At 37.5% G+C, this 72,089-nt stretch overlaps 4 protein-coding genes across 4 annotated transcripts; 2 read left to right on the forward strand and 2 right to left on the reverse strand.

Annotated features, from left to right (window-relative positions):
• Nucleotides 1–3,779: 3,779 nt before the first annotated feature.
• LOC145779772 (uncharacterized) lies at nt 3,780–7,382 on the forward strand. The gene is made up of 5 exons (XM_082591414.1): nt 3,780–3,889; nt 4,368–4,599; nt 5,735–5,822; nt 6,085–6,332; nt 7,185–7,382. The coding sequence occupies exons 1-5, from the start codon at nt 3,780–3,782 to the stop codon at nt 7,380–7,382; spliced, it is 876 nt and encodes a 291-aa protein (XP_082447540.1).
• An 8,011-nt stretch (nt 7,383–15,393) lies between these two features.
• Nucleotides 15,394–27,038, reverse strand: LOC145779822 (uncharacterized). Its single transcript, XM_082591473.1, has 10 exons — nt 26,937–27,038; nt 25,974–26,113; nt 22,363–22,454; nt 20,629–20,762; nt 19,999–20,164; nt 19,447–19,577; nt 17,960–18,175; nt 17,424–17,542; nt 16,748–16,941; nt 15,394–16,293 (listed from the first exon to the last, which is right to left on the reverse strand). The coding sequence occupies exons 1-10, from the start codon at nt 27,004–27,006 to the stop codon at nt 16,206–16,208; spliced, it is 1,350 nt and encodes a 449-aa protein (XP_082447599.1). The 5' UTR covers nt 27,007–27,038; the 3' UTR covers nt 15,394–16,205.
• A 15,155-nt stretch (nt 27,039–42,193) lies between these two features.
• Nucleotides 42,194–46,589, forward strand: LOC145779467 (uncharacterized). Its single transcript, XM_082591064.1, has 4 exons — nt 42,194–42,292; nt 42,548–42,623; nt 44,210–44,386; nt 45,201–46,589. Exons 1-4 carry the CDS (start codon nt 42,248–42,250, stop codon nt 45,851–45,853), a joined length of 951 nt encoding a protein of 316 aa, XP_082447190.1. The 5' UTR covers nt 42,194–42,247; the 3' UTR covers nt 45,854–46,589.
• Nucleotides 46,590–48,326: 1,737 nt separating this feature from the next.
• Nucleotides 48,327–69,302, reverse strand: LOC145779474 (EF-hand calcium-binding domain-containing protein 5-like). The gene is made up of 30 exons (XM_082591075.1): nt 69,148–69,302; nt 68,531–68,615; nt 67,642–67,820; nt 65,590–65,703; nt 65,204–65,412; nt 64,796–64,898; nt 63,874–63,988; nt 63,669–63,742; nt 63,281–63,409; nt 62,908–63,031; nt 62,013–62,162; nt 61,567–61,722; nt 60,938–61,381; nt 60,628–60,740; nt 60,029–60,189; nt 59,528–59,631; nt 58,866–59,019; nt 58,209–58,377; nt 57,735–57,853; nt 57,339–57,498; nt 56,797–56,967; nt 56,280–56,452; nt 55,507–55,741; nt 55,065–55,266; nt 54,717–54,880; nt 54,176–54,320; nt 50,994–51,121; nt 50,557–50,661; nt 49,922–50,041; nt 48,327–49,132 (listed from the first exon to the last, which is right to left on the reverse strand). Exons 1-30 carry the CDS (start codon nt 69,292–69,294, stop codon nt 48,932–48,934), a joined length of 4,653 nt encoding a protein of 1,550 aa, XP_082447201.1. The 5' UTR covers nt 69,295–69,302; the 3' UTR covers nt 48,327–48,931.
• Nucleotides 69,303–72,089: the final 2,787 nt, after the last annotated feature.

Raw genomic sequence — 72,089 nt, forward strand, 5'->3', positions numbered from 1 at the left:
GAGATCCCCTAGCCTATCCTAAATGGAAATCAATATATGTATTGTTTTAGTGATGGCAGGCCTAATGATGAAGATTTTGAAATTGAAGACGATTCAGAACGTGGTGTATTACATCAACATGAGTTGAATGATTTGGCACGAGATTTAGAACTAGGAAAAAAAGCTTTGGAACTCTTAGCATCCAGATTAAGTTAAATGAGAAAAATTTACTTTGAAAAAGAGCGAAGGTATCATACTTTCGATCGAAAGAAAGTGCGTTTCTACCGTACTTTCGAAGTGACAGCAGCTTTGTTACCGAGATCTGACCTTAAACCTGGTGATCTCAATATTCTACATGAGCCACTTGTTGACAGAGAAAAAATTATTTTCCCACCTCTCCATGTAAAGCTCGGCCTAATGAAGCGATTTGTTAAAGCATTGCCAACTGAAAGTGAAAGCAACTGTTTCAATTACTTCGTTTTGGCTTTTCCTGGCCGGTCAACACAAAAAATTAAGACTGGTGTATTTGATGGTCCACAAATTCGGCAACTGATCAAAGATGAACGTTTCAGTGGTTCAATGTCAGAATTGGAAGAAAATGCGTGGTTATCATTTAAAAACTTTGCCAAGGGGTTTCTTGGGAATACTCGGGCAGAGAATTATATCGAAATTATTCAGAAGCTATTGGAAAGCTACAAAGAACTCGGCTACAACATGAGCATCAAGATGCATTTTTTGCATAGCCATCTTGCTAATTTCCCGGAAAACCTTGGTGCGGTCAGCGATGGGCAAGGAGAAAGATTCCACCAAGATCTGAAGGTGATGGAGGAAAGATATCAGGGAAGATGAAACTTGCATATGCTGGCTGACTATTGCTGGAGTATTAAGCGAGACTGCCCATAGCTTGAACATGCCAGGAAAAGCTACAAGCGTAAATTTTGCCCTAAAAGTCGCTCTTTATTTGTCCTGCAGAAGCAATATCCGTTTTAAGAAATAGAATATAGCTGTACAAATGTTTATTTGAAAACCATGGAGTTACTTTCGGTTGCTTGTAGTTCTTAAAACGTTTTATACAATAAACGCAGATGTCTTAAATTTTGTACTTTTTGTGGGTTATGAGACAAAGTGGTGGGTGCCTAGCTCAAAAACGTGACGTGATAGAAAAAAACTGATGTCATTTTTGGATTCAGCGCCCAAAAGTTAGTCAAAAACAATTGTTAGATCGAAGTCAACAAAAATTGTGTTCCCTTGTGTTATGTGTTTTTGTAGGTGTCTTTACACGTTTTTATTACGTTATGTAAAAAGGAAACTTCATGACATTTTTTAGTCGCAAATTAATGTGATCTTTTAACAATAGTTCTTAGTGTAAATTTAAGTGGTCTCGCTTACTGATATTAAACAATTACTTACTAAGGTTTGGTACGGTAGCCACTTTAACAAGTCGAAATTCTGCCACTAAAAATGACTAGAATGAAACCGCCAACCAATCATAAGCCCGGTTTAAGTGACGTAAAAATGACGAAAAGAAGATGATAGAAAGCAAATTAAGTGATGGATTTTTTGTCAGCTGGTTGGTTTAGGGGTTTTGTCAGCTGGTTGGCTTTCATTGACGCGGGTTCGATTCCCACCACTGCTATTGCTCTTTTTCTTCTCTAATTCCAAATAAAGTTCAAAACAAGCGTTAACTCTCCGAATGAGTGCTAGAAGGGTCACAATTGGACAGTAGCCTCTTATAACAATATGTGTTATACAAATGTGTTAAATAAATACAAATGTGTTAAATTGTTGATTTCAGATACGGTACGCGGAAATTAGGTAGAATGTGGGTGTAAAAACACGTAAAATCCACCACCAAATATACGTGTAATACACGTGAAATAGTGTCGACACTTATACGTGTATTATACGTGAAAATTAACGTATAATACACGACCCAAGGAACTTAGAATCTACGTGTCAGATAGGAGGAAATTAGGTGTAATGCGGGTGTAAAACACGTAAAATCCACCACCAGATATACGTGTAATACACGTGAAATAGTGTCTACACATATGCGTGTAGTATACGTGAAAATTAACGTATAATACACGACCCAAGGTACATAGAATCTACGTGTCAGATACGAGGAAATTAGGTGTAATGCGGGTGTACAACACGTAAAATCCACCACCAAATATACGTGGAAAACACGTGTATTAGTGTTGTCAGATACGAGGAAATTAGGTGTAATGCGGGCGTAAAACACGTAAAATCCACCACCAAATATACGTGTAATGCACGTGAAATAGTGTCTACACATATGCGTGTATTATACGTGAAAATTAACGTATAATACACGACCCAAGGTACGTAGAATCTACGTGTCAGATACGAGGAAATTAGGTGTAATGCGGGTGTAAAACACGTAAAATTCACCACCAAATATACGTGGAAAACACGTGTATTAGTGTTGTCAGATACGAGGAAATTAGGTGTAATGCGGGCGTAAAACACGTAACATCCACCACCAAATACACGTGTAATGCACGTGAAATAGTGTCTACACATATGCGTGTATTATACGTGAAAATTAACGTATAATACACGACCCAAGGTACGTAGAATCTACGTGTAATACACGTAAAATTTCTAGCTGGGCACGTAGCCTATCAAGTGACAAATCCAGTAATTTCTTTCTTGTAATCCCGTAATTTCTTTCTAGTTCTAAGTTCTGCTTGTTGGTTAAATTTGTAAACATTGTTATGTTTTAATCAGTTTGATTAGGATGATAAATTTTTTATTTAATTTTGGAATAATTTTCAATAGGTAAGACTGGGGCAGCAATTAAACAGTTTAGCCGAGAAATTTGAACAACATCAGGCAACGCTGAAATTTAACATTCCCCTTTTTTGGGCAAGTAGTTAGATATCCCGTATTCTAGAAATCTCTGATTTCTAGTCTAAAGTTCAAAGCACATTCTTCGTTGTCCACAGGTGTTGCTCTATTGCAGAGTCACTGGATACGTTTTTGTCATTTACAGTTATGCAAGCTCGATTTGGTTGATTTTTTGTTGTATTGTTTCTTTCTCTAAATATTTTTGTGACATGTTGTTTGATTCGTTCCTCCTAGCGTTGGGACGTGGGACCCACGTACCGACTCTCTTAGCGGCACTTGAATTGGTAAATTACGTTAATGAATCTTATATTAGGGAAGCAGGCTTTGTTGGTAGAACGGAAAATAAATTTCTTTGCTCGTAAAAACTATACATGGTTTGACGGCAAAGAAACATTGGTTGACGGTTTGGTTTGAGATTGTGATGTTCACGACGTAGTTCGGGTAAGCCACTTTGCTTCTTAATTATTCGAATTTTATCCAGTTCAGAATTTAACTTGCATTTTAAACAGATGTTAACTGCTCTGTTTGTCAAATTGGAAATACGTCAAAGTCAAAGCGAAAGCAATCTTTACAAAAACTCTCAATCCAGTCTTATGCCCCTAAAAAGTATTCCTTTATGCCTTAAGCTTAAAACGATTTCGTTAATTTTGAATTATTCTGATCAGCCAAATTTACATTTCGTTTTTCTTCTGCTATAAATACTTTACTACTTCTAGTCTTATTTTATTCTGACGTTAGCTCCTGAAGAAAGTCAGACGAAAGCCTGCAGCTTCGAGCTACCATGAGCATTGAGCAACCTTCTACTTGCAATCTTCTACTTGCAATCTACAAGTTTTGTGTTACCAATCAACTCTTCAAAAAATAAACAGTGTAATAGTTGCAAAAAGTGAGTATCCATATTTTCAACAGAAACATAGAATGTAGTTATGCAAGTGCATCGCTGTATTCATGGCACAAATCTCACAGTTTTGAGGGAAAAGGAAAACGTGCAAATCTTTGAGCTGTTTTACGATGTTTGTCACCGCATAAGGGCGCTGTAAATCAAATACTTTATTTTGAGATACTTTTCCACTGCCACGTTGAATTCATTATTTTACGGAGTTAGTGGCCAAACGTTGTAACGAATAAAAAAGGCATGTAGGCTTTAAAGTAAAAGATTGTTCATGTGTGGACTTAAAAGCTTGAAACAAGAGGATTGAAAAAAGCTCTAGACGAATTGCAGATAACACCAACTAAAGGCTGATGAGCTTACGGTTAACATGCTGCTGCAGATGAAATCAAAACTGCTTTAGAAGATGTTGTTGATAAAAATTAATAAAATATTTTTTGTTAAAAGCTAGCAAACAGCAATTTCACAAAAACTAACGTTGACACGACAATATCACAACGCAATATTAACGTATGATTAGTTCTTGTTGTCTGCAGAGAAATAACACAACTATTTCTACCTTGAGTATCTGACATTAAAATTCGTTGGATGTCAATCCATTGATTTATCAATCTTATGTTTTCAGGATTGAAGTTGTGGTTGAAATCGACAGATCTAAAAGCATGAAGAGTTTGTCGTTGTTGATAATATCATGCTTTGTTGTGCTTGTAAATAGCCACACAAGCGACCAATACTTGCTTTGCAAACCAGTCTCCAGCGCATTTGAACCTCAGCAGAATAAAACAGTGCTGCCAGTTAACAATTGTGGTTCTTCATCAAACGCTCGTCCAGGGAAAAGAGGAGCGAGAGGCTTTCAGGTTGGTCGACTTCACTTTTATTATTTATTGGATGAAAGTTTTGAAATAGGGTTTTTTTCATCAGAGTAACTTCACTTATAAGACGACAATAAGTTACTACAGCTAAAAATCATAAATATTGTGATAACTAAAATTTATATAAGACAGAGTAACTTTATTTCTCTATGGTTCAATAAAGCAAACTCTCTACCAAAGCTTTAAAATTTATATTATGACAACAATATCATAACTAAAATTTGTTGACTCTTTGAAACAAAGAAAATAAAGTAGGCTTGCTAAGCAACAAAAAAAATTCGTTTCTGGTATTAATACGAACGCGCTTGGTGAACATGTGTTGGTAAGACAAGTAGGGTTATCATTGTACGTCCCGTTTTAGGAGGGATAGTCACGCATTTTAACGTCTTGTCCAGGCGTCCAGACCGGTCAGCCAAACGTCCGCTTTTCAAATACTAGCAAAGAAAAGCCGTGTAATATGAACTCCTATGTAATATGAACCCTCTGGTATTTTAGCGAAACGGGAAAAAAATTATTAGTATTTTTACAGCTTCAAGTAAGTAAGTTTTTGGTCATTCAACTATAATTTCGAATTAAAGTTTTCATTATTTTTTCTTCCTTGTGTTGTACAGAAAAAATCTAAATTCGAATTATTTTGTATCATCAACGTCAATTCCTTTCTATTTTTCGAGCTGAAACCGATATTTAGACACAGAGACTGTGCGCATGAACTCTCGTTGACAATACAGTCAATCAAGACAGCCAGAAGGGCTTACAATGTAGGCCTATGTAATACTATCGGAAAATGTAAAGTTAAAAAATCACAGCTAAAGGGTCTTGGTCTTTGGTGGAGGCATCCCGCTTTAAAGTCACAAAGATATGGTAAGCCTAGACTTAGGCCTACTGGAATTGTTTGATTTTGGTGAAACGACAGGAAAAAATGCTTTATTGAAACTGTGGGGTACTACAATACAATGTGTAAGGGCCACTTGAACCACCAGGATTTGTGGATTGTGAATATGAATGAAAATGACTGCCAAGCTTGAAGTTTTTTGTTTTTTTTACTTTCATACGTAAAGGAACTTTCAAAACATATTTTTCAAAATATTGAAGTTTCGTGGTTTGTTTATTCAATGTGCAGGGCGTGCAAGGACCACCTGGACCACCAGAGGTTGTGGATTATGAGCAAATTAATTCAAGATTACAGATTGAACTGGATGAAATAAAACGTAATACTTCAATATGAAATATTTTTAATTTTTCAAAAGCAATTGCCCATTTGAAAGTCGCACGCTTGCATTTTAGTTACTCCAACAATGTGGCAAGATGGCGCACCACGGTTTGGTTACCGACATTCGGGTTAGTTTCCTGTACAAAAGTTGAATTGTTTTTGGAAAAATCAACGCATACACCAACACAAATGTTAGTCTGACCAATCTCCTCTCAATAAATTATCCATCCGCCATATTTACTTCAATTTTACACTTGCAGGACAACTGAAATGCAGAGACGGGGTTATCGTTGGCAATTTATGCTACAGGCTACTTTACAGTGTTGGTGTGGGAATGGTCTACGATAAAGCACGCAATTTATGTCTGTACCATGGTGGTGTCTTAGCAGAGACACCAACAAAAGAAACTTACGATGCGGTATATGATTACGTAAAAACAACGTTTACAATGGATGTGAATTTCAAAGACCTTGGATTTGTACGAGTCTGGCTCGGTTCAATGTATCAGGTGAAATTTAATTCAATTGTCGAGAAGTGTGGCTGAGTAAAGAGAACATCTGAGTGACGTTTCAAAGGACGTTCTAAGGGACGTTTGTTCGACCCCACTCAAGAGCACGTGTCTGTGTCTCTACAAAAACACTTAATGGCGTACATTAAATAAAGAAAGCAGCTGACTCGAAGACTATATGTCTTAAAACAAGTGCAATGACATGCTTGGAAATGAAATCCAAATTGAGTTTCTTGTCCTCTAATTCGTTATTTAAATCTTTCAACTACCAGGCCTGAGTAAAGCACAAAACAAAAATTACGTTATCTAACGCTTTAAAAAAATTTTCATAATTATGATTGATAACAATTTCATTGCAAACAACAACAAAAGCAAACAATAAACGCAGTTTGAACACCATTTTAACTGATTGTGTTTATTTTCATGTTGAGACTCAGAATGGTTTTGTGGAATCTTGAAACTGGCAGTTTTGCATACTTGTAGAGGCTTTGAATTACTGAAGTAGACCTGGTTACCGAGATAAACAGCTTGTTGCAGTTTTTGTTGTTTGTGAATTATTCTATCCACTATGTGCCGATGAATAAAAAACTGTTCTTGAAGTGTATTGCTCAAGTGCACACTCCGAGAGTTGAACCGTCGTTTCGTGATCTTGCCATTTCTTTGTTCGCAATCGGTGGCTTAACCTAATGAGCTATCGAGAAGAATTTTGTTGTCTTAGTATGTGATAGATTGAATTTCGCTTCTACAGCAGCATGACTGTAACTTATTCCACAGGTTTTAATAAAACGATCTGTTATTTTAGTTTAACGTTTTTTTTTCTGTATGTAAAACTTACATAACCATACATTGCAGGGTGGGAATGTGATACTTTTCAATGGAATGAGAAGTTACACTTCGTGGTATCCTGGATATCCAATAGCTGAAACTCGACGCACACACATGGCAATTCATGTGAAGATTCATCCTGATAGTCCAAGCAGACATGGAATGTACAACATTTGGCCCACTTATAATGACATCGTTCCATTATGCCAGTTTTCATTAGAATAATGTAAGGATTGCGTTTCTTTTACGACAAAAACAAACTGAATTGAAGAACTGTTATTGAGCTGTTTGAAATGACTTTTTTTGTAACAACGAAAAAAAGCAAAAATTTTGTCAATATGAAAAAAACTTTCGTACATATTACAATGAATAAACACTTTGTTTTGATTTGATGTATGAATGATTATTTTTCTTTATTCTGAAAACCTTGCAATTATGGAAGAAAAAACTGGGAAATCCCTTTCCTGCACACAAATTCTGACTCTTTTCAACAAGTCAACTAATGCAGCAGGATTTCCTGGTGGTTGCCTGATCTTGGAAGGAAATTGCAAACGCTTGGGTGGCAAAAAGATAACGTCAAAAATCGTTGTGCAATGCGTTTTTTAAATGATTTTTGTTACAAATATTTTCGATTGCAATTGTGCAAACATTTGAATGATGCCATTTTCTATGCTATATTGTCATTCTGCTGTCCGCTAGAATTTCCAACTCCTAATTAAAAATAATGGTGGCTCGTAAAATTGATGTTGATTCGATGACATTTTTTATCGAACGGAAAAAATAAACGGATTTTCTTCAAGCGTTGATTTTTGAATGGAAGACGGAAAGTTTGATTGTCATTTGATTGAAATGTGATGTAGATTTGTGCACATTTTTAAGAAGCACACAGACTTAGATCGAGCAAGTATCATCTCGCTTCATCTTGGGATAATATCTTTGAAGTATTTTAAAACAAACCGTTTAAAAAATTGAGTGTGGTTGAAGTTGGCTTATGTTCACAAAAAAAGTAATAAAATTATAATGTATTTGTTGTATGCATTTCGTTTCGGTTTAAATTTTTTATGAGTTGTTTTATTCAGATCAAATAAACCCTTGTCAAAACCATATTATACAATAATTGTACAATCATACCTGAGACAAAAGTGGTCGATAACCACAGATGTACAACTTAAACCAAGAGTCAACAATTGATACACGTTTCTTTGAAGACCCACCCTTTGCACCTGTCACACATTCTTACAGTTTCGAGTAGGCCTATACAAAATAAGAAATTTTCACACAAAGCTTTCACACAAACGTTTTCATTTTAAGTTGTTCTCAGTCGTCACCGCACAACAGGTAGTAAACAAATCCAGAAAATTGCACAAAAGATAAAAATTGGAAGTCAAGAAACTTGAAGGTGTAAAACGTATAACCAGAGTTGCAACTTACAGCAGAGAGGGAGAAGACTGTACCCCAGTAAGTAAAATGTCAACAAAGGGAACTACTTTATAATTTGCTTGTAAAAATTACATTTACGAAGCTCGTGGTAATGTTTTAATTTTGTTTTTTTCTTGACCAAAATCTCTAGTCATGCCACTCAGTAATGCAGAAGTCGGGAATTAAGATTATCAAAATTTATCTACTTCAATTGACGTGTTTTCCCACTACAGGCTGCTTCAGTAATATGCCACTAACAGTTCGATTAATGAACTTGTAAAATCGTTGTCCGCTTTTATCACGTGATTTATACAAAAGTAAAACACGCCAGTGCTGTACGCGTTCTAGTCGATGAAAAGAAATAAGGTTAACCCAAATTAAAATGCAAGTATGTCCGTACGCAAGCAATAAAGTACATGCTTCAATAATACGAGAGAGTATAAATAAATAAAGTATGAAATGGAAAACCTCGAAACACTAAATAAAAAGAACTGGTAACTAGAAAGCAATAAAATCTTACAATAAAATCTAGAAAGCAATAAAATCCCAGCTTTCACACTAGAAGAAGGTGACGTTTAAAGTTTACTAACCGGTCTGCAGTTCCAACACTTCTTTATCACAATCACCAAAACGGTCTAAGGATTACAGTGCAATGTATAAGTTTATGAAACCACAGTAGCCAGTCTGCCTATCCCAGTCAAAAGATTTGCCCTTTTTTACATTGATTCAACGTGTGCAGACGTTAAGTCAATGTAAAAAAGGCTGATTTGCTGGACAAGATTGTGCAACTGCGTTTTGACTATGAGTCACCGATCAACATACGTAAAATATTATATTTACTTAAAGGTTTTTAATACCTCAAAAATGTTCAATACCTTATTGTAAGACTTGACAGAGTAAGCTTAGCCTCGTGCCTAGGGCAAGATTCAAGTAAAGAAATTCTTTAATTAAGTAATATGCAAAGATTAAAAAATAGTCAAGTTAATTAAGTAATTCAAATAATAAGAAATCTTCAATTTACCCGGGCATGAACAACAATTTCTAACTGTACAAGAGTTAGGCGTATATGCATAGTTGCACACTTGTAACGTTAACATTATGACACTTTTTTACTGATATTGTATTGGCAAGATGGGTAGTTGCAATATTATGTTCAATTGGTTATAATGAAGTTTAAACAAAAGCAATCAATCAAATGAAAAGAAGGACATCAAACAGCCATAACAAATGAAAATATAAAGGCCCTAGTCATTACAGTCATCCCGTTGAATTACTATTGTACCCTTCTCTCGCACTGGCTCAGAAAGCACAGAGACTCACTCACCATCACTAAAAGAAGACCTAAGTTTAGAAACAAATAGTCCAACTACACTAAAGCATTTCTCAATCTAAACTAAATGGCGAGAAAAAGACAATAAGACAGGATATGGCTACTAAAGATCTCCAGGTGGCCATGGGCAGGATTTTATATTTTCAAGAGCGTTGGAACACCATTTGGTGGATTCGTAAAAAAACATCTCGTTTTTATGTGAGCCAAAAATTTTCTTGAACTCAATGCAAAGGGAATTTCTAGCCTGCTATACAGTCAGTGCCACCTTCACAAGTTGCAAAAGCACACCTTGACAAGCCCTTCCTGAAAGCAAGAATTGTAAAAAGTGACAAGAAACAGAATATGTGCAAGGGGCACCTTTTAAATCTTTGGTTTCATTTTCTAGCTTATTTATATTACTGTACTTTAAAATTTAAAGTGATTGAGAGTTACTTAAGTAAGTTACAAGTAAAGGTTTTCAAGTCAGTAATTAGGTGATTACTTAATTGAATTCAGCCCTACTGTGCCGTCTACTGGACATTAAAATGTTGCCTTAAATTTTTTTTATTTGTGTACTGTTAATAAAGTTTTCTTTGCTTGCAGAGTTTAGTGACATTTTTCAGTCCATTCTAAATGTAGTCCTGCTTACTAGCCTAAATGTAAATCTCTTGAACCGGTTAGGCAGTAAGAATTAAAAAATAAGGTTTTCATTTTAGAAAGTTTAAAATTTCATTTACTTGACTAGACAAACTGAAAGCTTCAATTCTGTGACTCCTAACTGCGATCTATTCATCTCAAAGGGGTCTGTAGAAAGTTTTAAGAGGGTCCACTAGATTATTGTATGAGTATTAAAATTCATATATTTAAAAGCAGTTTTTGTAAAATTTTTATTCTTTAACATTTTAGAGTCGGCAGGCAATTAAGTTAGTTGAACAGGACACATCACTGCAGAAAGGTTAATTCAAGCTCTATTCCCAGTCTAAGGCTTAAGTGTAACTTCAAATTCTTTTGTAATTATTTTATAAAAATTCCATTTCGTAAAACTTGCTTCCTGTTTTCATTACGTATTGGAGGAATTGATTTATCCATTGAAGAATGCTGAAAAAAGACTATCACCAGATGTTGTGACGGGTGTCACTAAGTTTAAAATAAAATCAAAATAACAATTTGACTTTTTGACTACGTCTGACATGTTCATCGATTTCTTGAAATTTAGCTTTCAAGTTCATTTCTGAAAAAAAGTGAAAATATCGAAACCTAGAGGTAGAAAAATATTTAAAATTATCAAAACTACATTTTAAAGGAATGATTTCATAGCACTTTGGCACTCTTGGAGAGTAGCCCAATGAAATGTAAGTTCTTCATCAATTTCGGTTCCAAAATACCAAACACGACGGGAGTTGTAATAGATTTACTGGTAAAAGACGAGATGATTTTAACACGAACACTTGTTTCGGATGGCGCTTTCACACGTTAAGCTCATTTATAAAAATAAAGCTTATAAAGTATTTTCGCTTTAGTAAACTTTGTTGTTACCATCGGGTAGCGCAGTCCATGGACAGTCTAAAATTAATTGATCATCTGTAAGTGCAGTAGCATTGATAAGCCATAAATGAAAAGAGATTGTCTCCACTGCCTGATTTAAAATGTAAAACTTTTCAAATTGGAAAACAACTGACAGCAAGTAGAATATGGACTCAAATATAAAAAATTAGGCTACAGCTTTTAAGTTTGTGGCTAGATTGAACTAGCTTACGGTCAAACCACGGTTCTGACCGGAATTTTCTTTCTTCAACCAGCCCAGCTTCAGTTACCATTCGCTAAGACTTGCCATGCACTTTCATTTCAGTTTTTAAAGTGAACAACCTTGCTCAATAGTAGTCAATAAACATTATTTGAGGAAACGAGGCAGATGGAAAATGAACAAGACTGAGAGTAGACTTACAGTCAGCAAATCAACTAGTTTTTATTAAATAATATATAACCTATAAACTTCAAATCAATGACAAAAATTGATTTGCTGGCTGGGTTCGTTTATTACGTTCCTTTGAACATCAACATCAAAATATCTTGAAGGGGTTTTGACGCAAATAGCCAACTCCAAATAAAGAAGAAAAAAAGCGGTTTACTTTGCAGAAAGGCCGTAAGATAGCAAAAAGTATAGAAATATTGTGAAACTTAAATTTGTATTAAAACTTCCCACAGAATCTAGCCACTTACAGGCTTAAATCCAAAAATTCACAAAGTGAAGTTCATTGACTTGCAAACGCATTAAAGAATGTTTAAAATTGAATCACAAATTCTCAATCTTTCATCGGTGAAACAAATTTCGATCACGCAAGCGTCATTTCATAGATTCACAAAGATTAATTTCTTGTTGCTATTTGTTGAAAGGAAATAAAAGATGGATTGCTTGTGCATTATTGTGGACTATGCACAATGTTTATGGAATTATAAACATGCCAATTTGTCATTTTCATCATAATTCATCAAAAGCAAAACTTGAGTAATGACGAAATTCTTAAGCAACTTTAATTCAATGATAAAATCTACCTCACCATACTTTAAGTAATACCTATCTCATTTGGTAGTCGGCTTAATTATCTATAGCTAGGTTTTACGTGACGAGCTGCAAAAATAGAGAATTTACGTACGTAATCGTAAGTCAACGTAAAGTTGAATTAAATTTATGTTAATGAGGAAATGTTCTTTCCAAAAATCACCAAGTAAAATGATGCTACAAAACTTCCCCTACAGTAAATAAAAACTTATGAAATTCATGGATGGGAAGTACCGTAGGCTAAGCTTAGCGTGCGTAAGGTATATAAACATATTAAAACAGCATTCAGTCTATCAAAAATCACATTGTATACCCATCGCAGAACCGTATCATTGCCAGGCTCCAGCAGAACACTGTTGTAAAGGTACATATTGCTTAAAGAATGATTTTGTTGAAATGGTTGCCTATAACTGGTTGATGTAGTGCATAACTGTGTTCTGATGATTTTTATAGTTATGTGATGCAATAGATGGTTAAAAAAACGCAAAATCTTTCATTATAAGCCACGGTTGTGCTAACAGCTAATAGAACTACTATAGAACTACATTTTCTCTACTGAAAAAATTTGTTCCAAAAATTTTTTTAGTAGTCTAATACTTTACAAAATAATGAACCTAATTTTGAACAAATGCGCTAAAATTGTAAAAATTATGCTTGTTTCAGAACCCTTCGATATTCAAAAGACGTTGAATATCTACCTCGAAACAAGAATCTCAATCACAAACAGCATCAACAGCAGCGAGCTGCATAAAAAAGGAGTACAGCTGCAATCTACACCTGGAAATGCAATTCACGTTGTTTGTTCTTTTTTTGCTATGGCAAACTAATATGGTTGACGGTTCGTTCATTTGGAAACGGGAAACTGTTACGATTTCCAACTGTGATAATTTCCAACGACTTTGGTCGCGAAGAATTCGCAACCATGCCAAGATCATGACTGCCCCAGTCCTCTCGCCTTCCGGCTGGGAGAGCTGGAAAAGTCCTTGGGATGCAAACGCGATGATGCTGGCAAAGCAATCATATAACCAATGGTACTTCATTGAGCCTTTCAGAAACAGGCTCATTCTACGGCGAAACACACCACCTAGTGGAAACACGGCGAAAAATGACCCCAGGATATTTGAATACAAAAGACTGCTTCAAAGCCGAAAAGCTGTTCTTCGAAACCTTTCAACTCAACTTTATCTAAAAGTATTCCGGAAAATCGTAGCACTCACAAAAAAATCCTCGGAGGCTGCGGATTGGTGCTTGGATTGACTGATACAAATTCTTCAACAAAACCAAAAAAATAAACTGATAATGCCCTTCAAAGAAAACACAACAAGAAACTTTTTTGACAGTACAAACCTGTTCTGAAAATTTTCTTTCTTCTAGATGTGATTATTTATTTTTACAGAATTTATATAGAAATATGCAACATGTGCTAATTTATGCATCGTTTTTTACTTATAACGGATTCAATTGTTAATTTATTATATTTATTATTTGTTTTTTCATTTTAGAAGATAATTTTTATAACACCGTGATATCACTGATATACGTAGCCTACTGGATATATGTTGTTTGTATTGCCACATTTTATATTGAGGATAGCATAATAGACCGACATTACTCTTTTATTTGAGATATGTTACATTCCTAAAACTAGATGATTGCCATGCTTTAACAATTATATGAGAATGTGATGAAATATATTGTTTAAAATTCATATTTTTTTTATTCGTGGGAGTGTTTATCCTGTCATCAGTTTTGGGTTGGTTTTCTTCATTTTTTTTATGATGTATAGTATTCATTTTTATTTGCACAAACGCCAATGCACAAATGTATAGCCTGCCGTCTATACAGTATAGCCTATACAGTATACAGCCTTGCAATTGCTCCTTGGAGAAATAAAAGGAAACCTAAATAGATGAACTTTCTTCCGATACGGTTTTATCCATTATGTTGAATTTTTTGATGTTGCAATAACCTACTTTACATAAAGTTTTATTTTCACTGTAAATAAATCACACGATTTTGTATCATCACGCATTTGTCTCACCACCAATGCAAGCCTTTTCCTCAAGTCGAATCGCCGTTTTACTTTTAAATATGTTGACAATTTCGATAAGAAGTGTTTTTATAATCCTATCGCATAATGGAACGTCATTATTTTAACTTTGCAATCATTGTCATACTTTGCTTCAGTGGTTTGTAATCAGCACTTTTTCTCTTTTTTGGTTCATGTAGCCTACGAGCAAAGATGACGCATCAGCCGTGAATATCTTTATAGTTTTTAATTGTCAACGTGTAATCGTATTGAGTAGTACATCTGCTACCAAAAATAATTGATTTTTATTGCAGTCTTCTTGTTTAATTACTGTTTTGTTTAAACTTTTGCTACTCATGCACTGTCCCATATGCTACTAATTGCTAACGATCTACTGTGCCTTAAATAGCTTAAGCTTTATCTGTTTACGCCATCACTGTAAACAACTTTCACATCGATTCTATCTCAATGAATGATGTTGTCCGGGTATATGCGATGTTTGCTGCACGTTTTCTGTGGTTCGGAACAACGACTCAATCGACTTATAACTTCACTGCTTACTTTGTTTCACTGCATGTTTTGATGAATGGAAACACTGTAGGCTACGATCCGCTACAACGAGTACAATTTGTAAGCAAGATTATTGCGTCATATTGCACCGAACACGCTTAACACTATCTACCACTTACCAATGTCGTAGAATAGATTCAGTCATATTCTTGCAAAAGACCGTTCTTCGTTTCACCTTGCAACACAAGAAGCAATATTCATCAAAACTCTTGATTCAGACTTATGCCGCCAAAAATAATTCGTCTCATGTTTAAAACTCCTTCGTTAACCTAAAACTTCTCAAAGTCGCTTAGTCAAAATTTACTTTTTCTTTTTCTTCTTTCTTTCTTTCTGTCCAGAAATATTTCACCACACTTAGGTTAATTTTATTCTGACAAAAAAAGAAACATTTCAGTGACCGAGGGGCTTTGCGTTTGGCTCTGGTACTAATAAGGTCTGAGAACGATTCCAGGTCGGGTCACACCGAAAATCAAAAACTTCAAAAACGATATCGATTGTAGGCTATTCTTTCTTGCACAACGCAGTAAAAATAAGTCAGATAACAACGTGGTAACATTTAAAATCTGATAAAATTGAAAATAAGCCCTGTCACTAAAAGATCTTTAGCCGTTGTAGAGCGACAATAAACAAAACCATAACATGATTGTTATTATTCTGATAAAAAGCTCCTGAAGAGAGTCAAACGGAGAGTAAAGTACTACAGCTTCGAATAATGACAAACCTTCTCGTCATGCAAATCAACTCTCCATCTATTGAATTTCATGAGGTAAACATTAAACTGAAAGTTGGTCTATACAAGTCAATTATTTTGGTGTTGCTATTAAACTAGGGGTATACGCTGATGATTGGAAGAAAGCAAAACATTATTGAAAATTCTAAAACACATATATAACTTGTTATAATTAGACCGTTCAATATTACTAAATTTGCTTCAGAATTAGCCTACTGGAAAGAAGTTATTATTTTAATTGCATATGACAAAACTGTGTTTACATAAATTTAAACAATACAAATTCTCAGCAACAACAACCACCGACATATTCACAGACCACACTAAAGTTCAAGAACGACAAGTTTGATCAAAACGCATTGTCATAATCAGGTTGGAAAATCAAACTTTAAAAAAATCAATCAAACTTATGAAATAAAAAAATTATCTTTTTACTGTGGTCTAAATTGGCACGGTCTCAACTGGGGACACGGTCTTGTCTGCCTGTCTGGGTTCCTGCACGACTGATTGAGAGGACACCTAAACAGGACAAATTAAATGAAAATGTTTCACTTAAAATGTTTTCCTTACGTAAAACATTAAAATCATAAAAATAAATTGTATTTAGCTTAAATTTGTTTTCAAACCAGAAAATATGAAGCTAAAATATAAAACTGTTAAGTAGGATTCCTCTCTGGACTTTACCTAATTGTTAAATCATCTTTGTTTGAAGACCTGATTGTCGCGTTTTAGGGCCAAACATTTATTCTTTTATTTCAGTAGAATTAAGGTTAGTCTCGGGTAGTTTCTGGTATCAATAGTGGTACCTTGTAATAGGGTACCAATGGTTTTCATAACCAAACGAGGGTTTATTAGAAACCAATCAAGGCTCCTAAACCAAGGCGCGTGGATCGTCTACTCCATTTCTACTTTCAACAACATCCAATAGCTGCTATAAACTAACAGAATAGAATAAACGTATGCTTGTTGTTACCTAAATCGAGTTTGTGTTGCACGGTTCCCTGGACCTTGGCAGGTAACGGGGCAGTTTCCCCAACGGGTCCACTGGGCATAAGCAATTGGCGTTGGGCGTGATGGCGGCGGCGGAGTTGGAGGTGGATTGAAAAAACAAGGGTTTTGTCTACATGGCAATGCTTGACTACTAGGTCCAGGACATCGATTCAGATCCTACAAGATTAAAGAAATAACACGCTTGTATTTTCAGCAATAATGTAGGCTATATGTTGTTCATTCATGAAACAACTCTAACTTCTTGTTAAATTATTGTCTGCGTACGGACAAATATTGTTTTGGAAGCTCAGTCGTATCAATTTTGCTTATTTGTAGAAACTTTGAACTTCTGACGCTGACCCGTTCACCGAAGTGGACAGAGTAAAAATTCCACTTGTTGTCAAAACATTTAGACAAAAAGCACGTTTTGGATTAAAAAATACATCAATTCAACGTTGAACGTTGTTAACATTTATCTCTTGCCACACTTGAAGTTGTCGAACAAAGTATGAAACGTACGATGGCGTTGAGATTTCACTTTGCAGCTTATGTCTGCAAAAAATCAACATAACTGGACTGGAGCAGTACGCTTCTTGGTAAAATAAACTACATACAATCAAATAGCTCTGAAACTACTTATGTTGTTTCAGAATTCTTACCGAGAAAGTGTTACCCGGCCCAGCACATCTGCGAAACCGCGTTCGAGATCCTTGTCCACAGGTCACCGAGCAACGGGACCAAGAAGCCCACTCTGTCCAATTGTAAATATCTGAGTAACCTGAAGCATAAAAGTTTCTCGTTTAACCACATAATTCTATTGGAACTAATGTTTTAAATTCGATGCCGGCTAGGCTTGTTTCAAAATTTATGGAAAACCTTTCAAGACGCCTAGTAGCTAGCCTACATTTTATGAAAACGTAACTCAACATTATACTGTACTGCAAGCCTACTTGTCATAATAATTTCTATGATAAGAGTAACTTAAAAACAATGAAATATATAGACATTGCTGCCACATCGAGCTTGAATTTGAATTTAATGCATTGTTTTGTTTTTTAGAAAATTTGAATTCAGAAAATAAAAATCGTTAAATTTGCACTTTTGAGCTTTCGCTGTTAGTGGATCTATCAGTGATATCGTGCATTTAGTTGTGACTGGCAGAAGACCTTGCTACTGTTACAGTTTTTCTACTTACATTGATCAGAATTGCAGTTTTCCTCTTCCATTGCAGGACCATTTTTATAATAACACTCACAGAACTGTGCATTGATGGCGGAACCAAACTGGCTGCTGAGCAAACATGCTCTATCTCTGTATCGTTTTCCGGTGCCACAAGAGGCACTACATGGAGTCCATATATTCCAAACATCCCACTGTATGGGATCGTCATATACCTCGGTAGATGGAAAATCTAAAGAAAAATAATTTCTTAGCTCAAATTAAAAAGTAGCCTACCTAACTTAAACTTGCGTTAGCAAGTTTCTTTGTTGGATATTTGTTAAGCTTCATTCGACACTGCTATAGATAGCCAAATGAAAACACAAAGTGGTAAAACCAAAACGCTTCTTTAAATGGGTTGCTCAAGTGCACATCCAGAGAGCCGAACCTGCACCGCTTGATAGTGAGGTTGATTCGTGCACAAAGTGGGACGCTTAATCAACAGAGCAATCGAGGCGAATAATGATTTTCTCTGTGGTGGTCAGATTTTAGAACAAAACTGAAGTGACACTGAATTGAACCGACATGTGTTTATCTGAATTGATCACCGGACAATACGTATAAAGCTTGGTACAGAGAATAGGCTACAGTTCATACTTCACAGCATAGTGAAGAGACAAAGAAGTATTTTCTTCGTGACAAGAAAGTTATGGCAATCATGTGATGTTACCAATTGGATAACTTTATGCGAGTAAAAAAATTCATTTGAAAAGTTTTGAAATGAAAAATAAAACGGAAAAATTATATCCTTGGTAAAATCATCATTTTTAAAGACCAATAAACATTTTTTGGCGCAAATTTTTGGCACCTCTCACCATGATCTACGTTTTTCTCCATCGAGTTCTGTTTGAGTTTTTGTGAGAAAATTGCCTACTTACAGAGGTTTGCATATCCGGTAGACCCAATCACAAAAGCACACATATTTTAAAAAACAAAAATGTAGCTGTTTCACTCACAGTTATGTTTTTTGTCCTATTTGATCACTTTTTAGCTTTATCTTTGAACCTTTACCATTTTGTTGACATCATATTATAATAAAAAAGTCTTATATAGGATAACGTCTACAAGATGATGTTCAATATTTTAAGAAATCTGCATTTTTCTCCATAATTGCAAAACTTTTCACACCTTTCTTCATTAAAATCAATGTTAATTAGCATTATTCTACTGTTTTTAGATTTAAGTGAACTTTTTTGAGATTGGTTATAAAGCAAAAACAATAAACAAGAAGAAAAAAAGTTTTTACAAGTCCAAGCAACAAAAATTTCCAAAAGCAAAGTTTTAAACAAATCGGTGTCAAGGTTTATTCTGGCTCCAGCAAACAGAAATGCTTTAACAAATTCTAACAATCAAAGTAAATATTTTGAAAAATAATGTTTTAAAACAATAAAAGTAAAATTTGATTTTCATTGAAAAAAGTAACACTTTGATTTCACAAGACAAGACGTTATATACAAAAGTAACCTTCAGGAAAGAACATTCTCCCGCAGTCTTCTAGTGGTTCTCGAACTGGTGAGTCTGTCCTGGTTAACACCACAAACCTGCTTGGCCAGTCAGACCTTCGAGTGTTTTGAGTGTTGGTGGAATAGCAGGTTCTGTCGTGATCAAAACACGTTTTACACAATGCTAATTTAATACTAGAGTTTGCATTTTATAAATTCCTGCGAAAATCTGCTGGGTGCTAAGTTCACTCACACCTATTATCTCGCAGTAGCTTGTTTTGAACCCAAAGTATACGTCTAGAAAAGATTTCTGCAATATTATTGTTAATTTGACTTTGAGATAAACCAGCTTTAAGGTATCTGCAAAACATTAAAGACAACACAACCATTTTTGTAAATTTTGCTTGTTACAAATGGTTTTACTTTTTTGAACTTTCGAAATAGGCTACGTAGGCAATGCTATACACATTTTTTTAAATGCATTATGGCTTTTTAGTTTTCTGTCTTGTTTTATCACTATCAATGCTTGGATTATTTTAAGTGTTGAACAAATTTAAAATTTTTAAAACCTTACTCTGTTGTTGTTTCTCGTTCAATAAACTCCGAAAGTCGTTGGAAATTTAACGACTGTCGAAGCTCAAGCTCCGTTCTATCATCGAGACAAAAGGAATACTCCAGTCGTGGGTCGACATCGAACCCACGCTTCTTCCTTGATTGTACCACAACCTGTGCGTATCGATCTGAAAAAGTGAGTACCGGTACGTATGGGAATCAATCTAGTTTTCGTACCACCATTACCATCTAAACATAAGTGTGTTGCAACGAAACATAACATCACAGGAAACTATTATTTGTGGCATGAAACTGAGACAACAATAGTTCGAAATCATTACACTGCTACAGTCATAACAGAGAACGATATGACAATGACAGTACGCTACCATGTAAACTAATTAAGATGGGTCTGATTCACAACAGTTTAGCGCAGTAATTTGTGTCGAATCGTGATGTGTGCAAACGCTACTCCTAAAAAAATGAATTGCCTTGGTGGTATATTGATGCATGAAATCGTTACAACTTAACCTCTCAGATGAAAACATGTCTGTAGCTCTAAAAGACAAATAAGTTTTTTTGTTTTTTTTTGTATTGAATACGATATTTAGTTTTAAACCACTAAAGAATTAAAATATTTTTGATGACTTACTTCGTGGTGGACTGTAAGAATAATCTTCTGCAAACTGGTTTATACAAGTACGAACTGGAGCAACAAGGTCAGATTGCACGTTAAGATACGTAATTAAGTTGTCCTTCCAGCACGATGCACGACCAGTGCCGAACCTTCATAAATATAATCACCATGTAAAGAAACCTGAAACCAATAATTAATAAACCAAATTTTGTCTGTCTTGTTTTCTAACCGCAAAATTGACTTATCGGTTTGATGTTATTGTGTTACGGTGATCTTAGAACAGACAAGATTTCTCATACTTCGAAACTCTGTTTTGAGTTAATCAAGGACGCAAGCGGTTTAAGGCGGATGCTTACCTCAAATATTTGATTAAAATTCTCGAAGAAATAAGTAGTTTTTATTGGTTGATTTTTGAATCTTTATTCTCGAACTGACAAAGCCTTGATAGGCTATTCCTGGTATTTTCCCATACCTGTAGAGTGTAGAGACTCTTGACGCAGGGCCGGTTACCGAGATTGTCAGAGTGAAGTTTTCCGATTGTTGAAGTGTTGTTGCCGGGGAATTTTCCATTCACTAGGTGCCGCTGAATGGAGAGCAGTCATGAAAGTGCGTTGCTCAAGCGCACACTCCGAGAGTCGAACTTGTGCCGCGTGATCTTGAGCCGGGTGCGTAACAACACTGAGCTAACGGGGGTATAGCAATATAATATTTTATAACTATATAAACTATATAATGTCGCTACAAATGTTACACCATTATACAACGCATACCCTCCAGGAAAAATACTAATAAGTAGGGCAACCAAATTTTTGACCTAAAAACTTAAAATTTTGACTTTATAATTTACAAATTTTGACCTAATTTTGACCAATAACTTTCTGCGTTTGCAACCCAAATGCGAAATACAAAGCATGTTAGAAATCAAACCGTAAGGTAAGAATATCTTCTTTTTCTAATAAAATAAAAGAAAAATGTGGAAGACTCAATGACACCACAGCTAACGAACATGTAGGCCTGACGAAAATCACTCGAAAAACTGCAAAAGATAAATATGGAGTGTCTTTAAATATCCCGAAATTACTGAGGGGATTCTGCAGTATTATACTTCAACATCAAGTAATGTTTCACATTATCGCCTTTGAAATTCCTGTCTCTCGTCAAATTTTTTTCTAAAATGGACAAACTTCTCACTACTGATACAGAAGTTGCTTGGGAGTTCCTCAGCAGGCTATATAAATGTGGTGAAATATCATCTCGTCCCATTTTCCAATTTGGCAAGGCGAAACAAGACTATTACCACAGAAATTGCAACAAATGGATTATTACGTCAGAATAGCAACATAAATTGCAACAAAAAATCAGTATCTGTGTAGCTTTAATAAAATATCAATAGAGAGAAGAAAAACTGTGTTAAAAGAAAATTTTGACCTAACCAAAAAATTTGACTTTTTTTTGACTTAATAACTTTGAAACCTCTCTTCATGTCAGCCTGAAATTTAGTTTCTGGACGTTTTATAAACTTTGAACAAGGCAGAAAAATTTTGACTTTATTGACTTTTGGTTGCCCTACTAATAAGCCTACATTATTGCAAAAATCAAACTCCATCCAACACGATACAGTTACATACAGTTGACATGTAACGACAATTGGGGTGTTTTTCAATTCTAGTATAATTTTGTTAGAAAATGAAAGCGCAAAAGTGGTCGAATGAACATCACTTTTATCATTTCTAAGTTTGGCAAACGTACCCGCAGTTTATATCGGCATTATTTAAATACCATAATGTATCCAGAACGGAAAAGTCAATGTTGCTTCTCCAGTCATAAGTTGATTCCGGCACCTGAAAAAGGCATCAATTAATTATTTTGTCTTGTTGGTGCAATATTTTAGTTGCTGCCTTTAGTTTGTTTTATGTTTCAAATTAAAAAGTAATTTTAGTTATTACTAAAAGTAAATAAGAAATACGAAATATCTTTCTACTGATTTCAAATTCCGTGCTTGCAAAAATAAACACCGCAACATGACTTGCAGGTTGCAGTATAGAATAAGTTGTACTACAGTATATAGGCTAGAGTAGATACATTTCGAACCAAAAGATTGTCTTCAGTCACAGTTGTTTTTGCAAGCAGTGATAATTAGTAAGAAAGCGTTTTCACAGTTGCTTGAAACAAAAAAATTATCCTCCAAGCAACTCGCCTATCGGGTCATTTTCAAATACGTAACCACCATTTCTAGAACTCGTTTAGGAATTGTCCTAATTTTTTAAACGATTCGACAGTATATGCGATGAAGTAAAGCGCTGACGTCTATTAACCTCTAATACGATTCCTCGTTGTTGAAGATAAAAAGGCAAGTCGCATAATTAATCCAGGCATTGGGGGGGGGGGGGGGGTAAGAAGATGAGATTCTTACTATACCAAGCCTTCAGCAGTCAGTACTAGCGAGAATAAGGTGGCCAGTTGCTTTCTCTGGGCCGCCTTTCCTTCAGAAACTACGCCCACCCAATTTATTACACCCAGGATTGCATGCTTGGAAAGTGAGCGCCTTACCTGCTGCGTCATCCCACCGCCTGCATGAAAACTTATAAGGATGGAGAATTATACCGATGGAAAATTAATTATAAAAGGATCCTTTTAGGATGTAACTGAACGATTAAACTTAACAAGTATAGGCCTAGACTAAATATAATCAGCCAGGTCCGGAAACGTTTTGACAGTTTTGGTTATTTGCTTGATATTTTTTACGTTTTTTTTTGTCTTTTGTAACTTTTCAGTAAAGCAAAGTATTTGCTCAAAGCTCATTTTGGCTTCATTAATCATTAAAAGTGTTGCAATTAATTCAATGTGTGAGAAAAGTCCAGGTATAGACGGAATATATTCGAAGTACCCAGGGATATTTAGAGAAGGGGATATGAAGGCTTTTATTACGTCTGGCAATAGAAGGGCTTCTATTTATCTTAAATAATCTCTGTTTATGGTAAAATGGCAATTGGCACATATAACAGAAGGTGAACCTCTAATCACAGCAACACCTCTACAGTAACCACAGCAATGTCTTCAACTCTAATTCCTAACGACAAAAAAGATACCCATCAATCTCAAAAAAGCTCGAACAATTGTAATCTTCAAGAAAGGCAATAGACTTGACTGCAGCAACTACCGTTCAATAAATCTAGTCAGCCATATCTACAAACTTTTCGTCACTATTATAGCTGCACGCGTAAAAATAATCTAGATGCATATTTGTCCCGAACACAAGCAGCTTACCAACCAGGAAGAGGAACAATGGAACAAATCTTAGCTTTGGAACAAATTATGTGTATCGAATTCAACAACTCCGTTCATATTATCTTTCTTGACTTCAAAAAGCCCTTTGACAGTGTTAGACTACGCCATCTTTGGCAACTTTTGGCAGGGTTGATCGAAACGGCCCGGTTAAAACCTGGTTTAAACCGGGCAGTTTTGACCACCTATTACTGGTCAAAACCCCTTTAGTGTATGAATCAAGTTGCTTTTCAATTGAATTAAAAATATTACCCTCCATGTTTAGTAATGATGTTCAACTATATTTTGTTTTGATCAACAATAACCTAAATGCTGGATTTGGAACAAAAAATATTCAATTTCTCTGTTTATTTTTGATATTTCAATCAGTTGGTTATTTTAATTATTGAGAAAATTCAAATTCTAAAAATAAGTTTTTGATGAACCAAAAGATGCTTGGTAGAACGATGAACTATTTGCACAGTCAACTGAAGTACAAGAATTTATTCTAACAAATTTTTTTTTTATGAAAAACATTTGCCATCAATTTTGCCATAAAATTTGCGTAACATTTTCCCTCCCGTTGCGTAGCATATAAGACGTAGCACGACATGTAATTAAGGTAGTAGTCTTAACGTTGTTTGATGTCTTGTTTTTGGCAGCGCTGAAGCAAGAGAAAAATCCAAGATAAATATAATCTTTCGTATGAATTTTACAGGCAAGCCATCTGTGGCTGCCTGACAGGTCGGTATTGGCGGGCATTACTGAAAGTTCAGGCGGCCATGGCCGCCAGCCATTTCGAGGCCTGCATGTCAAAATGGTCACAACTTACAACTGCTTTTATATTTCTTAAATAGCCCATAGCCCAGGTAGCCGACCATTCACTACATAAAAATATTTTTCTGGGTTTTGACCGGTTTAAACCTAGTGTTCACCGGTTGAAACCAGGTTTATACCGCTTAGTGGTCAAAACCAGTTTTGACCACTTAGAGATCAACCCTGACTTTTGCATAAAACGTTACATACGGTAACAAAAAATATTGTACATCTGCCTTTTAAAAACAACCTACCACAACTCAAAAGCACTAATCAAAACAAACATAAGGACAACCTAATTAATCGGATATTCGGAAAGGTGTTAAACTAGGTGTCCGCTGTCTTGTTTTGCATCACAGCTGCTGCAACAGTCCCAGAAACGGAAAATGAGTTTAAAAGTGGATTCACGTTGGTGGTTGCGTAGCCTCCGATCTAACCTGAGCTACGCAGACGACATTGCCATAATCAACAACTCTACACAGAAAATACAGGAATTTCAAGATAATTTGTCAAAAAAACGCTGCTAAATTCGGCCTTCAAATAAATGTGTCCAAAACTAAATATATCACAACCGATAAAATCTACAAAACACTTAATCTCACTGTATACCAAAAACAAATAGAGCAAGTACCAGGAATTCGTAGCCTATGTTTTGGCTACAAACTATCCGCGACCAGCAATGGAGAAACCTCCTTACAACAAGTTTTTAAATTCCAATAAACTCCCAATCAATCGGAAAGCAAAATAAACCCCGTTTTACTAGCCGTGCTCTACAGTTTAACATGCTTAAATTGGACGTCAACAACCATCAAAAAACTCAGCATTCTCCAAAATCACATCACGAGAAGCATGACCAACAAAACGCAACGACTGCATAAAAATAGAAGACCAATTGACTACAACGAAGTTACATCCAATTCCAATTTTTGGTAATACAATCAAAAGTTCTAAAACTGTTCTGCCACACTAAAAGATCAAACTGCAATGTCAGCAAAATCTGCACACAGTATCTAATGTCAACAGAAAGACAACCAAAACGATGACATGAAAACATCCACGCATGGACCGAACTCAACTCGGCCACACTGGGGGGAGCTAGTTCGAAACCTTAACTCATGGAAACAGGTAATCCATGTTAATGTGCAGTCTGCTTCAAGCGAAGATGGCGACTGATGATGATTCATTAAAAGAGCAAGATTGGTCGTTATCATTATTATCATATAATATTGTTATTATCATTATCATTAACCATTATCATCAATCATGGTCAGGCTACTTACCATAACAGACATACATCCCGTGAAGAAACTTCGCAATTGTGTTGTCCGGATTACGTTTTCGTCGTAGTCATTGTCTGCCTGCCTTCTGCGTCTTGATGGTAACGCAATTGTTGAGTTATCTCCCAAGTGGTACTGACATCCTGGAACAAACCAATATGTTACAATAAGGACTTAACTTGAACCGAAACCAGCTCCGGAAGCTAGGTTTTGCATCCGGACTGATTGAGAATGTAGAAAGAAGTTGGATCCTACAGCAATTGCAAGTCGATTGTTTCACTGAGTTTTGCTCATTCAGTGCGACCGAGGCTAGTTGTATGTAGAATTGCAAAATAATATTTTATGAACTGATGAAACTTTGCTAGTAGGCTATACGACGGATTGGGAACTGATTAGACCATAGGCTAGCTTTCCAAAGTTATTGGGCTAACATTTATAAAGCAAGTAATCTCGGTGACACTAGCCCATGCATTAGAATATTAGACTTTTCAAAAAACAAATGACTTTAAGCAGTAATTACTAATTAGTCGACTTTTCTACCTCTTTATCAACAATGAGTAATACGCATGGTCAAGTCGCAAATAGCAAAGGAAATTTTCATAAAATTTCTTCAATTTACATTTGAATACGAGCTTGTTTTCTATGTAGCGTTTTTTGACTTTCGTATACAATTCCAAACGAAATTGAGGATAGCTGCATGGATGGCGTGTAGGCCTCATTGCAATAATCCGGAAAAGACTCTATCAATTTAATTTGTTTGCACTTAGTTATTTTATTTTGAAATATATTGTTAAGGTGTCCGTTTCAAATGCAGTACAAAAAGTTCTTGCTTTGATGCCTTGTAGCACAAATTTTGAATTAAAACAAAATATGTTTCCTAGACGAAACTACACTGCCTTACATTACAGAAGAAGATTTGGTTAGAGTGCTACGATACAGTTATAGCCTACTCATATTTCTGCTTACCTTCTGTTTCCAAAAACAAGCCCAAGAAATAACTAACTACAAAAAAAGTGGTCCAAAACTTGACAAGCATTTTTAATTGCAAAAGAAATAGCTTTCCTACTAAGAAATCTGAAATGATGCAATACTGTACAAATAAAAACTAAAAAGTAGTTTTATGTTTATTCTAAACGATTTCTATACTTTTATAAATTTCAAGCCTATAAACTAAGAGTGATTAAGCTCCTTTCACAAAAGGGCCGGAAAGTTGTGATAACGAAACACTCTGGCAAGTTTTTTAATATATTTTGTACAATGGATAAGCTAAAAATCTCTATCCAGGGCCGTTGAGAAGTAATTTGGGCCCGAAACTAATGAGATCTTTGGACCCAAATCAAGACACATCTGATAAAATACGTAGGGGAAAGGTGTGTATTTTGAACCCCTTAAAGAAAAATAAGCACAACTCAGCCAACTTCCGGTCAATGTGTATTATTTTTCACCCAGATACAGTCTAGGTACTTGCAAACCGGTGTAGAAAATATAAATCACATACAATAAAAAATTACAGAATAATTAAGCAATAAAAAATGTTCAAAAATGGTCCAAATTACACATATGGTGTGTATTTTGGACCATTGGGGTGTGTATTTTGGACCATTGGAGTATGTAATTTCAACTGAAGTTGCTTGAGGTCTTCGAAATGAAATTTCTGGATGACGGTTCAAGAATCCCTTAAGCCAATCTTTTTCAGCCAGACCCTTTTCACTGTTGAAGCGGGTATTGATATTATTGGCAGACGCAATGTCATAGGCAAGCTTTCTTAAATCTATGGCCCCTAAACCATAAAATCTTCACTCCATTTCCAAAACATGTTTGACCAGTTGATCTTCAATATTTTCGGGAAGATCAAGTTGTCGACCAATGGTTTTTGACACTTGTGTAGCATATTTATTGGTAGCCTGTTATGGACATGTTTTAACACTACAGTTTTGGGAATTTTAAACTGACGCGATGCTGCATAGGTGAGATGATTGGTTCAAATTACACACTGTCATGCACTGTTAAAAATTACCAACTATGACTTTCACACTTGGTTACAAGTCTTGTAATTGAGCACAACATCTTCTTATAGGTTAAAGATAATACCAACATCATATCAGACTCAAACGTCATGCCAATAACGTCTCAGCGCTTAGCAATCAACTCCCCAAAATAACATCAGCATACCCAAAACCACAAATTCCAATCTCCCGTCCACGTTTCTAAACCTAATGAGCTGAGTTTTTCACATCCGGGCTATTATTTTTTTTTCTTTCAAGCTGTTCAAAAATACTGACAAAACGATTTTTATTTTTTGAGTTAGGGGACTGGTCCAAATTACACACTGGTCCACGTTACACCACTTTCCCCTACTACGCAAAGAACACGCGGTGGTATCTCAAGTTTTGGGCCTTGTAGCGCGAGAGAGCTCTGTCTCTGACATCACGTTCCACGTCTTGGAAAAGAACCTCAAAATAACGAGCCTCTGAAATAATCACGGGCCCGAGTACAAAAGTACCTGCTGGACACCTCCTGTCAACGCTGCTCTCCCTGTCGGCTTGCATCCTTCACATGCAACGTTACAAAAATAAAATAACTTTCGGTTAAAAACAATGTCATTCGTCTAACTCTAAGATGAGTGTTTGAAAAAATGTTGAATAAGATATGCCTATTGCCTACTTCTCATATGCGTCATTTGACTCGCTTGGTTGTTATATTTGATGTTAATTTATGACAATTTTTTGTAACTTATAAAAAGCTGTAGTCTATAGCCTATATTCGTTTGTTATTTTTCGCATTTCTTTGCAGAAGGGGCTACTTAAAAGAGCTAATTTGCAAAGCTGATCTGGCCCGTGTGCCGTAGTTTAGCGACACCTGCTAAAAAACACTGCTGCTCAAAACAGTTGTGATATTTTTTATAAACTATTGCACATGGCAGCTATATTTTAAGTTTATGCGCCCAGTAAGTTGTAAATGTTTCTTTATGTTAAAACTGCCTTGAGAGTCTTATCGGGCTTCTTTTTGCAACGCTATCCATTTGGCAGTAACAGTAGCACTCAATTGTTATTTACAAATATATGTATAGTGACAAACAGTTAATCCAAATATTATTAGCATAGTATTTTCCATCTTTTTTTAGGCGGTTATGGAATAGCCTCCCTTTGCAAAAAAACTGCTGTGAAATGATAAATATCGCCTATGCATAAATAACGGAATGGCCCGTTTCGGTGAGTCCGATTCGGTGAGTCCGATCCCTTAAAGGGTTTTTTTTTTAATTTTATTTTTAAATTATCGGGTACCGTAGCCTAATTATCATTGCCGTTTTAGGGTTTGGGGTTAGGGGTTAGGGTTAAGGGTTAGAAGTTAGGAACTCACCGAATTGGACTCACCGAATCGGACTCACCGAATAGTAGCAGACCCCATAAATAAAATGAATATGATGAATATTACGCTTTGATGGTGAAAAAATGTGAGCAATTAGCCTACTTTCTGTCTAAAAGCTTGCACATGTTTTTTGTCTAACGATTGAGGCTTAAACTTAATTTGCAGAACTTTTGTCGTCTTTTACAGGACATTGGTATTCCACAGTAGGGCACATAACATCTGCCAGAATAATCAGCTTTGCTTAGGCCTACATTTTAACTAATTGCAAATTGCTTTAAAACTGCATTTTTAAGCCTACAGTAGCCTACAACTGTTTATCGCCTGCTGAATCTATTCATTTTTTGTTGGCAGCTGTGACACTACTTTTGCAGCCCACATGAAATTAATTGTAAAAAAAAAACGTTATAACTTTTAAATATTTACGATGTATTTGTGTCTCGGATAGTTCAATTATTTGCCTGAGGCAGATAATTCTTCTTGTTATTAATCAATAACCTTGTAATTTCTCAGAGATGCTCAAAAATATCGAATGGAGCCTGGAGCTTTTACCAATTCGAAACGCAACCTTGTGCCATTAAGTTCCACTCACAAGTAATTTATATAAAGCAATGCTGGCAAAAAATAAGCTATAACGCCAAGCTATAGGTTTTACTACTAATAATAAATCGTTTTAAAATCTAATTAAGTTGCAGTACTGCGAATAACTACCACATTTAAACACGCTACTATAAAGAAGAAAGCTTTACACAAGCTTGCATTTTAATTAAGCATCCAGATATAGATCAAATAATTTCATTATATTGTAGCCTGCGTAGTAAAAGATGCATTTGATTAAGTTGACCATTAAGGTATTTTTGCAATTTGCTTTTCAACAGCAGTGGCCCACAACATCAGCCTACCCAGTAGCAGTAGCGTTACCAAAAGGTTACCATTACCATCTTATTAAAGCATATCTGTGCGAAAAATAAATTAAAGATAGACTTACAAAATTTTTGTAATTATTTTACTAACGTCAATTTAATATTTTAAACTGACGCCATAGGAGCAGGAGGGTGCAGGTAAAACACAATTTCTTTGTTGAGCGTACTTGTATTTTTGCTTTGTAACGTCATAAAGCGACCGCAAATTTTGATTATTTGCAAACATTTCATAAGAAGCATCAAGACCAAGTGGCGCTGGTTCGACTCTCGGAGTGTGCGCTTGAGCAACGCACGTTAAGGACTGCTGCTCTCCATTCAGCGGCATCTAATGGATGGAATAGTTCCCCGGCAACAAGACTTCGACAATCGGAAAACTTGACTCTGTGAATCTCGGAGACCGGGCCTGCGTCAGGGATTCAAAGCCTCTATACACAACAAGTAGGCTATGCGAAACTGCCAGGATTAAGCTCTGCACGAAACTTTCTCAGTCCGAGGATAACGATTCAATCAATCAATTTCTTATAGTAGGCTACAATGTTTTGGATCTTTCATGGCCTTGCTTTGGATCTCCTATATGCCCATGTATTAGTTCTCTTGTGCCCATATTTTGAATCTTTTATGCCTATATTTTGGATTTATTATGCCCATATTTCAGATCTCCTAGGCCAGCGGTCCCCAACCTTTTTTTCTTTCACGGGCCGATTTTAAAATGAAAATAGCCTCTCGGACCAGCGAAATTAGCCTCTCTGACCAGCGAAAATAGCCGCTCGAAGTTTGACATCTAGTTCTAGACTACGGTGCTTATCCGTCCAATTTTTTTTGTAGCGGTGTAAACACAATTTACAGTGAGCAAAAGTTGTTAAATAATAATTAGACAACGTGAAAGTCGAGGTTGGAAAAAAACTAGTCTAGCAGCGGTCTGGGAGCGTTGCTCCCAAAAAAAGTCTAATTTGACGTTGTTTTGATCGTCTTGTGTGCATTTTGACGCCAACTGAGGATTTATTTGATCGACGCATATCTTAAATTTGACAAATATATCATGAATTTAAGCTTGATATTTTTTACAAGTTTGAGTGAAAAGTTTTGAGTTAAAATTGAAGTTACTTTTTAAATATATTTTCTTTCACAACTACAGAAAAATTTCAGTCATTTATTTGTTGAAGGTTTGTAGGCCATAGTATTGTGAAGAAAATCGTCCGCAAGTGATCCATTAAAAGTAGCCTAAAGTTGCGAAAATCCATCCGAGGCTTTCCCACTTTATATACAAATTTCACTTCATACCTGAAATAGGTCAATTTAATTGTTAGGTAGTTAGTGAGCAAGGTGTTTATTAGGGAATATTTCATTAGTATTTTGGGTTTTAAGGAGCCCTTAACGTTACCGGGAGCCATACTATTATTTAAGTTTACTACTGAAACCATGCGTTCGCAATACTACCCTTTAGGTTAACGACATGGGGTTAAAAGAGCAAGAAACTTATGGATAATAATGTAGCAAATTTAAGTGTTTTTTTCACTTTGGGAGGAGGTACCTAACCAAGTGCCCCCTCTTTAGATCCGTTACTGTTATGATAGATATACAAAAAACAGGTTAGTTAGGCTATAGGTAGGCACTGTAGGCTATAATATTGATTTGGACGTATTTAGTCAACGCCTGCAATTGTTTTCATTGTAATCAATTTATTCTATGGCTATAAGGACATAACCTACTTTTAACCAACTCGTACTCTGGATGGCCATTTTGGACGTGTGTTGTCAGTTGTCACGACCTGATAGCAATCTTTTTGCGATCTGGTAAGCCTACTGGGTCGCGACCCAGTGATTGAGGACCCCTGTCTTAGGACCATAGCCTACTTTATATTTCATTTGCAGCTGTTCTCATGTTTTAGAATTTCTACTGCTTGCCCAGGTTTGGATTTCTTATTCCCATGTTTTAGATCTTCTATCCAGCGGTCCCCAACCCTTTTTCTATCAAGGACCAGTTTTTAAATAAAAATAGCTTTGCGGACCGGCAATACGAAAAACGAAGTTTGACATCTACTTGTATAGCCTACTAGGTCTAGTTTCTTCTGGCGGTTTGAACACACAAGTAAGATTCGTAAAATTAAATCGACAGCAATGTAAAAGTCAAGGTCGGAAAAGGAATATAAGTCAGATTGATTGAATCTTTATCCTCGCTCGGACTAGGAAAGCTTCTTGCAGAACTTAATCCTGGCAGTTTTGCACAAGCCCAACTTGTAGAGGCTTTGAATCACTGACGCAGTCCCGGTCACCGAGATTGACAGAGTGAAGTTTCCGATTGTTGAAGTCTTGTTGTCGGGGAATTATTCCATTCATTAGATGCCGCTGAATGGAGAGCAGTCCTTCGTCGTCGGGTGAGCCTCTGGGGCCGAGGGTCTATCCTTTTACCACCCCAGATTCACAATGTTCCTGGACTACACTGGAAGGCTACTAGAGAGCAGCCAGACTTTGGTTTCATCATCCATGACACGCAGACCTTCCGCTCCATTAGGTGGCTTGAAGATGGAGCAGTCATTGATGATGTGGTCTGCGGTCTGTTTCTCGGCACCACATTCACAGGAGGAGGAAGAGGCCATTCTCCATTGGTGCATGGTTGAGCGGAAAAGCCCGACGCCCGTACGGAGACGGTTGAGGCGCACCCATATGCCTGTCTTGGTAGTGTTAGGCCGATGGGGCGTGTGTCGGCGTCGGGGATGAACGAATAGAGTCTGGTGCGGTTGACTTCCATTTAGAACTCCATTTATGGTCTGCCCAAGCAGCCGCAGAAATGTCCTGTACATCAGCTTCGTTGAACGGCTGGCACAAATGGGTGTCTTGATTTCAGTCGACGGGGGTACTCGTTTGGGAGAGCAGAGATCTTGTGGCGGAGAAGGTGGTTAGGCTCCAGTGCCCGTCGACCGAGGGACAGAGTGGCTTCTTCGTGACGAAGCTCAGCGGGTTGGATGCCAGCGAGAATGGGGAGATTGTCCAATGGTGTGGGACGCAGGCATCCGGTCACTGTGCGCAGGGCGCTGTTTATGGCAGTGTCGATGTTATGGCAGTGAGTACTGTGGCTCCAAACAGGTGCACAGTACTCTGCTGAAGAGTAGGCAAGGGCTAAGGCTGCTGTACGCAAAGTGTCAGCCCTCGCTCCCCAGCTAGAGGATAACACTGGACAGATCGCTCACATACCGCCACCATTTGTTGTCACTGTGCTGGATGTGAGTTTCTTGCGCAGTGACAACAAATGGTGGCGGTATGTGAGCGATCTGTCCAGTGTTACCCCAAGATATCTTGGTTCGGGGCAGAAGGACAGAGATTTTCCGTTGTTCTGGACGTGTAGCTCACGATCAGCTTCCCGATTATGGAGGTGGAAAGCTGCTGCCACGGTTTTGGTTTCGCTGAGTTTCAGTCGCCAGTTCTGGAGATAGGCTGAGAGAGTTTTTATCTCCTGGCTCAAGGTGTCTTCTAGATTTTCTCACGACTTTGCGCAGTGGAGAATTGCCAGGTCGTCCGCATAAGCGTATTTTGCGGAGACCGTAGTTGGCAGGTCGTGGGTGTAGATGTTGAAAAGAAGTGAAGCCAGGACCGATCCCTGTGGGACGCCGTTTTTCAGGCGTCTCAGTCTGCTTCGCCGTGAGCTACCGATGGTGAGGGTGATGCTTCGATTCCTGACAAGTTTTATAATCATATGAACCATATGTCGGTCTGAAAGCAGGCGAAGCAGCTTGCAAGTAAGGCCGCGATGCCATACGGTGTCATAGGCAGCTGTAAGATCTAGAAAGACAGCGCGGCCTTCTTTTTTGCCTCAAAGCAATCCTCGATGTCTTGGGTTAAGAGTGTGACTTGATCTACGGTGGATTTTTGGCGTCGAAACCTAGCTTGCTCTTTTGGGAGGAGCGGGTCGATGATTGGGTTGACGCGGGCATAGATCAGTCTTTCGAGGATCTTGAAAGGAACACAGAGGAGGGTTATCGGACGATAACTCCTTGGATCCTCTGGTGGCTTGTGAGGCTTAGGGATTGCAACTACAAAAGCTCTTCTCCAGATTTTTGGGATTGTGAGTTGGTGCAGGCAGGAAGACAGGAATCTTACGTAACCAGAACTTTAGGGCATAGCCAGCATGGAGCACAAGCTCAGGGCAGATCTTATCCAGCCCTGGAGTATGGTTGGTTTCACTAGGCAGAGGGCGGTGGCGAATTCCTCTGGAGTGAAGAGATTGTTTCCTCTTGTGGTGTTTCCACTCGCCAAAGGGCAGATACTTCCTTGGCAACAAAGCGGGATACCTTGCGGTTCTTTGTCTTGTAGACCCCGTTCTGCACTAGCTGGGAAGCGATGGCATTAGCAGAAACGGCGCACTGACGAGGGGAGTTTGCTGAGCGCCCAGTGAGGTTGTTGATGATGCTCCATGCTTTGCGGCTTGAGTGTGAGAAGTCGATGGTTTGCACAGCTTCGTTCCATCGCTCAAGCTTCTTTGTGTCCAGCCGCTCAAGTAGTCTGGTGGCGGTGGTGTTAGAAGCAGCACCATTTGTGGCGCCTAGGCATGAGCGATAGAGAGCTTCACACTCAGAGTCTCAGCATGGTGTATAGCTGGTTCGATGGCCACGTGGTATTGTGGCCTTTGCCGCAGTTATTATGGCATTGCAGACGTCCTGTTATGCCTCGTCTGCGTTGCATGTTTCAGTCGATGGTAAGTTTGTAGCAGACTCATTGGTCAGGAGGCTGTATTGATTCCAATCGGCTTTTTTGAAGTTCCATCGCTTCACCGGTGAACTCGGGACAGGGGTCACAAGTTTTGGGGCGATGATGAGGGACGACCGGTGTTGGGACCGCGGGAACGTCTCAAGCACACGTCTGTCTGGAAGAAAGCTGTCGACACTCGCGAAGACCAAGTCAGGGTTTGCCCCTGTTTCCCAGCGGCCGGAGTGGAAACTGGCTGGTTCCTTTGGATTGAATAGGAGGGCAAGATGGTCTGTAGAGGCCCAGTCAACCAGCAATTCTCCGTCGCTGCTTGTGTTGCAGTAGCCCCAGTCGATGTGCTGGCAGTTGAAATCGCCAGCGTAGAGACTGCGGGAGGGGAACGTTGGAAGGGATGGTGGCAACATTCGCGAGGGTGGGGGCTTGTAGATGTTGACGATGTTGTAGTTTGAGATGTTAATGTACACCCACTCAATCTCAGCATCAGGTGGAGATTGGTCGACAAAGGTCCACTTCAGGCTTTCATGCACAAACGTGCCGTGCTTCCTGCTTAAGGTAGACCTCGCTAGCGCGTAGTTGGGAATAGCTAGCTTATCTGCAGAGGTGCAGTGGGTCTCTTGGAGGAGAATGACGAGTGTCCGGTTGGTATGGGCAAGCTGCTCCACAACTTTAATCTTGCTTGTAGTGGAATGTGTAGGCTATTGTGTAGCCTTCTATGTTGAGCTGCAGAATGGTGGGGCGTCTGAACTTGTCCATTGCCCTTTGCAGCTATGCCGTTCGGGTGAAGACATTTGGTTGACAAGTTTCGTTTGGCATCTACTTGGGTGCAAATGTTACTCACAAGATGGGGCACGAGGAGCCACTTGTCGTCCATCCCGAGTTTAAGGACCCAGCAGTCCTTAAACGTGCGTTATTCAAGCGCACACCTTGAGAGTCGAACCAACGCCGTTTCATCTTGAAGCTTCTTCGTTCCAGAAGTCACGCGCTAACCAACTGAGCTATTGGGGCGGACACAATTAACCTAACCTTAATTGTTTCATCGCTTTTGTGCACTTTTAGGCTAATAATGTTTTTTAGATCAACAAATACATCTTGTATTTGAGTGAGCAATGTCATCAAATTCAAGCTGGATTTCATTAGAAGTTTGAATGACAAGTTTTGATTTGAAATTGAAGTGACGTTTTAAAGTTTTTTTTTTTCTTTCAGCACCACAGAAAGATTTCAATAATTTATTTGTTGAAGGTAGGCTACTGTAGACTACTGTTACGTAGTGGACGTGGCGTGTCGTAAGTTGAGACGCCCGGCGCTCGCTCATACGTAGGCTAGTCGTCGGCACGACGCCACACCCTTGGCCATGATAGTGGCGAGGGATGATCAGGGCACTCAGTCTTCAATGTTCCAATCCATGACTGCTTCCAACCGGCCACAAGACTGAGACCACCAACCAACTAATAACACCAGAACTAAAGACCAATAACCCCAAAGCCAGAAACCAACAATACGAATGACATTATAGCCTACTAAGGCTACTATGCTACAGAAGTCTGCAGGTCTGAAAAGTCTGCAAATAATAATAATGTTATGGTTTTATTTATTGTCGCTCTATAACAGCTAAGGTCTTTTAGCGACAGGGCTCATTTTTAATTTATATCAGGTTTACGATGTTATCACATTATCACCCGACTCATTCTCACTGCGCTATGCAGGATAGAACACAATCGGTACCGTTTTTAAAGTCTTCGGTTTTGCCCGACCTGGAATCGATCTCAGATCTACCAGCACCAGAGCCGAAGGCGAAACCACTCGGCCACTGAGCTGATTGAAAAGTCTGCAATAATAATAATAATGTTATAGTTTTATTTATTGTCGCTCTACAACAGCTAAGGTCTTTTAGCGACAGGGCTCATTTTTAATTTATATCAGGTTTAACATTATTACCCGACTCATTCTCACTGCGCTTTGCAGGATAGAGCACAATCGGTACCGTTTTTAAAGTCTTCGGTTTGACCGACCTGGAATCGATCTCAGATCTACCAGCACCAGAGCCGAAGGCGAAACCACTCCTCCACTGAGCTGGTTGAAAAGTCTGCAATAATAATAATAATGTTATGGTTTTATTTATTGTCGCTCTACAACAGCTAAGGTCTTTTAGCGACAGGGCTCATTTTTAATTCATATCAGGTTTTAAGATTTTATCACATTATTACCCGACTCATTCTCACTGCGCTATGCAAGATAGAACACAATCGGTACCGTTTTTAAAGTCTTCGGTTTGACCCGACCTGGAATCGATCTCAGATCTACCAGCACCAGAGCCGAAGGCGAAACCACTCGGCCACTGAGCTGATTGAAAAGTCTGCAATAATAATAATAATGTTATAGTTTTATTTATTGTCGCTCTACAACAGCTAAGGTCTTTTAGCGACAGGGCTCATTTTTAATTTATATCAGGTTTAACATTATTACCCGACTCATTCTCACTGCGCTTTGCAGGATAGAGCACAATCGGTACCGTTTTTAAAGTCTTCGGTTTGACCGACCTGGAATCGATCTCAGATCTACCAGCACCAGAGCCGAAGGCGAAACCACTCCTCCACTGAGCTGGTTGAAAAGTCTGCAGTCACACACTCTGGTTGCAGCTGCTTAAAAATCCTAGTTTGATTGAAAGGTGTGTCGCTCAGAGTGTACAATCACGATACACAGATTGCTATGTGGTAAATGGCTAAATGTACACGCGAAAGGGGCGCAAAGCTACGTATAAATAACGCAATGTAAGAAAGCGATCAAGCACTGCGTGGAATTTTATCCTAAAAGTTATGAAGGGAAACAAGAACGCCGCGAGAACCTGCAGGAAAGATTTATGAGCCTGCGGGATTAAGCTTATAGGCCTACCAGGGACGGATCTACCGGGTTGGCTTGATTGGTATAGGCTCACCCAGATTGACAGTGGGCTTATCCAAAATCAGGCTCATAAAAAAAAAACATATTAATTTTTAACACTAAAACAAACAAGTGGCATTGAATTGTCTGTGGCATCACTATTTCGCAGCATGATAGCCTACCACGTACCACTATACCACTTTAATTTTTGTATGCTGGCCCGCTGTGGCATTATTGGTGAAGGCCCACCAAGATTTTTCCTAGGCCTACCTATAAAATACGTTCTGAATGCGCCAGTGGATTATACAGTTTCCAGGATTTTAAAGGGAAGCAAGAATGAGTAACGTCAGAAAACATGCAACATAGAACTACTTGGCTATAGCCTAATAAAATTTCGAAAATTTATCTGAAGTGTCCCCACCTTTCTGTGTAAAAAAGGTTATGCAAGGCGCATTTCACCTAATACCTCTAATAAAGTAATAGCACGTAATAGGCAGTGTTGTACGATTTGACGGCGTCATTTGACGGCGTCAACTTTTTGTTGACGCTGAGGCTAGCGCCGTCAATTTATTTTTCAGTTGACGGAAGTGATAGCGCCGTCAAATATTTTGCCGATTTTAAGCGTCAAGCGCTAAGCGTCATTTTTTGTTTTCATGGAAAATCTCGTTTCACAATAAGAGTTTCACAATATATTCTGGCCAGCGCGACTCATCCGAATTACTGGCTTTGGCGTTGGTTGGAATGGCTCCCTGGAATACACGCGGAAGAAGTTCGCCAAATGGTGATCACCCATGTATTGAGAACGAGGGATCAGAGACAGAAAGCAAAAAATCCATGAATGGCATCGCGGACGTTGAATATACTTTATTTCAAGAGTCTTATGCCCCTGAAAAGAGCGATGTTGGTGCAGTGGACCTCGTTAAAAGATTTATACATGCTAAACTATCACAGCACGCTTGGAACAGTGATACCTTTCCGACTAAACGTTTTCAACTTGTTTTTGAAATACAACACACCAATACCAACCAGCGCTGCTGTGGAACGCATGTTTTCACTTGGAAAGGACAATGTGCGCAGGGGCGCCGGAAGCGGGGGGGGAGGGGGTTGGGGAGCAAATGCTTCCCTGCACTCAAATTTCTGTGGATGGGTAGGGAAGAGGGGGCAATGGTGCCCTTTTAAGGTCATGTAAGCTACTGCACACTTTGCAATATAACAATTTATGCTATTCGCTTTTAGCCTAATTATAATGTTCTATTTTTGCCTCAAAATAATATTCACGACACAAAATTCTCCATCACAGTAAGTTATATTACATCATTATAAAATAGCATGATGCCCTTCCGTGCCATTGTTGTTTGTATAGCGGACACTTGTAGGCCTATCATTACTCGATAATGAGCTGATAGATGAGCATTATCGCTATATCTTATCTTAAAACTTAAAAACAAATTGGCCTTTCAGCAACAAAAGTGCCCTTTTTTCATACTCTTGCCCCTCCAGTCAAAAATCGCTCCGGCGCCCCTGAATATGCGTCCTAAACGCAGCAGATTGTCAGACAAACGTTTTGAAATGCTTGTTTTTCTGCAAGGAAATAACTAATAGGCTGAGCAGCTAATTACAATAGAGTCTCAAAACATAATAGGCTATCTGCTCTTTATCTATAGCTATTGTTAGCCTGAACTTGGTTGAAATATTTCCGTTTTATGAGACGCTGGCAAAAAATAGCGCTAGAAATTAGCGCTGACGCTGACGCCGTCAATTTCTTCAAGAGCTTACGCAGTCCTTTACGCCGTAAAGTTTTTAGGCAATTCGCGCTGACGCTGACGCCGTCAAATTATTTCAATGACGCGTACAACACTGGTAATAGGTCAACTTAATTGTTGGGTAGTTAATTAATAAGGTAGGCTAAGCTCTTTACTGCTCGGTATTTTATTAGTAGCTAATCTTGGTTTTCGATGGGCCCTTAAAACTTTACCAGTGAGTTGACTACTGTGCCGGTTCCTTAAATTCACTGCTCCAATTCCTTAAATTCAAATCTTCGAAAATAAAATCTTAAAAATATGCAAAAGTAACAACTGAACTTGCTAACCTACAGAGTAGATATTTTTTTGCCGAAAGTATCAACTGGCAAAAATTGTTTGTTTGTTTTATTATCTTTATCCTGCATTGCGGAAAGCGGACTTGAGCGCTATGCATCGTTGTACGCCTTCCAACGTACACCTGACCTACGGTGCAGCCGACGGCAATGTCTGTTTCCGGTTGTCTACTCTACTTATGACTTAATTTGGTACTACCCATTACTCGAAATCGATCACTGGATAGAGGCAACTATCGTAAAGTTTCTTGCCCAGAGAAACAACAGCAAGTGTATCAAAAATATCAGACCCTGTTTGTTCCAAGAATTTCAGACTCCTACTCCGGCCCGCAACTTTTGAAAAAGTACCATTATAAAATCCCCTTTCAACTTGGCTTGGTAATTACAGAAGAAAAAAGAGCAACAGCTGTTGTGGGAATCAAACCCACGTCATTGTAATTACTAATTACTACCACCGCCCTAACCCAGTGCGCCAAGCCAGCCGATGGGGAACGAATGACTAAACTGAGCTAGAATATACGTTTTCCTTTGTTACTCAGAGGGGATTTTTTTATGGTACCTTTTCAAAAGTTGCCTCCGGCCCACACCTGTGATGAGAATGTAAAATAGTTTCCAAAGCGCATTGTATGTAAGTTTGTAACAGTAGATATTTAGTAAGCTATTAAACTGACAACATCCAAAGTGATTCTCTGTAACCTTTGTACATTTGCAGTGTGTGTATTATTTCGTTGTTTTTGTTTTGGATATGGACATTGGACAGGTTGTCTGACGCAAATCAATAATGATAAAGCAAAAGAGGTGAAATTGATTTGGTGGCTCCTGGCAAGTGGCAACACTGGTGTCAGTGACTCAGTGTTGTGTTGAATTATTGTGCGCTGCAGTGATGAAGAATATTCATGAAAATGGTAATTTACTAATTTTTAGTCTGACTCTGATGATGACGAGTAGTCAAAAAGTATGGGCAGCCTGGGCAGGTCTTAATTTATAGACATTTTTCAAGAAGAATAGAACATCATGTTGCTTTCACATCTTGTTGTTGTCCACTTAGACAGACCTCCAAGCTTCTTTGTTTTTTTCGGCGACCAAGTATAGCTAACCAAAGCTTTTTTCCTGCAGCCAAAATAAAAAATCCGTTGAAAATTCTTGTTTTCAAAAATCCATTAATTAATAACGTGTTTTTACGTTCACTCAGGTAGGTAAGGTAAAGGTCCCATTACTCAGATACTGAGCTTTGGGGAATGAGAATATAAGGTTCTCATTATACCGGTACTAAGCCTTTGGCACTAAGAAAAGTAGGGTGGCCAGTTCCTTTCTCTCGGCCGCCTTTACTTCAGCAACTATGCCCACTTAATTTATTACACCCTGGGTAGAGGTGAGCGGTGTTTTTTAACAACCAGCTGAAGCCTGGAGTCAAACCAGGTTTGCATAATTGGAAAGCCAACGCCTTATCCATTGCGCCATCCCACCGTTGCGCCATCACTCATGTAAGAACAACAAAAACAAGACTCTGAAACATATTTGCAGTTGTATTTAAATGCACTGCAAAAACTTACTTGCTCCCCAAGTAAGTTTACAGCTTGTCTACGAGTTTTTACAGGTCAACGCTTGTACTTTTTGCAAAACTTTTATCAGCAATATATCTTGTTAATGCCTGAGTTGCCTTATTTGTAAAAAATAGGTTGCAAATTAGAGTAAAAATAAAAAAGTTTTACGTATATACTGATTGTGAGCAAAGATAAAAGTATGAAATACGAATGTAATTGGAGAAAAAAAAGTTAGATTGTGGAAGCTGGTGACCGAGCATTGCCCACCGGTGTAGTAATAGCTATTTCAAAGGCTATTTAACAACTTCTCATTCATTGGCCATGGTTGCCGACAGCTTGGAGTCCTATCTACGTTTTCCCAACAGCTTTGTTAGAGTGGGTGCAACATACGGTAATTCGTACTCTCATTTTGTACCCTGAAAAGATCGAGAGAAAAAATAGCACAAAACCAAAGTCGCTAATCGGAGTTTCCGCAAAAATTTTAAAGTTAGGGTTAGGGTTAAGCAGAAACTCTGATCCAGGTGCTATTTCGCTTTTTTTAATTTTTTTCTCCATTTTTTCGAGGTACGAAATGAGGGTACGAATTGTTCAGGGTACGAATTAGGTTGCATCCCATTTGTGTTGCCTAGATCTAAGTTATTTCTTGTAGTCCTGAACTACTTTGAAAAATACTGCTATTAATCTAACTTTTAAAATCTATATGTACATTTTATGTTAAAAGGTACATTTATAAATTTTTTTCTATTTCATACCTTTCTAACAAAACAGCAAAATGAGTCAATCTACACCCCAAGGAATACCAATTCGCAGAGTTCTTGTAAGCATTTGATTTCATTACTTCTTTGTGAAGTAGGTCTTTTCATTTATCTTGTATTTCACTATATTAAAACTTGTTTTGGTTATAGAATGAGAATTATGGTTAAGATTGTTGAAAAAGAGCCCTGTTTTCCATGCACTCATTTTCCTTTAATTTTTCACGCAAAACAGTGTGTTCTAATTTTTCTTTTTTCATGACATGGTCAATGGTCATGTAACTTCTATGTAAATTCACCATATTTATGCTTATTTTTAGCTTAACCATTTATCAGAACTTCCTAATGATTATGGAACAACACCTGGTGGCACTCTCTTTTCAACTACCCCTGGAGGTATGGTGTTGGATTAATGTAAATTTAATAAGGGGCTGTCCATAAAAGATATTCGCAGTCAAGGGGAAGGGGGAGTTGCAAATTATGGAATTTTCCACACAAAGGGGCTTCCTGGGATACGGACATCATTATTATAGTACAAACAACAAAATCGATTGACCCTTTGTTCTCATACCAATTTCAAAACCAGATTTCATATCTGATTTGCAAAAGCTGGAGCATGTTAGACACACACAAAAATCAACAAAGTAGTAGAAATGTCCATTTCAGAATAACAGATCCCTTAGAAGTGTTTCCAAATTGAAACCAGTTCCAAATTAAGAAACTAGAATAACATACTCGCCAAATGTGTGTCACTAGTACGGTGCATTCTTGCTCTGATCACACTACAACGTTTTTGTGCCAAGTGAGAGCCTGAGAGGACACCATTGCCATGTATCTTAAACATTGCTTAACCTCACCACAGTGCAATGGTCGTATGAAGAAGATCATTCTTTTTAGTACGGTACTGAATGTTTCAATCACATGACAAAAATGTTTCTTACACTCACGGCAGTCATATTTGACAAAAGGAGAAATTCCATATGACCTGTGCAACCTTGTAACACCAGTAGAAAAATTGAAGCCACATGTCATGTGTATATTTCATCTGCGCCGAACGGTGATGGAATAACCTCCGGCTCTGGCCACTTTTTCAACTCCGAAGGTGTGTGCGCCAACTGTGTGTATGACTGTGGTCAAGTTTTTGACCGTGGATAAATGTAATTTTATCTTTCATTGTGGTATTGTAAATAATGCAAGAATACACAATTACATAATTATATTGGCTGTAACATTGGTCTTAAATGTATATTATATGTAAGTTTGAAAATGAGTTCAAAAAAATCAACAAACATCTTCATTACTGTATCTTAAAAACAATAGGCTACTACAGCTACATCAGGTAGATAGAAGACACAGCCAAATTTAAAATCTACCCAAATTTTTACTTTTAAATGAACCCCTTTAAAGGAACGTTACAAGCATTGCCATAAACTGTTTTGTGTACACTATTATACTTGAAGAAAAGAGTAGTATTACAACGCAATTTTATATAAAGCATTTTAAGCTTACACTTCACGGGGATCTGAAATATTATAAATTATATAACTATAGAGAGTTTCTAAACTGCCACCAATGTAGTATATTTGCAGACTGCAGTCTCATGCAAGAAATACAACTTTATAGAACGATCATGGCCACTTACACTTCAGTTGTCTGCACAGACAAAGGGGTTGACACAGTGTGGGCAAAGGGGGCATTTTTGCAAGCTTATTTTGGGCGTTTATTATGGACTACCCCTAACTAACATAGAAAAACTTCAAGTATTTGATTTACTCTTTGCTGAAAATATATTGTACTGTGATCACTATAAATCTCTTGTTGTTTTTCAAATATATATATTTTTTATTTGAAAAGTATTAGTGAAGACATATTTGATATCACAGGTTTGCCTTTGACCAGTTATTGTTATTTGACCTACAGCTTGTAGGCTGTTCGGGTATATGGCATGTTGGAGCTACTCAAATGTGAAAATGTTGTTGTAGGTACAAGAATCATTTATGATCGATCCTTTCTTTTAAAATGTCGGTCATCTCCACTCTCCAACACACCACCTACTAATTTGCCTGATATTCCTGGTGTGACTGCCCCCGATAAACCTGCAGGAAAAATTGGTGCTAAAATAGTAGAGGAAAATGAAGCTGTGGGCAAAGAAAATGGAGGTATTTGTTAAGTTTAACTTTGGTGTTTTCTTTTTGCAAATTGAACTAATGACTTAAAAAAAACTTTGTTGACGCCCAATATTATTGTTTACTGGTACATGCTTTTGCGTAGAAAATGCTTAAATGCCGTACACTGTAGGAGTATTGTCTGCTTAGCATTCATCTCAAGCATAAGAGTTGCTAAAATGAAAATCTACTGTCGTAAATGAGATAATTGTAAACATACGATCGGCCGTTCGCTGCATAAGTTTATGGCATCGCAATAACAAAGTTGCTGTTGAACTAACTGCTCCACTTTATAATTGTTACAACTTACAACAATTGATTTCGCGGTATGGCAATTAAGTTTTCAGCGTGATTCAATTTTCCATTGAAATTGCATGCAAAACAATGATTTGTAAAGCCAACACCTTTTGACATACTCAAATGTGTAACCCATTTAGCATGCTGTGCTTGTTGCTGGTCATATTTTTGCATTATCCCCAATAACCAGTCAGTTTTAATTTCTTCATCATGTTGTAATTCTCAAGTTCACCACTTGGTGTTGATTAATTGCCTGATTGATTATTATTTTAACTCTTTTTAACTGATTTATGTACAATGAGAATTTCTGGATAAACCCAGATTGCAAAATTAGTCCTGCTTTTGCATTGATTCAGATGACTGTCTAAGATTAAAACTTGTGCTATAGTTTGCATTAAATTGTTTGTGCTTTTAGCATTGGTGTGATATGAGCTGCTTACAAGCTGGTTTGTGTAGATGCATGTGCTGTAAAATGGTGTAGTTATAGTCGTTTGTTTACTTACCCATACAGGAAAATTTCATCTTTCCAATCCTGCTTTCGGATATGATGCATACATGAATGCAAAAAGCCCTTTGCAGCAGTATCGCCAACGTAGCCTATTTCAACAGAAAGCAGCTTTATATGAAAAAGCGTATCAAGAAATAAGTGATGTCCAAAGTGCAGTGTTAGGCCAAGGAATAAATTTAATGCCAGCTCCCCCATGCAGCCCAATTATGTCCATACAGCAACCAGCCCAGCAGAATATGGTGAATAATTACTCTGGCGATGGAGCTTGGCAAGAACCTTATAACGTAGTTCCACCAAGCCGTAAGACTTGCCCTACTAGTCAACTGAGCTTATGGCGTCAAACCAAGATGAACCAGGCTATTTCTCAAGCAGCTGGTCAACCAGTCAGTTCCACTACGCCCCAACATCCCAATAATCTTCCTCCTGGTCATCCAGGCCTTTCGATTTACAGAGGAAGGGGTCATGCCCAAGGTATGTGGCCTGCTAATTTATGTGATTCACTTGAGAAACTCTTCAAAGCGCACAATGGAACTGGCTTCCCTCCCAATCCTACTCACAGCAGTACACCATACACTAGCTACACCCCAGCATATGGCCATTATTACAGCACTGATGCTGGATATCCTTTCGACAGCAATTCTAACCTCATCCAATAGATGCCATCCTTTGGAGTACAATACCTGAACAGTCTCCTAAAGTTTTACAAGGTTTTCTTAACAGTATTCTGTTATCAATTTTCCGTTTAACTTCAATTTAACTTCTTGAATTGCTTTGCATTAACCTGATTGGTAACCGTTAGTAAATGAACTATTCTTGCATGCTGTTAGTTCTGTGTTATTATCAATTCATTCTTCTAAGCCTGCTAACCCGTTCTTGCAAGTTTTCTTACATGCCATAAATTAGGTGTCCGACGTTTTCTTCGTAAGCAGTTCTTCGTAAAGCAATTCTTCGTAAGCAATTTTTCGTAAAACAATTCTTCGTAAAGTTAATTCTTTGTAAAACAATTCTTCCCAAAGCATTTATTCGTGCGTGCAATGGAGATTTGATGTATACGAAGAAATGCTTTACGAAAAATTCTTTTACGGATTTCATTTCACCAACAACTGTTTACGAACAATTGTTTTACGAAGAATTGCTTTACGAAGAATTCGCCTATAACCATAAATTATTATTTGATATTGATTGATCACTTGCTTCCTACTAATTTTCTAACAGACTTGCTGCGCATGTCAGCTGTGCAGAGAGATTTTCTGCTCTTCTACCTAGCATGCACAACCTTTCTGTTACCTGATTGCATGTGCTTGCTATAAACAAAAAATTCAGTGTTAATTAGCAGTTGATAGTCAAGATTGCGTTTGAACCTGATCCATCGCAGCACCATGTTGTTGTACTCCGAAATATATATTTGTGTTACTAGGTAACCACAAGGACGATGCTCATCAATTCGACATGGAGATTTAAACTAAGCTAGTGTTTACAAAAGATTTCAAAAATTCTGGTTTTGGAAGCAACTCTTTGCTTTGAAAATGTGTTGCACGCAAACGCATCAGGCTGCTCATGCCAGCTTGGTGCTCTGCACTCTTGTTGTGCAGGTATTCGTTTTCTGTTTTTCATTTAATTCTGGTAGGAGGTTTGTTTCAACTATCTTTACTTTGTTTTTGGTGGTTTGTGAGATGTGTCATACAGATAACATTTTTGTGATTATTTTTATCGGATAAAACAAAAACTTTCGGTAAAAAATTATAAAATAGATTCTTGTTTGATTTTGAAAGTGATCTAAATTTGTTTGGAATTGACTGAGATTTAGACTCTTCTATGCAAGTGGACTTCATGAAAATGCTGCAGGCGGAATTCCTTTTTCTATGGAAATGCTTGGTTTCAGTCTATTTTGAGTAGGAATGAATGAAAATATTGTTGATTTTAAATAGATTGAATTGAATAGCATCATTTATGGATTGTACTATTTTTTCTTGAAAAATTTTCGCTTTTCCAAAAAAGGTGATTAATTTTGTAAATTAACTCTGGCACTAAATTGCCATCTATTTTACTCTCATTGCCTTTGTTCTTAAGTTTAAAGCAATACTTAAACCATCCAAGCTAACGGGTTCGATACCCCGCGGCAACCGTTGTGTTCATCAGTTCCTAAAGTTTCTCTTTTGCGTTAGCGTAACGTCGTGAAATCTGTTGATTGTCTTCTATCGCTGGAAAACTTGCTATTTTTAATAGATTCAACATCACCAGACGTTGAACCTATGAAAAACAGCACGCTTTTCTGAATTAGTCATTACCTGTTTACAAGTAGAGTTTGTATTCTTGTGCAAACTTACTCTGCCTCCATAATAAATTTCCATTTTTGGAAATGTTGTCTGACAGCGCTGTGGTGTTTATTGAATAAGTTCACGTGTCACACTGTTTTGTTTGCCATTTGCAGAAAATTATCCTAAAACTGCGTTTTGTTTTCATTAAACAATTGAATACTGGTATCTTCTGTGAATTCTGTATCGACAATAGCTAAGAAAATGGACAAATGAAGATAAATGAACGGTATTAGTGAGACTTTCGAAATCTAACAAAAATCAAGTCAATCATATGCGCTCCAACGACATGCAACCAAAGGGTGCTTACCTCACACGAATAGAAATGCGACGATGTTGACTTAAATGGTGCAAACAAAAAAGTACTATACATACATAGAAACGTATTACCTAAGGATAACAGATGGGCAGAGTACAAAAAAACATGTAGTCAAGCCTTTGTAGAGTATTTCCGGAAGATTTTTCTCTGATTTAGAAATATAGTTCAAAACCGAACTGTTTGGGAGTAGTTGTTATTCGTTCTTCAAACATAAATAGCCGTGGCGCGTAACTTGATCTTATTCACCTATGTTTCAATTAGCCAACGATCAACTACCACCATTCTGTCTGACCAACGACTTTCTGTCCATGATCCGAGACATCCACGTTATCAAAATATGCGATTTCTAAATTATTTGACAGACAGCATACAGTAGTTCTATCAATTGGTTTTTGTATTCTTTTGTGGATATTATTCAATCAAAAGTATTTCACACTAAATTTCGTCGTCGCCATTTATGTTTCTTCCACGAAATATCCCCCGCTGAAATACTCTTAAAAACAGCCTACCTTTTACTGTTGCTCACCAGCAGTCCAAATATTTACTGATTGTGTAAGAAGACGAAGCAAGAAATTCTGCTTTGTTCCAAACCCAATGGATTTCAACATCTTTATTGTTCATAGCGCAATGTTTATTTAGCTCGGCAAAACGATACGCTATACAGTATACATCACAGTGAATTAAAAAAAAGTAAAGTAACAAATTAATGACCTGAATACTGCCATATTGAATAATAGTGCCGTTGCCTGCAATAGTATATTTTGTAACATCAATTAACTTTAGTGTACCGGAAAATTTGCGTCTATAAACTGAATTTTAATGTCAGTATGATCGACAAGCATGCTGAAGGCGATAGAAAGCTACGCCACTCGAAAAAGAATGTACTGGCAAATGATATGATAAAGGCGTTTAACATTAACAATGGGTAAACGAATGGAGTAGTAAATGTGTGCAAAGGTAAATGCAGTACTAACACGTTTGATAAATATGTGTAAAGTGTTAAGCTATAGTAACTTACTATCTGATACAGTTCTGTACAATCTTCATTAAAAATGCGTTGTTCGTGGTGTAGGCCAACGAAGCCTCATCGTTTTTTCGTCTCAGTATTTTTCCTGACCTCCTTCTAAGCTGTCTGTTGTCGTATTTGTGCTTGCAGAGGTCACTGGGGTAATAGCAGGCTGGCCTTCATTTTGACGCATCTTCTTCGCGTGTTCCATCAATGACAGGCAAACAAACGCCCAATTGTAAAGCTGCTGGGCTGGCTTTGAGCCTTTCTTCGCTACTGAGCCATGGGGAATTCCCTAAATAATTGGAAATTGAAAACATTGCAATAGCCATTCTAAAAAAGCTTTTTAGATCAGTTTTTCAGACTCTGGCTTCATGTACAAATGCAAACAGCCATATCATAAATGAGCTGCGGAGTGTTCAGGTGTACTAGACGTGGCTGAGGCATAAGGATTTGCTTCAATCGGCGCATGGCTTCATTGTTTTCCACAACTACACTCGTTGTGCGTAGACACAGAGCAAAACAATTGTTGCATGAGAATTTACATCGTTGTCACACCCCCGTCAACCCCACTTGGTCGACGTCCCAACGAATCCAAACGTTCATTTCAAAATTTCAGCCATAACACGATCGTTTGGGCTTCAGCAGTTCAGCTTAAGTAACGTGTAATTGTCAATCACGTGATGCAAAGTTGTGAATTGCAATTGCTGAACAGGAAGTAGAAAATCTATGGCTAAGGCTTAGCCTACCAGTTTAAATAACGTTGCAGATTACGCAAATCTTGATCTCATTAAGGGTATTTTTGTACTGTGGTAGCCTACCACTATAAAAAAACATCTAATTGTAACGTTAATAGACAGACTTCGAATGAAAATTGCCATCAGACTGAGGACATTACAAGCAGCCTACTTGTGGAAGCCGAAAGGACCTTAACCTGGCCAACGATACCCTCATCTGATGACCAACCGGTTTAGATAGCTTGAAAACAGCATTGAAAAGTATTTTGTTCTACATTACCAAAGAAACACTTCCCAGTTAGCAAAATAGGTTTTCTTCACTTTTATTCAACTTCTGCAGAACTTACTTTTAACAATTGCCCTACAGCGAGGACAATATTTTCCGTTTCTTCTTCCGTGTTTCCGCTTTCTTCTTCTGCAGTTGGATCATAGGTTAGTATCTTCTGTCGCAATTTGTTTGTAACCATCTATAAAGCAAAAAGTCATACCAGCAATCCAGTTGTCAAAATTCAGAACCCCTGCTAAATACGTTCACGTAATGTGAACGTGAAAAGTTCTTATTGTGAGAACTAAGCTAAAGCACGCAATATTTGGATAATGTCTTCTTTCGTGTAACACTGGATTGTTCAGATTTCAGGGCAGCTGATAGAAAGCCAGGTTAGTGTAGCTTCGTCCAGTGCTGCTATACCATGCATTCTATTTGGTAGCTTGTAAATGGGGCATGTATTTAAAAAATGCTTAATGTAAAAATGCTTTACACCAGATCTTAACACCATATCATATTCAGTGGTGGAAATTCAGCCGATTCTTGCGAACTTAGGCTGTATCAATATTGGTGGGTCAGGGCATGCTTCTTGTGAGAACCTGGTAAAGTATTTGAATCTCACCACTGATGATCTTCACACGACCACAGTCATGACACGACGCAGACAGCACAAGTTACGATGAAGGTTATATCGAGGTCGCTGAGTCAGTAACAAACCTGCTTGCAGTTTGTCCAGTCGTTGAATGCGTTGTGCTCTTCCGGATCGTGATTAAAGAGCATGAGGACTGCTTTAAGGATGTTGTGGATCATCGGAGGAGGTATCTGGAATCAAAATGTTTTGACACTAATTCAAACATCTACATATTGAGTCTTCTTTGTCAGCCTCTATAGGACCGAGGGTCGGTCTTTTTACCATTTAGATTCTAGATGTTTGTGCAAACTACATGGGAATGTTACCAAAAAGCAGTGAAGTTTGGTCCGATGGTACATTAGTGAACTAATTTCTTTAACAAACGCAGCGGTAGCTTTCTGAAAATCTAAGTAATACCAGCATGGCTTAAACGTATTTTTGAATTACTCAGCTGACAACACCAACATTAGGCAGGCTTGCGAAACGCAATCCAGCGTGATACAGAAAAAGAGTAGCCACCGACCTTGTAATTCTTCAGCTCAGCAAAGACGTTGCTGTCAAGTTTGCTGACGTTGTCGCGAAGGTCGGTGAGCATCAGTCGATCGAACATAATCTCCACCCTCATGTCGTCACTTCCTCTTTCCTCGGCCTCTGTGACGTAGCAACAACAATGGAAAGTTTGAAAAGAAACACACAAACTAGTATTTACAACCAGGCTACTCTACTGAGCGTTTATGAATTCGGAATGTAGCACACTAACACGAAAAGCTACTTTGAGTTAAATCTTATGTGGACACATTACTGAAACGTAACATGCTTATGTTTGTAGAAAACCCTAAAGTTGTTGCGGAGAAATCACAAAAGAATTGAACCATTGTGATACGACAATTAATTCAATGAATGTCGTAGCCTACCAATACCATACCCTACACAGTGCACACACACGGCAGAACCTCCCACATATTGAGATTTCACGTTCATTTCAGATATTAGCTTTCTTATGTTGTGTCAATGTGATATTACATAACAAAAGCGACTAACATTTGTACAAGAGCAGCACACTCATGCCTGCACCACGTGACAATCATCAACAGAGCTGTGACGTGCAACGAAGGTGACTAACTTTAACAATCAGCTGAAATTCAACGTTAAGACATAACAACAAAACAACTGATTGTTGACATACACTGATGGGAGGTGTGTGAAAGTAGTTATTGCTGCCCTCGCGTCGTCACGTGACAAATAATAAACCATTGCGCCATTGTGGTGTGATTCAGCGTAGTGGTTTTAATATGATAAGAAATGCACACTGCGGACAAAGTGTTATCGTATTACACTGATAGGGAACTTTCACCACACATTGTTATTTTTGCTGTCCAGCTGATAATACAAATCCGTTTCGTATTGATTCAATGTTTGCCGACGTTAAACAGATGCTATTTTGTTGAACAGCAACATCAAAGTTCCCATTCATCAAAAGTTGTAGTTTTTACATTGTTTTAACATGTAGCGACGTTAAAACGATGTAATTTAGGGCAATTGTTGCTGACTTAGTTATTTGATCGAAAAAAAAAAGTTGGGTGGAACAAACTGGTTCTTTCCAATAGCCATCAAAAGACAAACATTGTAGGGGAAGGTGGGGTGAGTTGGAACATGGGGCGACTTGGAACATTACAGTTTTTCAATGAAATGTTTTACTTATGAATCTATGCTGCCGCCTACAGACAGTATGTGCCACACCCTATCACACGTGTTGTTTTCGTTTCATTTGTTCAAAGTTGTGCGGAGATAGGAAGGATGATATGTTTTTCAGTGCTGAGAGTAATTTTTGAGGACGCTAAACAAAGTTTAATAAACTTATAGCTGCGTTTGTCAACTGAAAGTTCTTTTGTGCAATGATTAGCAGTAGTCTTGTACTTTAAGTATTGCATAGTCAGTTTTGTTCAAATAAAGTGTAGATTGTAAAATTAGATTTTTTTCAATGCCTCCATTGATGGGGTGAGTTAGAACAGTGGCTGTGGGGCCAGTTGGAACATGTTCCAACTCACTCCACTGTATAAGAACTTAGAAGTTAGTCTAGGAATAATGTTGAACTGACTATGTTCAGTTACAACCTATTATATTCACTACAACCTTTTCAATTTAGAGTCTGCAAAGCAACACAGTTAGAAAATAATGTGTGTTTTTATACGAAACGTTTTTGCAAGCTCATCGCCATGAATAGCCTATATTATTATGTGACATTGCATGCATGTGATCGTAAACAATGACAGCTATTAGCCGGAACGAATACGGCTCAACTAGAAAGTATAAGTTTCGAAAAATATACACAAATAAACACAATAAATTCACGTTTTTAACTCGCCCCATTGCATGCTCCAACTCACCCCACTAGTGGGGTAAGTTAGAACGTTCAGGTTTGAGATGAGTTTATAAGATTTTATTTTTATGTGAGCGTAATACAACTTTAAAATTTTGCGAAAATGTTTAGTTTCCATTAGTCTCTCCACTTGTGAAGTTTTAAGAATTTTGAAAAAGTGAAAGCGGTTCTAGAGGCAAAACAATAATTTTTGTTCCAACTCACCCCACCTTCCCCTATACTTGACTGAATGAATTATTATCGCCAATTCAACATAGAAATGGAACAACAAAAGTGGCGGCTGACATGCTGCACGTTCGTTCGATGCCCGGGCGAAGGATAAAAATGACGTTGGCCTAATTCAAAAAATTATTTTGTAGTAAAGACATGAACTCGACAAAGTATTTTTTGCAGAACTCTACAAAGTATTTTTTGCGGAACTCGACAAAGCATTTTTTGCGGAACTCGACTTCAAATCGATCGAGTTCATTCATTAATTTGACAGAAGAAACAGTAATTGTGAATACACTACACAAGAATTTCTACTTGTAATCGCGAGTGGAGAACTGTGACCAAAATTCAACATTATACAAAACAATATTGTGACTACTGTCGGGAGGCTACCACTCGAGTGGTGTGAGCGCCTGCATATTACGCATGACGCACTCCTCAAAAGAACCGGTTGCTGTGTCTTGGTGAGATTGCATGACATGCTATGATGGGGATAGCTGACTCAATGACTGTATTTGTATGGACTTTAGATGCTTCCAAGAAATTACACCTTTCTCTTGCTTACATTTGTTGTTACGTCGCACTGCCAGTTGTTGCAACGAGCGCAAAATGAAACCATTCCCTATTCAAAGATTAATATAAGAACAACTTTTTATTTTTCTTAACAACGAAATTAAATCGATCGAAAGGCACTGAACTTCAGTTCAGTTGTTTTTATTTCTGACCATCATATCAAAAACAATACACGTCAACATAGCAAAGGTCGATAAAAAGGTAGAAGCGACAAAACGTGAACGTCAACTGAAAAATATTTTATGTAGACCACTTGAATAAAAAAAATCGACCTAGTTTTGTTGTATGAGAAATAGCCTTTTTATAGCAATCATTGCAACAAACCAGCTTGCAGCTGTCGATGACAAGCAGTGGCCTTATTGTCGTGGGTTTCAGCAGGGGCGGATCCAGCAAGTAGCCTTGGGGGGGGGGGCGATTTCAGCAAAACACGGTAATGTGTTTATTTCTACATTAATCCGACCTTGCAAATACACCGTAAATAAAGTTAGTGGGCAGGATCCGCCACTGGATTTAAGTGGGGTGAGTCACCCAACTAGATTTACCTAACACGACAGTTTTCTCCCCGCTTTCGGATTCCTTCATCACTTCCCTGTTGGCTGCTTGCAGTAGTTTCAACATTCTCTGGACTTCTTTATTTTCGTGGCGCGGTAGATTCCTAAGGTTTCCGATGCTGATGTCAAGGACACACTGTAAACAACATGTTTCAACTCAATAAATCAAACGTTGTGTTGCCATATAAATAACACAACGTTTGTCTAGTAATCTATGCTGCCGAAATCACAAGCGGTGGTGTGACCAGTGAGACGGCAGAAGCAGCTGCAATTTGTTGATCGGTGTCATTTTAATATGCAAAAAAATACCAGTAGTATCAACTATAAGTCGACAACTATCAGCATAAGGACAAAAAAATACATTTAACTTGAGAGTAATGGTGATTCGTTAGCGGTTTGTAAAGACCGTGTGGTCTAATCCAGAAGGCTTAACTTTAATCTTTCCTTTTAACGAGTTCGTGTGACAAGCAGCATTTTACAATTAGGAGGTAATTATTTAAACGACATAAATGTTCTGATAAATTGCACACACCTGACATCTGCCTGAGTCATCACGCAATGGATATGCAGTGTGGCGTTCCCCGTAAGCATCTGCTGTCGTTGTCTCAGAGTTCTCCATACTTTTGAACAAGTAATCTCTGAACAGATTGTCCTTCCTATACAGTCGTTGTGGCCGACTGTGCGTTATGGCAACTCCTGCAGATTAAATTTGACGCAATCATTTTAAGATGCTGAATATCTGACCAGAACTTCATTTTTTGGCCTAAGAATAGCCATCATGTGAAAACACATAATACACATGCAGCATGCAAACGTTACGTCTAACGACGCTAAAATGATGTAAAAAGACGTAACTTTTGCTCATTGGGAAATTTATCACCTGTGTTGTTGTCGGCTGTCATCATCTTTCGAAGGACGCTTCCACTCTGCGCCTTTGGATCAGGTTCAACAAAATACACGATAATGTTGCGCACTCGTGGCGCTCGGCTATGCACCCACGACATGGCCGCCTCTATAATGCGCAACAGCTTTCTGCGCAGATCCACGTGATGAAATGCACTTGAAAAGGATTTTGCAACACCCTGAGAATAGCACATTGACCGACCTTAATATGCAATTTGGACTTTAGTTTAAATATTCAACAAGTTATCAGATTATAGAGACCTCTTGGATTAGCCTAGGAGTCTCCACTAATGTTGATAAAACTTGATTGAAAAAGCAAATTTGTGACCTCATACACTCTTGATGAAAGTAATTTCGGCCAGCAATATGTTAAACTTACAACAACCGATTGACTTAAAGCAACATGCAGGGTTTCCAACCTGATAGAAATTGATTTCATGAGAAGCAAAAATGCTTCTGTCGGCAGCCACGGCCGAGTCCACATTGTCGATACCGATGAGGCCGAAGGTTCGTCGCTTGGCGTCCCGGATGGGTACTAGGACCAGCGAACCCTCGCGATCGCCTTCTTCTCTATTGGGGTTCCAGAAATAGACCCTGCCGTGACTTTGAACCCGAGGCACATAAACCAACTTTCCTCTTCTTATTGCATAGAAACTACGTGAAAATAATGCAAAATAAAAGGTGAGTTGAAGGAAAATATTCTTAGCTAGCATGATTGGTTCTTTTCACATTCATTTGACATCTACAGACGTTGTATCAACTTAAAAAGGACTAATTTTGTTGGCTGGTCTGGCAGTTGACTTCATTTCCATTTAGAAAGGTCAGGGTTAGAAAAGATCAAAATTCCAACAAGGAAACTACAGAAGCTCAGAGATTAGAAAAAAAATCGTAGCCATAGCTTTTTCTGCATAAACTGTTGTAATAGCGATGCAAAATAACTTATAACCAAAGAAGGCGCATCAACAGCTTGACTGAACAAATCAACTATCTTGCTTTAGCTGAATATGGGTCAACTTTAGATTTCTTTAAAAATGTTTGTTCAAACATGTGAGCTAAAAATTCTCACAAAGCACCCAGACAGCAAATCAGTCGTTTTTTCACGTTCACGTCTGCAGACGTTGAATCAATGTAAAAAAAGACCGATTTGCTGTTTGGGGAAAACGTTTTCCTTTTCTGGTATTGAAAAAACAACCTGATTCCCTTCATATCCTCGTAAAAGGCCTTTCCGAGCATGAATGGAGCGTTATCTGGAGTGCACGCCACATATCGCAGCAAGATAGGGCCTCTTGCAGGATACAAAATGTTTTGCTCCAGCAGTGCGATGTAAGCACTCATCTTCTTTTGGTTGCCATGAGCATCAGCATCCTTCAATCACAAGATAATGTCATAGTTTGTTCATTGTTAGGTCTATATCTAAAAGAGCAAAAATTTAACGACCGCATAGCGGTTTCTCAATTTTTGTGTTCGACTCACGATGTGAACACAATGTTATTTGGATTGACCCTCACTACTCTGGGCACAAGAACACATTTGGCACCACTTTTGAATTTGTGATAATCTGACCTAGAATCGAGCCAAAATCTAGAAGCAGGCCACTGAGTTAGAAGGTAAAATTACATAAAGTAACCAGTAGCTACAGTTCTGCTTTCACGTTAAGTTTCTACTGCAATCGGGCTGCACTGGACCTTAATGCGCAACAGGGACTTCACCTTATGAAGTGTTTGAAACAGCGCTCTGTAGACCGAATCCATAGAAGCTCCTCCGGCCTCAGCTGAAGATTGGATTTGCGCCAACCATTTGCGTCGTGCGTCACCACGTATTCGTTCAGCGTAGGAACGTTCAACGGTGCTTGTAGCGTACTCCACTAAGCCGTCAAAAACCTGTTGATGACAATACGTACGTTGACAATAACAAAGCGTAACGTACTCCAAGACTACAGAGTTACAAACATTGCGGTTTAATATCAGCGTTGCTACATTACTAACTGTTACAGCACAAACCACCGTATCTTTATCTAAGCAGTATCCAACACGTGCATAGTGACAAACCGCTGCTTTTAATGGCAGTTTTGTATTTTGGTCGTACCCAGATTTTGCCAGAAGGTTAAAAATTCATATAAAGTTGGCGGGAAGACAAGGGATCCAATTCTCGTGTGTTTATATAATCCCGGAATTAGTCCAAGTTCTTTCTAGATGCTGAACAAACACATTTGGATATATGACTTTACTACAAACACCTATACCCAACTCACTTCTTCGCCTCCCACCATTGCTTCACACACAGAGTTGATGTAAATATGGAATTCTTTTCTGTGCAAGCGACGTCGGTCATGATAAGGTGCGTGCTTGCGTGCCTGACGCACAGCTTGCCTGCCACGTTTAAGTGCTGACGCTTCCATGCCACCCTTGTATCTAATAGAAGAGAATATTGGTCAGAAAATCGATAGGATATCAACATGTACTTGAAAACGTAATCAAGTTTTTCAGATCAGAGGAAAGCACGTTATTTCTAATATAGGAAAGACCATATTAACGAATTCGAAACCCAGTATGCAGACGTTGAATCAATGTAAAAATGACGGATTTTTCCGTTTGGGGGTTTCAGAACCAGGGTGTTATTAGTACTTAGCGACACCATTAACACGTACTTGGAAAGAATATCATCCACTTCTTCATTGTCGACATGACCTTGGCCATCATTGTCCCAAACGTTAAATAAGTTGTCTACCATTTGCCTGTGCTTTGCAGATAGGACATCTCGTCTGGCCTGCAGAGTTATTTTTGAGAATAATCTCAGGTCCAATAACTTAGTGTTTTTAAGATAAGTTATCGGCACAACAAAAAGTTAATATTCTTCGATTCAATTCAAAGTTTTCTTTTAGTCTAAACCTTATAAATTGTTACAGCCAAGCTAAAAAACGAAAAACAAACATTAAATGGCCGAAATCAATTGGAGAAAAGTCCTGTGTTCTCACCATGTGAGCACGGAAGTTGAAATAGGCTACGCACGGGGATAAAAACTGCAGAATATAACACTGACTTTGCGACAAGTAATGTCCTACAGTAATGGAAAGAAATAATTAGAAAAAAACAAATCATAGTTAGCGCTCAGTGTAACCTACTTTTTCCAGTCTAGTCATCTTTTCTTCTTCAGTTTCGACATACCCCCCATGAATGAAATTAATGAGCTCTCCAACAACATCATGAGTTGTGTCATCACTGATGAAGTTCTCCAACAAGGAGACAAATCTTCCTTCATTCAGTTGGTTTTCATCGAAGACACTCGTCATTCTTGTGATAAGGTTTTGAATGTTAGTGATGCAAATACTAACTGTTTAGAAGGAGCGGTCTTCCTAACGTCAGCACAAGGCTGAGTACTCACTATAGAACAATAAGCATGGTGTTTCGCTAACCATACCGGTGCAGCCTCCACGCTAGCCATCAAGACAAAAACACATGTTTCTCATAGGACTGCCGAGAAACAAAAATGTAACTGTAAACTGCCTATTCGTATTTTATGACTTTCACGCCAGGCTTGGGAAACAAGGTGATGGAACTGCAATACTGAAATGCTTAGAAAGCAACAAAATGGTCATATTGCATGAGCAATACTTCAGCGATGTGTTGGACAAGCTGCACACATGTAAAACTTTTATTCATACGAAAAACATCGTGTTTTTAAAATTGCAAAATTTCCAACACTAAATTGACAAACAAGCAATGTTTTAAGTTAAGTTTGAATTGAGTTCTAAATATTTCGAAACAACAATTTGACGTACCTTGAGTGACTTCGAGATGAATAGTGTGAGAAGAACTCTGCAGAAGGACGATCTGGGAGGATGAGGGGCTCAGCAGCAAAGGATACGCTCATCCTGCTCGTGGATCCCGGCCTGGTTTTTATTTCCACAGGCAGTGGATAGTAGTGGTCCACGTCTATAACAGGCTACGTGAAAGTCTTATCGGAAGAGCAATTATAATTTTATCTACATCTGATGAACAAAATACAGCAGTTAAAGATTAATTTTATCAATTTTTTTTGTATCAGATGTAGATAAAATTATAATTGCTATTCCTGATGAGGATATTATTAGCTGTCGAAAACTTTTGACATAAAATCTGTTTTTATTTGAGTGTCCACACGTCCACACATGCTAAACACAGCTCATTTGATCTGGTGAAAAGAAAAAATAATGAAAACACAGTTCGAGAGTTAGTCAATCATCTATTTTTCAAAATAGCACTACAGTAGGTAGTGGTGCGAATGACGACAGAAAACGTAACAGAAAAGCTCACTGACCCAATTTTTGACGCAAAATATGAACAAAAATGGGCCCGGTTACAAGGTATAGGCCTAGTTGTATTTTTCAGCTGGTTAAAGTGGGTAGCATGGAGACATGGGCTGCTTCAATGTTCAATAATTTGCAACAAACTCTTTACTCACTCATGTCCTCAGCGGTATGTTGCACTAGCACAGCTTCGGATGTGGCTGCTTGAGTTGTAACAACAGTTTCTGAATCGCGTTCCGTTCCATCGTAATGGTCGTCTCTGTCAATATGACAATCAATGTAATGTAATCGATGTAATGTGTAACTACAGTAATCACGCATTCGGTCACCGAGCGTTAGGAATAAGAAGATAATATTCTCATTGCATTAAGTTCAACTGCTGATTAGAGCAGAGTGGAAAACTCTGCTTGCTCGGCCCCTCTTTCTTTAGCGTCTACGTCCACCCAAGTAATGACACCCTGGGTCTAAACACTCAGCTTATCCGAGAGTCGAACCAGGATCGCAAGACTGGAAGCCGAGCGGCATATCTACTTGGCAATCCCATAGCCGAGTGAATATGTGATTTCGACAAAATGGTTTAAAACTCTTGACTGCATGATACAGGTGCTAGTCTTACAACTTGCAGCACCCCGCTAAATGTGATTCTTAACACTTACTGCTCTTTGACGCTGTCGTCTGGCACATTGGCATTTATGGGGGCTTCTTGGGTCAAAGCTGAATCCTCAGCCTCTGTTGCTCCTTCGTCTCCAGGCTGTTTTGTATGCAGAGTCACAAAGCTTGTGGTTTTTGTTTTCCGAACATTTGTTTGAGGTACCTCCTAAATGTTGCTCACATGGTTGAACTTGCAATACACAACAACTGTAGCATACACTGTAAAGCGGTGGTACGTCTGCTGTCTTATATACAGTAGAAATCAATTTTCAAGTGTCAATGCAAGAACATTAAAAAGTGGAAACAGACTAATTTTTATGCTGGGACCTGTCCAGCTTGATAACTTAAATATATTATGCACAATGTCTCAACCGATATTCGCGATTCACTTTGGGTTGTTTCAATAGAAAAATCACAAATAATGCACATACCGGTATGTATCATACTTAAAATATTATTTATCACCACAGTTTTAGTTAACAAATGAAAAGAATCGGGTTAAAATCTCCATAGTCGTCACCTCACAGAATAGTTTTTGTATATCTATCGGATCCACACCCACAATAAGATATTTTAGTTCAACAACAACAACAACAAAAATTACCTTTGAAAACTGGATGCTGACCGGACCGACATCAATGCTTTCATCCGTACTTGGAGCTGGAGTGATGAGAGTAGCAGAAAGGGTGGAGGAAGCTAGCAACTTCGTTCCCTCACCTGAACAATAATCATGTCGCAAATTTGTTATTTCAGGATTATTACTGATTAGTATTGTTAAATGATGACATCTATAGGCCTAATGATAAGAAGATGCGCTTTGTCACGTGCATGCAATGCAACAGTATTTTCCTCCAAATTTGTAAATCAATAGCAAGTGTTAAGAATTAGAAAATCACAACAATAGCCTTTCTTACTTTCTATTGGTTCTTCTTTCTTATCTTCGCCGATCTCCGGATTTTCTGGAGTAGGAACTGTATCATCCGGTGTCACTTCTACAGTTTTTTCCTCCTCAGTTGTTTTATTTGTTTCTAATACTGCTTCTGTGTTTTCTTGCACTTTATCAGTTTCTTCAACTTCTTCTGCAGGTTTAGCTTCTTCCTCCTTCCCTTCTACCGTTACTTCTACTTTTTTGAGAGCTTCTGCAGCATCTTGTACTGTTGAAGCAACGTCTTTCTTCTGATCAATGCCTGAATTATCTTCCACAGGAGTTTCTTGTTTCCCTGCTTCTTGTTTGGTTTCTTCCGGAGAAGAAGTAACCTCTTCTTCACATGTTGCAGGAGAAGTCTCTTTCTTCTCCACTTCCTGAGCAACCAAATCTTCTCCAGCAGCAGAAGATACTTTGACAGATTCAGCATCATCTATTTCAAATGGCAGCACAAAATAAATAACTCTGTACAGTAGCCTATTCCAGAAACGCATGAAAAACTTGAAACCTCAAGTTTACCCTGAATTCTTTGTAACACAATCGAATAGACTTATTGCTAATATGAGTGACAGTTAAAACAATATTTGCGCTAGGATATGATCAGAAAAACGAAATTACCAGGCTTCTGTTCCATATTTTTTTCTTCAGCGACCTCTTCCCGCTGAGGAAGAATCTCGCTTTTATTTGTAGGAGTCGCATCTTTCTCATGTTCGGCAACTTCAGCAGAAACATTCTCTTCTTGAACAGTAGGTGTAGATTGTTCACCTTCTTCAGCTATTTACAGAAAGCGTCTTGTCAGTGTGCTACCGACCTTAAGCAGAGCTTGAAACTATGAAAGTAGCTGTGGATTCTACTGTAACCCATTGCCATGTGGTTCCTAACTCAAAAACTGTCTAGTTGGTAGTTTATCTAGAGTCTAGACTATGGAACAGTGAAAGATTTAGGAATTACAGTAAAAAATACACACATGCATAAGTCAATGCTTTGCCACACAGTTTAGATATCAAATTTAAACAAAAATTAGACATCATTTTTTAAGCTACATTATAACACATGTATCCCACCGTTCTCATCAGGTTGGCTGGAGATAGGAACAGACGCCCACTCGGAGGATATCAGCTCTTCTGTGGACACATTTACACTTTCATCGCTTCCACTGTCATCTTCAGAATCAGGATACAGGTCATCTAATTCCTCCAATTCAATGACAGGCCCTAATAAATATTCTTGTTCAGCATTGAGTTACAGTAAGAATGTTGTTGTTGTTGTTGTTTGTTTATCTTTATCCTGCATTGCAGGAAAGCGGACTTGAGCGCTATGCATCGGTGTACGCCTTCCGACATACACCTGACCCACGCTGCAGCCGACGGCAATGTCTGTTTCCGATTGTCTACTGTACTTATGACTTAAATTTGGTACTACCCATTACTCGAAATCGATCACTAGGTAGAGGCAATTATCGTAAAGTTTCTTGCCCAGAGAAACAACAGCAAGTGCGGGTGGCTGGAGTCGAACATGCAGGCTCTCGACTGCGAGCCCAACGCGCTAACCACTAGAATAAGGAAAAATTAGTACTCCACAATTTGTAATTTAATCACTTTTTGACACTAAAATGCATACGCTGTCGTTGCAGAAACACGACTAAGATTAAGAAACAAAACTTTAACAGTTCATTGCTGGACAAATGATATGCTTCATATATTAGCCCGCATCTAAGCTTAATAAATTCGTCACTCAAGAGTATTTTATAGGCTAATATGTACCACTAAAAGTCTACAGAGTGAATTACACCGATCTTAGGATAGGATCTAGTTAAAACATGGACACTAAACAAACGTGAGTTAAATTACTTCACACGTTCAGACACAAAAATTAGCAGGATAAAGAAACTTAACTGATATTCTACACAAGATTACAAGAATTTAATCCTTCACCTAAGCAATTGTTGATCTATCTTACACTTTCGTGGGTTGTTGAGCAAGCTTTTGGCCTCGTCTAATTTGTCCCAAAACTTTTCAAGCAGGTGAAGCATCCTGTGGCGATCCAAGCAACCGCTTTCTTCAGAATCAAGTGCAGAGAAAAGCTGAAAAGATATTTAAAACTGCAAGTCAATGAAGTAAGCGGGCAATAAGAAGTTTTTCACCATGCTACTCCAAGATAGATCTTGAAAAATAACTGAAAGACGCAGACAAACAGCAAGCTCTTAGAACTTTGCAATGGTCTTTTAAACTTGTAGTGAAAACGTAATATTTGCTTCAACATTATAAAAAATATGCAAATTAAAAATAGCACTAATGGCTAGAATGTCGTGCATATTTAATTCAGTGCCCACCTTAACGAACATCCCTCGCCAGACTTCATGTTCAAAAGTACGACGAAAGGCGATTGCACACTGGTCCAAATGACGGAGTAGCTTGACAAACTCTGGCATCGACATTTCATAAACAAATTGCTCAATGTACTGTGAACATGTAAGTTGAAAAATTAAATTCAAAACACAGTCTATGGTATTTTATAAAGTGGCAGAATTCTTCATCAATATTTGCGTCCAATAGACCATATTTCCGTCTAATAGACCTAAAATTTTATTTATTTGTATTTGCACCAGACTATCATCAAATTACGCGGGGAATGGAAAAAATTGAAAAGGCCTTGGTCCACAACAAGCATAGCAAGTGATTAAGAAGGGAAATCTGAACAACATGGTAGAGTCTACTTACTTCTATGTACTCTTCAATGGTCAATGTTCTTCCTGTCTCATCGGTTGGATCCAATTCTTTACTGTAGTGAATAACTAAAACATAGTTCCCTTCATAAAAACATCACAGTCTAGGATGAGGTAATATGAATTAATTTAATCAGTAGGCTACAATAAGTAAGAACAGTTAGATCATGAAAATCGGCCGTGCAGAACTACTTTCTTACCATTCTCAGAATCTGAGGCCAAATGTGATGAAATCTCCAAGTAGGAGTAGAGAGCATTTTGTATCAATTGCAACTGAAGTTTTCCGCTGTCAACAAGCCATTGCGGAAATTGAAGCTGCGGAAAAAGGTCAAGTTTAATGAAAGTGATCATGCACCGAATCTTGTAGTGGTTTAATTGTGTTGTAATGTTACCATCTAACGAAACATCCACACGGTGCAAGCCGTTTGCGAAACAATATAAATATCAATCTCAGGGCCGGATTTAGCTGATGGGGGCCCGAGGCACTTTTAGATCGGGGGGCTCCCGTGCAAAACATTTTTTGCGCCGACGGCGCGAAAAACCACCTCTGCGTCTACAGTAGCATTAATCCAGCACTGCACAGCATTTTGCAGAAACTTGAAAGGCTGAAAAAAAATAGTAACACAAAATCACAATTTTTCCACGTTGGAGGGCCCTTCAAAAAAGGGGCCCGGGGCACCTGCACCCCCTAAATCCGGGCCTGATCAATCTCACAAAAATTGTTTTTGATTTTTGTTAATGTGCATCAAATATATTGCTTACCCAGCATACAAAATAATGTAAGAAAAATCGCACGAGACATGATAATAAAAAGATGGTTCGCATTCATTTATAACAGCCTGATATTTGACATTTTGCAGATCAAGAAGCCTGCATACAATATCGTAAACCACCCCATAAGCAACCACAAAGTGCGCTTCAAATATTGGTACCGGTGTCCGGTAGGCTACTTAGATAGCTGTTTAGTAGTAGCCTAAACATAAAGTTTTCTAAAATAAAAGATTGTAAATGTTTTACTCGTCAGTCACAGAGCACGCATTTGTCTCAATACAAAATGAATTATAATTATTGAAGAATACCCAATCTGAAAAAAAAGACTTGGTGTGTTGTAAAAAATACAACCTTTAATAATCTGGCTCTTTCAAGCGAATCTTCTTTCTTTTTCCTCTCCCTTTCCTCTATCGCATTTCTCTTTATGGCTGCTTCCATTTTCAGTCTTGCAAGTCTTATTGATAACATAATTAAAAAAACGTAATTCCCAAAATACAATAGTAAACGAGAGTCTTTGTCATGAAGTTTTTTAAACGTAAATTTATTTTCAAAAAGTCTCAACATTAAAGATATCTTCAAGAAATGCATTGCTTCTTTGTAGCCTTTTCACTCTGGTTAACAATTTAACAATACACCACAAATATTTTTATTACCAATACTTCCTAAACAAATAACTGCCATCAAAAGCTCAAAATAAATGAGGAATAGACAAGTATATTACGTGAATTAACAAGTTCAAAAACAGTAATGAATGCTTACTTGTTTGCTTCCATGGAAAATACTTCACGTTTAAGTTCTTCAGACACTTTCTTAAGGCCTCTCACGTAAGGTGATGTCTCAGATAAGTTGCTGTATAGCGGGTTATTTCTCATCAAGTATTGAGCAAGAACATTTATCGGATTGAAAGTTGTTTCACTTTGAACGAAATCTTTGTCGATCATGCCTCGCTTTTGAGCTTCATTCAATACCTCCATACAAAAAGAAACTTTATTTTTCAACAAATAACAATTAACTCACACAAAAATGTCATTATTGCAGTTTTTAAATTACGGTACTTCCAGAAGTTATTAAGATAAAAGTCATATGTCTTACACTGAATACTAGTCCACAATAAGCAATAAGGTTTACATTGTCATATAGGCTACCTTTTCCATTCCCAATACAAGAGTTGGAAGCAGTTTGTCGATCAAATAAACTCTTAGTTCTGATGTTAAAGAGTTGTCATTGAACCAGTCAAATGCAAGAAGGTCGATTGGCAACTGCACAAAACAAAAAAAACTTTAGTTGCTTTCTCGTCTATGCAATTATGACCAAAAATCCAATCATTTATCATTATCAACATGAAGAAGGAATTGAAATGCTACACTGACAGTTCACTTTTTAACTAAATTATATGTTTAAAGTATCGTGTAACTGTAAACTAATGCCATGTATCTGTGAAAGATGCAAATAGATCTTATGTACCCCCAGCTAACTTGGAAATAGATTGAATTTCTGAGAGTAAATTCTGCTTGATCATTTCATGATCAATCAACATTTTGCCTTGTATAATCAATTTACATAGTTGTGCTCATAGGCGCCGACTTTTCAAAAAACCTTGGGGGGCGAGAAAGGTGATGACGTCATAACCATAACGCTATTTTGCTCAATTAAAATAGTCTTTGATTAAGCTTACTGTCTTGTTTATATTGACACCTAGGTCGCAAGCCGAATTTATTAGAACTGCTGCTTGAAACGATTAGTTTTACACAGGCAGTAGGCTAGACTACGTCTAGTAAAAATTTTGATTATGTTAGCTCATAATTGGAGCAGTTGGAAAACAAGCCGATTTATTTCCTTTTCGTGGGAGTGAATAACAACAATCAAGACAGTGAAGTTATATATTACGAAATAAAACGCAAAAAAATCATGATCTCAAGCAGAGTGGAAACCCGCTATGAGTTTTATTAGCTTCGTTTTGCTAATTACTTACCTTCAAAGCGTTAACAATGGAGAAGTGTTTTCTCTTATGTTTTTTATCTAAAGTTTTTATAGTCTTTTATCGAATCCCGTATATACTCGAATATAGGTCGAGATGTTCACAAGTGATTTTCATCTCAAAAAGACAGGTTCAACTTATACCCGGGACAAGCTCGGCAGTTTTCAAAATGAACACATTTTTGCTGTGGCAAAATCATTGCCAACGTAGATTACGGAGTGTGCAATGGCATCGGTGGAATTAAAAGTTTTGAATACGATTATTTGCAGTGACTCAAACTTAATTTTCAAATGTAATGATTTCTATCAATTTTAAACTTTATGCACTTGTTGAGCAATATGCAAAGCTCAAAAGACAAAACAGAAAGAGCTGCTTTAAGAAATCATTTTTTTTATTTTTGCGTGTAGGATATAATCGTTCTAATTACGTAACATTCCATGATCGTGGAAGTCGATGTTAAACCTTAGCGGCTGCATAAAACAATGATGTCAGGTTAGTTAGGTGACAATAGCGGTAAGAGACGTTGTTAATGCAGGCAATATCTGCGACCAAGTTAAACACCTTTTCTTTTATCGGTTTTCGATTTAATTCTCACACATCGTGAAAAAAACAATGCGTTCTGTTGAATCATAATTGATCTCACAGCGGGAAGACCTCATTGAAAATTGCGCGTCTAATTTAGCTGGTTTACTTAATATTGCAGTGAATAGTTACGTGACTATTCCAGCAGCGTAAGTTACTCCACCTTCTACTTTGAAATTTCCATACCGTATGAGAAAGCCATGCGATCAGCTGCTGTTTTGCGGGCAAGAGCAACGTAGGCTATATTTCGCTTTCGGCATTTTTTAAGTCTGTTTAAATGATCAAAATCTCTTTCGCGAAGTGTTTTATCTTTTGCCCCTCAACCATAAATTTACGGGGGGCGCCGCCCCCCGGCCCCCCTGGAAGTCGGCGCGTATGGTTGTGCTTTTTTTCTAGATACTCTAATAAAACACCAAAAATGCATAAAGTTCGGGTTCGATTGGTGTAAATTGGTAATGTTTTTGTTTTCCTTGTTAATACACAGTCATACTGTCAGTATCAGTGTATTTCATTTATCTGCAAAAATGCAGCATTGTATAACAACAATTACTTTTCTGATGTAAAACATATTTTGCAAAACACTAAAAACACAATTTTCTGTAATTTCAAAAAAGTAGCCTGAGCAAACTTAACATACAATTCTTTCCAATTTAGCAGCAGCTGCTCTCTCATCTTGAAGTCTTTGCTTTTTTAGTTTTTGAACAGCTAATAATTTTTTTTCAATGTCTCTTCTGTACTGTACAAACCATTCACAATTTAAAATTCCAGTAAGATCAACAGATAAATGTGGCTCGAGAAATTCATTTTCTATTTTTTCTGTTAATAAATGAAAAGAAATTAGGCCTATTACAGACCAAGAAATTATCACTGTGGTTATCAAATATTATCAGCATGTAGATTTAATCATCTTTTAATACATAAAAGTTATTGGCGAAAACACGTAGAGTGATTCTATGATATTACAGCAGATAACAAATCATCACGCTTGTTTGCTTGCTTCAACTTTTAAATTCATACTTAACATACCGGTAGGGTTTTGACATACCGACCTATCTATACAAGCCTTGCCAACGTGCAAACTGAAGGCCAATGTAAATTTGATTTTGAACTTGAGCTATTAATATCTCTTTAAAATGATAGATTTGAGAATCACAAATTGCCAAAGTGTGATCACTGAATCCCAAATCCCAGCAAAGCTCTTAATTTTACGTTAAAAAAATAACAAATTTTTCACCAGTCTTGCAAAATAATTTTTAAATTTCCAGCGCAAGTACCAAAATTTTGTCAATTTATTTGTATGGTAAAAGTAGCTCAAAATCATATGAAATGCATACAAAAACTATATTTATTACTCAAACTATCAACCTATACCAGTGATTCTGACTGCTAGCAAGCGTAACAGATCTGCCTCCAATCAAATTTGAAGCTTGTACGTTGGCATAGCATGTGTATATCGATCACCATGGGTTTCGAGACGTTGACATATCAGCTTAAACATTAATAAGCTATAGTTTTTTTTAACTTACCTATAGTAGCATCATGCTTAGATATGTGTATACCCAGAGTGTTATTGTTCTCCTCAATGCCAAATGTTTGCTCAGAACTAGTTTTCTGCGATCAAACACTCTTGTCAGATATTAGTAAAAGTTGTTTTTAAACATGTAAAAATGTTCTAGCACAAAAATAGTAAAATTAGTATGTACAGTAAATAGGACAAATAGCTGTCTTGGTAAAACTTTATAAATATGCTAAATATACTTTTGAGTTATTTTAATATACTGAAGAAAAGAGAAATTGTGAAAAATATGGATTGCTGACATATCACAGCAAAAAACGAAAGAAAAAAGTCAGGTGTCGAAAGTGTAAATAGATAAAAATATTTAAACAATAGATAACTATCAATATTACAAAAAGTGCTCATTGCAAAGCAGAGAAAATTACATCTACTATAGTTACTTCTTTCCAAAACCTATTCTATTTGAATAAGGACCTTCTGATGATCCCCCTTTCGGGGTGAAACAGGCTGTAGAGGTTTAGAAAGTAATAAGTACCGGTATATTTAAAATAAAAAAAAAATTTTCAAAGAAATTCTATCTTTTCTAAAAGTCTACAGACTTCATAGTTCATACGTGTGACAAATTACCTCTGTAACAAGTGAACTAGTTGTTCTGCAGCTTCCTGATAGTGAAGTTTTGATGGTGAGGGAGGAGTTGCTTGATAATGTGCTAGTGCTACCACTGGTAACATCTGATTCACTGCTTGCTGGAGAATTTAAAACAGGTGTAGACATGTTTTTGACAGCATAGGGAAAATTAGTAATAGATGAAAATGATGATTATGTATAATACAGTATATCTGTAGCATAAAAAAATCAATGTTGATAAATTAAATGCAAAAGTATAGATATTTTCAATCTAATTTCCAGAAAATTACCAACTTGTCTAAAGTATTGATATATTTGACTTGAGCCATGACCTTTCTTGAGCTTGATCGGCTCATAAGCTAGAGAAAATTGGAATGAAACCTAAAGGTAAACTTGCCACTATCTTTGATATCTGTGAAGAATCTAAAGATACAACAATTTGGAAGAAACCTTTAATAATTGTGTCCACAAACATCTATTTGTTCAAACTAAATATTTGTCTTACAATATTTAGTTACATAAACTTTTTCAATACTAACTTTTATACTTTAAAGATTTAAATTTGTTTTCATTTTAATCAGTTGGCGATAAAACATTATTTTGGCAAGAAACTGAGTAGAGCTTCACTTTTTCTGTCAGCTTTTGGTGCTATTGTTTACTAACTGAAATAAAAGTTAACCAATTTAAAAATACATACAGTATTTTACTTATTACATAGAGTTACATACTTACATACATACATACAGTTATTTTACTTAAAAAAAGAAAAAAATTGCTGTTAGTTGATTCAACTACTGTGAAAACTGTCTTGGTTAACACTTTCTCGAAAAGAGAGGAATAACAAAACAACAAATGTGAAATACGTTTCAAGAATTGTTTGTTTAAAAATATAAATGTGGGTTTGGATACAAAAACATGTTTGCTTTAACTATATAGTAAAATATTACAAATATAATCAAATTTCGTTACTATGCCACCCATCAAGACTGAGAGAAAGTAACAAACCTTACAATAAACGCTATGAATAAAATGATAAATGGTTACAGGGTCATCACTAACTAACGTTACAACTTCAAACAACTGTATATACCGTATTTAACATCAATATTTAGCATTACAATGTCAAATAAATTGAATTTCTCAATTTTATATTTTTAGGCTTAAATTTTATAGACCATGAAGTAGCCACTGTCTTGTAGGGTCGAAACGTCGGGACGAAACATTTGGCACCCCTATTTGATAAACTTGGCCTTTGCAAAACAGTTTCTCTAGCAAAATGAAACTTCTCGCGTAACAAAACAGACTAGCCTATTTCTTTTTGTAACCTTTGTTTTATCAACTTAGCCTATAGGTCTACCCATTTAAAGACTATAGTTTCACAAAAAATAATCAGGTTCTTCTACTGTCATCATTATGAAAACATAAGGCAATATAGTAAACATCACAAACATAGACTACCAAAAGAAATAAATCTGTCTGGTAGGAAAAGAATTCAAGTTTTTCACCATAAACATAATGCAAAAATGCAATTCGTTGTCTTATGCTGCCATCCTTATGCCAATTATTCATGTTTATTGTGTTTTGTTTATATACGTTAGGGTGGTCCTCAAATGTATGCAAAAATTTCAAACTTAAAAAATTGTAGTGCACACACTTCTAGTTGGTTCCTTTTTATATAAAAACATTTCCCTGAAAGTTTGAAAGATTTTGATAAAGGTTTAGAGGTGCCAGATTACAGGTGAAAATTTAATAAATTGAGCGATTTACGATACCCACCCAAGATAATGTAACATTTGCAATTGTACTTTAAAAAGACATAACACATCATGACAGAGCAAACAATAAACATGAGAAAAATGATATGTAAGAATACTGTACTCTCATCCAACTCTGCAGCAGGAAACACTGATATTACTGGAAAACTAGATGACGTTGGAGCTGGTATACAAGTCCCCCCCCCCCCCCTCCTTGGCAACTCATAAAGGGGAATTGACCAAAACATGTGGATTGAAGTGTGTGAACAGTAAAGCAAAGGTAAAGTAGTTTTACCCTACCTATATATTTGGTCGAGTCCTGTCTTTGTCATGAGTTACCAAGGGGGGGGGGGGACTTGTATACTAGCTCCAAGAAGTTTAACTCGCAACAAGATTAACTAGTGCTTTATAAAAATAAATACATAATACAATTCAGTCTGTGGACTGATACACATACACTTTCTGAAGATTTTTTTTTGCTGCAAGTCGGAAGAACATGCCGGTGCTGTTTCACAACTTCCAGAATGTATTGAATTTGCTCATCATCTTTTGTTAATACATTGTTAAAATTTTGCATCAAAGCAACACATCTTTCGGCAAAGTCATTGATTACATGGAGCCCACCAACAATAGCTTGCGCTTTCTTATAGTTGTCATCAACATTCCATGATGTGATTTCCACCTTCAGAAAGTCACATGGTAAGTTGAGAATCTGGAAAAATCTCATGGTGTTTGATGTGACAAAGTGCGACAGATCTTGTGATGAAATATCATCTGGTACTCGAGAAAGACGCTTTGAAGGAAGGTGTACTGCTTTGATGAGTTAACGCGGATACCATGGCGTTTTTTGAGTAACAGAAACAGCATCATTAAAAAATGCCAAGCCCACAAGTTCTTCACTTATACCACAAGTGCCTCGAAAACGTTTTCATGGCTTTTTGCGATAAACCTGCATCATGTTGCTCATACTCATTTACCGTTTTCAAGAGCACCAGGTCATGTTCTGGTGCACATTTAGCTAAAGGTGCTGTGAACCATGATTTTACATACACCTTCAAAACAAACAGAACAAATCGCTTTAAACCACGTTGCTCCTAACTTGACAAATCAAACTGCATTCGAAATAAGCAGATTTTGAGTGCATATACAGCAGTTGCCATCCATCTGGCACGATGAAGGGCACCAGGA

Source organism: Aplidium turbinatum, chromosome 11, assembly GCF_918807975.1.
Source record: "Aplidium turbinatum chromosome 11, kaAplTurb1.1, whole genome shotgun sequence".
In the NCBI taxonomy this organism is placed as follows: domain Eukaryota; kingdom Metazoa; phylum Chordata; class Ascidiacea; order Aplousobranchia; family Polyclinidae; genus Aplidium; species Aplidium turbinatum.

What these genes read in the sequence shown, in the direction of transcription:
- LOC145779822 (XM_082591473.1), bottom strand. Translation starts at nt 27,006, where the DNA reads ATGCTTGTCAAGTTTTGGACCACTTTTTTTGTAGTTAGTTATTTCTTG. An exon ending in CTTGTTTTTGGAAACAGAAG is followed by an intron (nt 26,114 to 26,936) that starts GTAAGCAGAAAT and finishes GGTTTGTTCCAG; the next exon opens with GATGTCAGTACCACTTGGGA. An exon ending in GGCCGGGTAACACTTTCTCG is followed by an intron (nt 16,942 to 17,423) that starts GTAAGAATTCTG and finishes TTAATCTTGTAG; the next exon opens with GATCTGAATCGATGTCCTGG.
- LOC145779772 (XM_082591414.1), top strand. Translation starts at nt 3,780, where the DNA reads ATGCAAGTGCATCGCTGTATTCATGGCACAAATCTCACAGTTTTGAGG. An exon ending in GAGGAGCGAGAGGCTTTCAG is followed by an intron (nt 4,600 to 5,734) that starts GTTGGTCGACTT and finishes TTCAATGTGCAG; the next exon opens with GGCGTGCAAGGACCACCTGG. An exon ending in GGCTCGGTTCAATGTATCAG is followed by an intron (nt 6,333 to 7,184) that starts GTGAAATTTAAT and finishes CATACATTGCAG; the next exon opens with GGTGGGAATGTGATACTTTT.
- LOC145779474 (XM_082591075.1), bottom strand. Translation starts at nt 69,294, where the DNA reads ATGTCTACACCTGTTTTAAATTCTCCAGCAAGCAGTGAATCAGATGTT. An exon ending in CTGCTAAATTGGAAAGAATT is followed by an intron (nt 65,704 to 67,641) that starts GTATGTTAAGTT and finishes TGTTTTGTGCAG; the next exon opens with TTGCCAATCGACCTTCTTGC. An exon ending in GACGACAGCGTCAAAGAGCA is followed by an intron (nt 59,632 to 60,028) that starts GTAAGTGTTAAG and finishes TCATATTGACAG; the next exon opens with AGACGACCATTACGATGGAA.
- LOC145779467 (XM_082591064.1), top strand. Translation starts at nt 42,248, where the DNA reads ATGAGTCAATCTACACCCCAAGGAATACCAATTCGCAGAGTTCTT. An exon ending in CTTTTCAACTACCCCTGGAG is followed by an intron (nt 42,624 to 44,209) that starts GTATGGTGTTGG and finishes ATGTTGTTGTAG; the next exon opens with GTACAAGAATCATTTATGAT. An exon ending in TGTGGGCAAAGAAAATGGAG is followed by an intron (nt 44,387 to 45,200) that starts GTATTTGTTAAG and finishes TTACCCATACAG; the next exon opens with GAAAATTTCATCTTTCCAAT.